Source organism: Cannabis sativa, chromosome 1 (genome assembly GCF_029168945.1).
Source record: "Cannabis sativa cultivar Pink pepper isolate KNU-18-1 chromosome 1, ASM2916894v1, whole genome shotgun sequence".
NCBI lineage: Eukaryota > Viridiplantae > Streptophyta > Magnoliopsida > Rosales > Cannabaceae > Cannabis > Cannabis sativa.
The window spans coordinates 20,404,628-20,476,716 of record NC_083601.1 but is presented as its reverse complement, the minus strand read 5'-3'; the positions used below and the strand labels follow the sequence as shown (position 1 = coordinate 20,476,716).

Here is a 72,089-nt window from a genome sequence, read left to right as displayed (position 1 = left end):
TCAAACTTAAGTTATTCTGAAATAAGATTCCAAACTTAAAATAATTTTCAACTTTAATTAAATAACATGAAAATAACAATATTAAAGTATCATGATGAAAATCAACTTAGATATTGAAATTTTCAATTTAATTAAATGTATTAAATTCAAGAAATAAATAATTAAGTAAAGAGGAAACTTAATTATTAATTCTAGTTTAATACTAGGAAAATATTCTAAACTTAGATTGTACCAAAACTAATTAGGAAATAATTAATTTCACAATCTATGATATTTTCCTATTTAATATTAGAAATAATAACTAGTACTAGAAATAACTGTCTAGAATATATCATTGACTAAGTGTTTTTCTAAAATTAACTTTAAAATATTACATGAAAAATAAATTTCATATATTTTAAAAGTTAATTATGTTGCTAATTCAATTTTAATTAAGTTAGACTAATATAATTAACCTAATACAATTATTTAAATAAGGCAAATGGGCCTTCACAATTGGGGTAGTTCATGTGAGGGGGAGCTGGGTTCAGTATGTTGTACCCACTTCTATGGCCCCCAACTCTCACACAAGGCCCAAAAGAGAGGAATTTAACCTTAAAATAAACAATTGTTATTCATTGAATAAGTCCAAATCTAATTGGACCTAAATAAATTTCTTTATGTCAAAATTTATTTTAGCAACCTAGTCCATTTACTTAGTAAAAACTTAAATGGGCTCCCTATATGTATCTAAGCCCAAAAGCAAACATATAGGCTCACACAGGTCAAATGATTTGGATGGGCCCTATCATGTTACTAGGTTTACACAGATGAAAGAAGTACAAAATTTACCTGTTACAAATTATTTATAAGATCTATCGTCAATTGGACTATGATTAAAATCAGATCATAAGATCTGTCAACAAGTTAATCATAGCAATTTAGATCAGATAAATAATAGGTTTGTTAAAAAATTTTGAATAAACAATATAAATTAACAAACATTGTCCATGTAACAGATGTGAATCAAGATATTAATATAATTAAATTATTATTCTTAAACTAACCAAATAAAGGAAACTAATTTTAAAATATCTAGGTTTATTTGAATCAAATTAAATTAAATATCTAATAAGATCAATGATTTAAAAAGAAAGAATCTCCAATATCACTTTCAGATCTTATAATTTAATAAAATAAACCAATTTTAAAATAGATTTGGTTAAATAATAATTACCATAATTATATGTCAAAATATCTCAAATTAAGCAATATTCAAATCTCTACAAAAATATCTATGTTATTTAAATATTTAAGATATGATTTATAAATTTCTAATAAGGAAAAAAATGATATATATATAGAAAAAATATCATTTTTAAACTTATAATTTATAAATAATTAAATATTTAACAAAATAACAAATTTTTGAATTTGAAAACATTATGGTAAGTATATCTATAAAAATATCTATGTTAATTTCAAATTTATTAATTATTTAATTTGCCATATAAGATAATTTTAATATAATATTTTAAATAAAAAGACAAAGTTATCTTTTAATTTAAAATATCTTAAATATCAAAATATCCAATCTTATAATTAAATAACAAATAAATATTAAAGAAGTTAACAAATTTTTAAATCTGACCATAATAGGAAATATTTAAAAATTGGAAACAATCCAAAATAGAAATATTTAAAATTGGAAAAAATTCCAAATTGAAAATATTTAAAATTGGAAACATTTCAATTTAGAAATATTTAAGAAAGGAAAATTGAATTTTGGGAAACAATCCCATGAAAAAAATTGGATTTTTGTGGAAAAAACCTCAAAAATTCGCAATTTGTAGGGAGCTGCCAGGATAGGCTGCATCCAGCAGCCATGATTTCCAAACTTCCAAAATTCATATCTTTCTCAATTTTTATCGGAATCGAGTTCCGTAAAAAACAAAATTGCTTAATTTTTCACAAGGAATCCAAATAAAATATTTTCAAAAATTGAAAAAATATATTTCATGGAAAAATTTCGTACAACATTTACATTCATCACATAAGCACATAAACCAACATGAAACCATCCAAATCAACACAGAAATATGCAATCATCGTTTTAATTCATATTACATGAAAGTAAATCATTACCATGGCTCTGGTGCCAGTTGTTGGAAATTATTTTACCAGGATCTAGATTTACTAACAAGTATGTTGGATTAACAACCTAATATGAATTCTAAAACAATGAAAATAAACACATATAAAGTTAGAAAACCTTACAAAGGTGCAGCGGAATAATATGACTCCTTCCGTTCAGATCTCTAGCCCTTGATTCCTTTCTGTAGCAGAGCATCACCAAGATCTGAACCTGGATCTTCTTTTCTCCTTCTTTGATGCAGAAATTCCATAGTCTTCCGTACTATGATTGAGATACCACTTGATGTGTGTGGGCACTACTCATCTCACAAGGATTTTGAAATTTCTCTCTATTTTTCTCTCTCAATTTCGTGGCTTTTCATCCATACAAGAGAAGAGAGCAAGGTTGCTTTATATAGGGAAAAGGGAGAGCACAACTTTCCAAATAAAACAGTTTCCTTAATTACTGTGTAATCAATCAACTGCCTTATTTAGTGTGATCCACCACTTTCCTATTTTTGCTAGGCTTTGATTAGCAATTACATGGCAATTAAAAAATAAAAATAATAATTGGGAAACACAAAGGGAGTGCTCGGCCATAGAGGGAATATGGGCCTCACTTGGATTTTGCAGTTTCCTCAATTTTATTTCAATTTCTCCAAAAATGCCATTTTTCCAATTCTAATCATTTAAATGCCAAAACTAATTATTTAATAACTAAAATAGATTATTAAATAATATTGTCATTTAAAATAATTATTAATTAGACATACAAAGTCTCTTAATTAATAATTAAGCCTAGAAACCCTTTTCTTTACGATTTCATCCTTAAACTGTGAGAATTCATAAAGTAGACATAGTCTAACTTTTAGAATTATAATTGATTAATTAAAATCAATTAACTGAGTCTTACAAGCAGTATGGCCTCAACTAGTATGGGGACCGTGGGTCTATATAACCGAGCTTCCAATAAGTCGAACCGAATTTACCAAGTAAATTCCCTAACTTATTAATTCCTCATTGAATCCACACTTAGAACTTGGAATTGCACTCTCAGTCATATAGAAACGCTCTATATGTTCCACGATATAGACACGTCATTAGTTATCCATTGTTATAACCCTAATGTGATCAATGATCCTCTATATAGATGATTTACACTGTACAGGATTAAATTACCGTAACACCCTACAATGTATTTTATCCTTAAAACACTTAACCCTGTATAAATGATATTTCACCTAAGTGAAATGAGATCTCCACCATTTATCTTCGTTTGGTTAAGCTCGAAGGAAATCATCCTTTACTTCTATTTGCCAAATAGAAGCTATAGATTCCATATTTATGTTAGCGCTCCCCCACTCAATTGTATTACCGTGTTCCCAAAATGTACGTATCACCCTGATACAAAACTAGGCTTAACTAACAAATCAAAGAACACGAATAATACTCTTGAAATTGAGCCTAACCATATCAGGATTTCGATCATGTGATCTAGGATCAACTTATGATATTGAATTGAATAGATGTTTACGGTAAGTTTCAAAATCTAATTCAAAGTTCAATATCGGTCCATTCCAATGCATACTCCATGTATCCGATACTGGTAAACTTTGCCAATGTCCTGGAAAGGACATAACACTTTTCCAAGGTGTAAGAATACCTATCGCTGATTATACCATGTCAGTCTAAATCCAGTGTTCTGACAAATCAGGGAATCTACTTTTGAACATATAATAAAGATGATATTCCACTGTGCTGACAACACTATAATCTTTAACCAACTCATATGTTCTGGACTTAAAAAGAATTCATACATTATATACATATAATCATGAAATAAATCATGTGAACCATGCAACATAAAATGTTATTTCTGATCTTTATTAATAAGTAAATCTGATTATATGAAATGAGTTTTATTTAGGGCATAAAACCCAACACATGGGTCTATATAACCGAGCTTCCAATAAGTAGATCAAGAATTTATTACTAAAATTCACTAACTTATTAATTCTTCGTTGAATCCACGCATAGAACTTAGAATTGCACTCTCAGTATATAGAATGCTCTATATGTTCCACCATATAGACACATCATTAGTTATCCATTGTTATAATCCTAATGTGATCAATGATCCTCTATATGAATGATCTAACTGTAAAGGGATTAAATTACCGTTACACCCTACAATGTATTTATTCCTTAAAACACTAGACCCCGTATAAATGATATTTCAGCTAATGTGAAATGAGTACTCCACCATTTATGTTCGTTTGGTCAAGCTCAAAGGAGATCATCCTTTGCTTACTATTCGCCAGATAGAAGCTATAGATTCCATGTTTATGATAGCGCTCCCACTCAATTGCACTACCGTGTTCCCAAAATGTACGTATCACCCTGACCTAAAAGTAGGCTTAACTAACAAATCAAAGAACACGAATAGCCTTTCAAGATTGAGCCTAATCATATCATGATTAAGATCATTTGATCTAGGATCAACTAGGCGATATTGACTTGAATAGATATTACGGTAAGTTTAATAAATCTAAGTCAAAGTTCAATATCGGTCCCTTCCGATGCATACTCCATGTATCCAAACTGAGCTTTACTTCAACCAATGCTCTGGAAAGAACATAGCACTTCTCCAAATGCAAGTAAACTCTGTTGTAGATTATCATATCAGTAAAACCCTGTGTCTGATAAATCTAGGAAACTTTATTCACATAGTCATGTTTACTTTCCAATGTGTTGACAGCACAATAAACAGGATCAAGTATGTGAAAAGGGTTTCAGATGAATTCATACATTATGTACGTATAATCATGAAATAAATCATGTGAACCATGCAACATTAAATGTTATTTCTGATCTATATTAATAAGTAAATCTGATTATATTGAAATGAGTTTTATTTAGGGCATAAAACCCAACAGGAAATACTTTCTCAAGAATTTTTCAACCAAGTCATTCCATGTTGTCACCGAATCGGGAGGAAGAGCATTAAGCCATGCTCTCGCCCGATCCCTCAAAGAAAATGGGAACAACTTCAATCTTAAAGCCTCTTCACTTATGTTGGGTTTTATGTCCTAAATAAAACTCATTTCAATATAATCAGATTTACTTATTAATATAGATCAGAAATAACATTTAATGTTGCATGGTTCACATGATTTATTTCATGATTATATGTACATAATGTATGAATTCATCTAAAACCCTTTTCACATACTTGATCATGTTTATTGTGTTGTCAACACATTGGAAAGTAAACATGACTATGTGAATAAAGTTTCCTAGATTTATCAGACACAGGGTTTTACTGATATGATAATCTACAACAGAGTTTACTTGCATTTGGAGAAATGCTATGTTCTTTCCAAGGCATTTGTTAAAGTAAAGCTCAGGTTGGATGCATGGAGTATGCATCGGAAGGGACCGATATTGAACTTTGACTTAGATTTATTAAACTTACCGTAATATCTATTCAAGTCAATATCGCCTAGTTGATCCTAGATCAAATGATCTTAATCCTGTTATGATTAGGCTCAATCTCGAGAGGCTATTCGTGTTCTTTGATTTGTTAGTTAAGCCTACTTTTGGGTCAGGGTGATACGTACATTTTGGGAACACGGTAGTGCAATTGAGTGGGAGCGCTAACATGAACATGGAATCTATAGCTTCTATCTGGCGAATAGTAAGTAAAGGATGATCTCCTTCGAGTTTGACCAAACGAAAATAAATGGTGGAGATCTCATTTCACATAAGCTGAAATATCATTTATACGGGGTTAAGTGTTTTAAGGATAAAATACATTGTAGGGTGTAACGGTAATCTAATCCCTTTACAATGTAGATCATTCATATAGAGGATCATTGATCAAATTAGGATTATAACAATGGATAACTAATGATGAGTCTATATGGTGGAACATATTGAGCATTCTATATACTGAGAGTGCAATTCTAAGTTCTATGCGTGGATTCAACGAAGAATTAATAAGTCAGTGAATTTAGTTTATAAATTCTTGATCTGCTTATTGGAAGCTCGGTTATATAGACCCATGGTCCCCCCACTAGTTGAGATAATATTGCTTGTAAGAATCATATAATTGGTTTTGATTAATCAATTATAATTCTCAAATTAGACTATGTCTATTTGTGAATTTTTCACTAAGTAAGGGCGAAATTGTAAAGAAAGAGTTTTAGGGGTATATTTGTTAATCATGATACTTTGTATGGTTCAATTAATAAATATGATAAATGACAATATTATTTAATAATTATTTATAGTTATTAAATAGTTCGAATTTGTATTTAAATGGTTGAATTTGAAAATTGGCGTTTTTGAGAAAATCAAATGCAGAAAAGATAAAACTGCAAAATTGCAAAAAGTGAGGCCCAAATCCACTATGCATGGCCGGCCACTTTTGTAGGGTTTTCCCTCTGATATTTTCATTATTTTAAATGCCAAATAATTCAAACCTAACCCTAGTGGAATGCTATAAATAGATAGTGAAGGCTTGAGGAAATTTACACTTAAATTTTCTACTTTTTCCTTCAGAGAAAAACCTGAGCCTTTCTCTCTCCCTATCTTTAACCGCCACTTCTACTCTCTCTTCCCTCTTGAATTTCAAAATTCTTAGTGTTAGAGTAGTGCCCACACACAGCAAGTGATACCTTAACCATAGTGAGGAAGATCGTGAAGAAAGACTTTCAGCAAGAAGGAGTTTCAGCACTAAAGAAGGAGAGAAAGAGATCCAGGTTCAGATATTGATAATTCTCTGCTACATAAAGGAATCAAGGGCTTGATATCTGAACGGAAGGAGTCATATTATTCAGCTGCACCCAGTAAGGTTTACTAAACTTTATATGCGTTTATTTCATCATTTTAGAAAGTTCATATTTAGGGTGTTAATCAACATACTTGTGAGTAGATCTAAGATTCTGGCAAAATAATTTCCAACAACTGGCCTCAGAGCCATGGTAATTGATTTGCTTGCAAGAAATTTGGACTTTAAAACGATTGTTTGATGTTTTGGGTGGTATCATGTTGTATTGAGTGTTATTTGATGATTGATTGATGTTTGTGAATTTTCGTGAAAAATAATTGAATATCTGTTTCTGGAATTATTTTTATTGGATCGTATGGAAAAAATTAAACAATTTACTTTTTTACAGAACTCAATTTCAATTTAATTTGAATTAGTTATGATTTTTTTGAAGTTTCAAAAAAATCGGGGTTGAGCAATAGGGATACGCGCGCGGAACAGGCTGCATGCAGCCTCCTGCGCCCACATCCCTGTTGGGTTTTATGCCCTAAATAAAACTCATTTCAATATAATCAGATTTACTTATTAATATAGATCAGAAATAACATTTAATGTTGCATGGTTCACATGATTTATTTCATGATTATATGTACATAATGTATAAATTCATCTGAAACCCTTTTCACATACTTGATCCTGTTTATTGTGCCGTCAACACATTGGAAAGTAAACATGACTATGTGAATAAAGTTTCCTAGATTTATCAGACATAGGGTTTTACTGATATGATAATCTACAACAAGAGTTTACTTGCATTTGGAGAAGTGCTATGTTCTTTCCAGAACATTGGTTAAAGTAAAGCTCAGGTTGGATGCATGGAGTATGCATCGGAAGGGACCGATATTGAACTTTGACTTAGATTTATTAAACTTACCGTAATATCTATTCAAGTCAATATCGCCTAGTTGATCCTAGATCAAATGTTCTTAATCCTGTTATGATTAGGCTCAATCTTGAAAGGCTATTCGTGTTCTTTGATTTGTTAGTTAAGCCTACTTTTAGGTCAGGGTGATACGTACATTTTGGGAACACGGTAGTGCAATTGAGTGGGAGCGCTATCATAAACATGGAATCTATAGCTTCTATCTGGCGAATAGTAAGCAAAGGATGATCTCCTTCGAGCTTGACCAAACGAACATAAATGGTGGAGTACTCATTTCACATTAGCTGAAATATCATTTATACGGGGTCAAGTGTTTTAAGGAATAAATACATTGTAGGGTGTAACGGTAATTTAATCCCTTTACAGTGTAGATCATTCATATAGAGGATCATTGATCACATTAGGATTATAACAATGGATAACTAATGATGTGTCTATATGGTGGAACATATAGAGCATTCTATATACTGAGAGTGCAATTCTAAGTTCTATGCGTGGATTCAACGAAGAATTAATAAGTTAGTGAATTTTAGTGCTAAATTCTTGATCTACTTATTGGAAGCTCGGTTATATAGACCCATGGTCCCCCCACTAGTTGAGATAATATTGCTTGTAAGACTCATGTAATTGGTTTTGATTAATCAATTATAATTCACAAGTTAGACTATGTCTATTTGTGAAATTTTCACTAAGGGCGAAATTGTAAAGAAAGAGTTTATAGGGGCATATTTGTTAATTATGATACTTTGTATGGTTCAATTAATAAATATGATAAATGACAATATTATTTATTAATTATTTATAGTTATTAAATAGTTAGAATTGGCATTTAAATGATTGAATTAGGAAATTGGTATTTTTGAGAAAATCAGATACAGAAGGTGGTAAAATTGCAAAATTGCAAAACCCAAGGCCCAATCCACTTATGTATGGCCGGCCACCTATATGTATATTTTAAATTGATTTTTTTCATTATTTTAATGCCATATAATTCAAATCTAACCCTAGTGGAATGCTATAAATAGATAGTGAAGGCTTCAGGAAAAACACTTCTTCTGATTCAGAAAATTTGAGCCTCTCTCTCTCCCTATCTTTAGCTGACCACTCTCTCTCTTCTTCTTCAATATTTCGAAATCCTTAGTGATTAGAGTAGTGCCCACACACATCAAGCAATACCTCAATCATAGTGAGGAAGATCGTGAAGAAAGATCATCAGCAAAGGAGATTCAGCATCAAGGATTCAGAGAAAGAGATCCAGGTTCAGATATTGATAATGCTCTGCTACAGAAAGGAATCAAGGGCTAGATATCTGAACGAAAGGAGTCATTTTATTCCGCTGCACCCAATGTAAAGTTTCTTAAACTTTATATGTGTTTAATTTATCGTTCTAGAAAGTTCATATTTAGGATGTTAATAAACATACTTGTGAGTAGATCTAAGATCCTGGTAAAATAATTTCCAACAACTGGCCTCAGAGCCATGGTAATTGATTTACTTGCAAGAAATTTGGACTTTAAAACGATTGTTTGTATGTTCTTTGGATGGTATCATGTTGTATTGAGTGTTAATTGATGATTGATTGATGTTTGTGAAATTTTCGTGAAAAATAATTGTGATTTCGTTTTCTGAATTATTTTTATTGGATAGTATGGAAAAAATTAAGCAAGTTAGCCTTTTACAGAACTCAATTTGGATTTTATTTGAATTAGTTATGATTTTTTGAAGATTTGAAAAAATCGGGGCTGTGCTGATATTTTCCTGCGATCGCAGAACTGTCCGTACAGTTTCGAATTTTTTCTTTTTTCTTCAATTTTTCATACTTTTTTATGGAATTAACTTCCAATTTTTTGTATGGTTTTGTATATATACTATTATTATTCCTAATTCAATTCTAATTATCATTTTGAATTAATTTAATTTTTTTTAATTTAATTCAAGATATTAGTGTAATTTGAATTTGAATAGAATTAGTATTTATCTTTTTGCTTAAAAATCTATCTTATTTTTAAATTTGATTATATTTTTTTTAAAATTTAAGGTCAGATTTTATAAGATATTTATAATATCTTTTAAGATATTTATAATATCTTTTAAGATATTTTAAAAATATCTTATCTTTTAAGATATTTTAAAATATCTTATCTTTTAAAATTTTTTAATTAAATCTTTTTAGATATTTTGACCATATTTAAATTTAAAATAAGATATTTATAATCATGTAATTTTAAATAGATATAAGATATTTTGTTAACTTTTAAATTTTGTTATTTTATTTATTTGAATTAAATTTAAAAATCTGAAAAGATATTTTATTTATCTTTTCTAATTTTTATTTAATTTTTATTTTTAAAATAACATTTAATTTTTAAAAGTAGTTAGCAAATTTTGAAATGATATTTAGGTTGGTTGAAACCTAATTTTTCAAAAAGTAGGTTTAATTTTAAATATTTTTTTTAAAATTTCGAAATTTATTTTTTTTTTATTATTATTTCCGAAATTAAATTTTTTTAATTTTATTTTATTTTTTCGAAAATTAAATTTTTTTTTTTCGAAATTATTTATTTAAAATTAAATAAATCCTACTTCCAACTATCCAGCTAACCTTGTTGCAGGAGTATGTGGTTTTAGCTTTTATGTAAGTTTTTTAAAACCTATTATTACTTGATTGCAAATAGCCATGGTTACCTTTTGCCAGATCTAATGATCTGATGGCTCCCTTGGTCAAAATAATAATTTGTAACAGGTATATTTACAATCTTCTTTCATCTGTGTATGACCTAGCAACATGATAGGACCCATCCAAAGTGTGCCTGTGTGAGCCTATGTGTTTAATTTTATTATAGATGCATATAGGTTAATGTTGCTAAAATAAATTATCATAGTTCTTGATAGAATTTATTTAGGCCCATTTAGTTTTTGGGCCTATTCAATTAATAACAGTTGCTCTTATTAAGGTTAAATTCCTCTCTTTTCGGCCTTGTGTGAGAGTTGGGAGCCATAGAAGTGGGTACGACATACTGAACCCAGCACCCCTTCACACAAACCACCCCAATTGTGAAGGCACATTTGCCTGATTTGAATGACTGTACTAGGTTAATTACACTAGTTTAACCTAATTAAAATTGATTAGCAACATAATTAATTTCATTTATTTTGAAATTAATTTAAGAAAAACATAGTTTAAAGAATTTTTTATTCTAAGCTAAACTATGTGTATTTTCTTGTATTTAATTAAATATAGAATTATAACCATCTAGATTCTTTCTGGAACTTAATTTAAATTTTTCATTAAATATTCTTATTTAAGTTGATATTTAGTTATCTACAACTAACCAACTTAAATCTGAATATCTTTTGAATTTCAAATTTCAAAATTAAGTTGAGGAATTTTAGGCATTGGTTATTAAGATTCTTTAGATATTTTTTAAGTTAATATCTTTTCGAATATTAACTTAAAATGGAATATTTTCAAATTAAGTGGTTACAACTTAATTTTTGATATTTAATTAAATTTAAATTTGAAAAATATTTAAGTTCTAGATTTTTTCTAATACAACTTAAATTAGATATTTTTTCAAATTTTGTGGAAAAGATACTTAGTCAAATAAGATATTTTCTAGATAGTTATTTCTAGACTACTTATTATTTCTAATATTAAATAGGAAAATATTATAAATTGTGAAATTAATTATTTAATTAATTTTGGTACAATTTATTTTAAGTATATTTTTCCTAGTATTAAACTAGAAATTAATAATTAAGCATTCTCTACACTTAATTATTTATTTCTTGAATTTAATACATTTAATTAATTTAAAAATTAAATATCTAAGTTGATTTTTATCATCATACTTAAATATTTCTTTTTCATGACATTTAATTAAATAGAAAATTATTTTTAGTTGAAATTTTATTTTTCAACTAAATTTAAATAATTTTCAAAATATATTTTTTCTTTATTTTATTAATCAATTTTTGAAATTGCATTTCTTAAATGCTAGAATTTCGAATTTTATCTTGAAAAATAGATTAAGTTGTAAATTAATTATTTATTTTAATTTATTCTTGGATCAACTTAAATCAATGATTTTTTCATTTATTGATTAATTTAAAATAAATTAAATTAAAGTATATTATTAGAAATTGAATTAATTAGTCAAAGGAAAATCTAGATAGATGATATTTTTGCTTGAAGTATTTTTCTAGTGTATTTAATTAAATAGAAAATTAATATTTAAGTTGATTTTCATCATCATACTTAAATATTTGAAATTTTTCTTATATATTTAATTAAATAGGAAAATTATATTTTTTGTTGTAAATTAATTTTATTAATTAATTTTGGGCCAACATTAAATTAGAATAATTTTTCCAGAATTTATTTTTTATTTTAATATGCATTTTTCGAAAATTGTATTCTTATATACTTTAATTTTTCGAAATGCAATATATATTTATAGAAAATTAAATTTGAGTTGTAAATTAATTTAAATTAATTTTGTAACAACTTAAATTGAATATTTTTCTAAATATTTATTGGAAATTATTACTAAGATGGAAATAATTCATGTTATTTTCATATCCATCTAAGTAAAATTTATAAATATTAAATTAAAATTTATATTTAGAATTTTTCATTCTAAATTGGAAATTTTAATTAAATAAATATATATTTAAAATAAATAGAATAAATAAAGAGAATCAAAGAAAATACAACTCTCTTTAAATAATGAGCTTTATTATTAAGACATTCGATCTCCATTGTGGGTTTTACACCGCGTTTGTTTTAGTGAGTAATCCTCCCTAATGGAGGAACGTTCATTAGCAATTTCGCACCGTTTAACCTCGCATGATAAGTAGTTTGTAAGTGTTTTGTATGGTATGGATCACCCTAATGGTGGCGACCATACTTGACTTGCAAATTATGAAACAATGGTGGAAGCTCATAAGATAGAATTGCCTTGACTCTCGCCTAAACGGGACAACGCTGAATTCCAATCTTGATCGAATAAAAGGTTGCTAGAATGTTTAACATTTTAGACGAGCTGACAACTCTATTCAATGAATGGTAGCTTTGACTCTCGCCTAAACGCGACACTGATATCAGTTTGTTGAAAACCTTAGAAATTATTTAGGATTGTAAGTTTTAGTATTTTCACTTGTCATTCCTACTTGCTATATGTTTATAATTTCTGAATTGTGTATGAATTTATATTGAACCATGTTATTTTCTGTTATTAAGTTGTAGTTTAATTTCGAATCTTCATTGTTGGTCTAACTTGGCTTGTTTATCTAATGAGATAAATCCCTAGTGGATTTTCACCATTAGACATACATAATAGTGTTAGATCTCGAAAGATAAATATTGTATATGCGACATCTAGCTGTTCATCAATTGATGACACCTTAGACTAGTATTTTTACGATATGAAACAAGAAGATTGTATAAATAAGATTACTTTGACTTTCGCTAATCGAAGCATCGTTGGATTCTTATTTTAAACGAAATTATCCTAATTCCTCTTAGCTTATTCATTGCGAATTAGCTCAATAACATATCATTGGATGAATGGTCTATAAATCATTTCATGTCATTTTATATGACGCATATGATTATAATCCCGAAATTCTATTCCCAATTGATATAAATCCTCAATCTTAGAATCTCCTACTTGTATGGGCAAATCAGACTTAGAGTTTGTATTAGTAGTGGTGGTCCAAGAAAGAATTACTCATTATATTTGGTTGAATTTAAGTCTTTGACTTTAATTTTAGAATCCAAACAGAAATTTTCTTATATTTCTAATTCCAGATACAATACAGTTACACTTTCTCAAGTGTTTAATATCCATCTTTTATTTATGGATTCAAACTGTATGGAATATGAGTTAAGTATTCTGTGACCAGGATCCACTTGCAGTATTCTAAGAATTCTTTTATAAACCTATGTCATCAAAAGACACTACCACATTTTTTTTAATCTATGGCATTTGTATCTTGTTGATAGTGGATTTGACAAGATCAATCTCTGCAAAGAGTTAATATGCCTATATCCACTGAAAGTAGTTCATCTCATTCGCAGATGGATGTACATTCAGGGGTGGATATGAGTTTTTCGTTGTACTCTTAAAACGATCACTCTAGATTATACCTTTTAGCAAGAAATTTGAAATGTTTGAAAAATTTCATTAATTTCTAGCAATGGTTAAAACCGTTAAGGTAAGTGGTTAAAGATCTTGCGAACTGATAGGGGTGGAGAAATAGTTAGTAGATATGCAGTTCAAAGATCATTAATTTGATTTTTGAATTATATCCAAACTTACCTCCCCAGAAATTTCGAGTTGCATGTTGATGATTAGTTACTAGTCGTTGCCTAATTCCTTCTATGGTAATACAATTTCAGAATGATGTAATGGTTGTATACTTAATGTAAATCATTACTAGATTCATGGATGACCTAATCAAAATCTTAAGAAAAGCTAGAACTGTTAACCATGGTTTGTTAGCTATTCTAAGTGATTAGGGGTGGACCATCCCATTGTCAATAGATAAGAAAGTGTTTGTTCAAACAAATACTACTTTTCTAAGATAATGACTAAGTCTGAAAACAAATAGCAAATAAAGGAGATATTTATTTCTTGATTCCAAAAGTGTTCTATCATCTTATATAACATATGATGATCCCACTGCCTCTGTTGTCTTGTCACAACCGAAGAGATTAATACCATTTAGTTTTCTTAGACATAATTCACGGTACCTTGTCGTAGTGGGAGAGTTTCTAGGAACTCACCTTCTTATGACTTGGGAGACACTAGTGATTAAAATCCATTGTGAGTTTAAACAAGTAATGGATTGTCAAGATAAGAAACTAAGAAGAAAGCCAATAGAACTATGGTTTAATCCATTCACATGGAGTAACCTAAAGTTTTCTATTACAAGGACATAAAAGGAAATTTTTGTTTATAAGTCCATTCAATTGACTTAACAAAACTTCCTGTTCCTAGTATTATAGGTTTGAGTTTATCTAAACCTATGGCTTGTGGTATACCTGGTAATTACTTACTCTAATGCAAGCAACTTACTTTAGTAAGATGCTGAAGCACTTTCTTTCTAATGGCAATCTATAGAAGCTTCACAACTTCTAAGGTATAGATTTTATTTATCTAAGGAAAAGTTTCAACTATTCCAGAAAAGATAAAGCCATGAAAGAATTTCTTATATCAACAGTGAGAGGTCCTAGATATGCTTTTGTATGCCTTAAACCAGACACCTGCTGTTGAGTGGGAGTAATGAGTAGGTATCAGATTAATCCAGGAGAAGAACATTGGAAGACAATCAAGTAAATTTTAAGATTAAGAAGAGGAACTATATGTTAGTCTATAAGGGTGTGTTTAAAACTCTTAGACTACACCATATCAGATTTCGAAATTTGCCTTTGTGCTAGTAAATTTTTCTGATAAGATGGTGGTTACTTTGGGGGTGGAATAGTGATTTTGGAGAAGTGTAAAAACCTATCTGAAGTCTCTAGGTCTACCAGAGAGAGACTGAATGTTAAAGCTGCAGGAAAGGTACTTATTCAGTCTAAGGAAAGTTCTATACATCTTTGGCACCATTCCAAATTGCCTAAACTACTAGTGTTAATTTCCTGATTAACCAAAAGTAGTTGCCAAAGATATAGAATTCAGTATCCCAAGAGAGTAGACATATAGAGAGGAATTTCACATTATCAATGATTTTGTGATTAAAGGAAGAGTAATAGTTAAGAAAAGGTTGTGGTTAATTCAACCTTTCAGATCCTATTACGAGGAGTTTACTACTACTACACTTGATTTGTATATCAAGGTGTTGAGATTATTTGAAACGCACTTTTTGTTTTATATTAGTGCAAGTGGGAGTTTGTTGGGTTTTATGCCCTAAATAAAACTCATTTCAATATAATCAGATTTACTTATTAATATAGATCAGAAATAACATTTAATGTTGCATGGTTCACATGATTTATTTCATGATTATATGTACATAATGTATAAATTCATGTGAAACCCTTTTCACATACTTGATCCTGTTTATTGTGCCGTCAACACATTGGAAAGTAAACATGACTATGTGAATAAAGTTTCCTAGATTTATCAGACATAGGGTTTTACTGATATGATAATCTACAACAAGAGTTTACTTGCATTTGGAGAAGTGCTATGTTCTTTCCAGAACATTGGTTAAAGTAAAGCTCAGGTTGGATGCATGGAGTATGCATCGGAAGGGACCGATATTGAACTTTGACTTAGATTTATTAAACTTACCGTATTATCTATTCAAGTCAATATCGCCTAGTTGATCCTAGATCAAATGTTCTTAATCCTGTTATGATTAGGCTCAATCTTGAAAGGCTATTCGTGTTCTTTGATTTGTTAGTTAAGCTGTAACACCCTAACTATCTTAGGCGTATTACGTGAATTTTTAAACGTACTGTGCAGCTCGTTGCTAATCAACGAGGTTTATGGAAAAACGTGATTAATTAAAATTTTTCTTTTTCATTAAACTTATAAACCATTTTACAAAAGTCTCGGGATCCCGATTTATAAAATCATTTACAAACGTTTTTACTGTTTAACTATTACATCAAAATAAAAGTCGTCTAACGACAGTTACAAAAATCTCAGCCTTGCTGTGCCGAGGATCGTACGCTCCAGGCCTAACCGCCCCGACATGTACAATCTCATAAGCTCGCTCACGGTCCATCAGCTATAGCCTTGCCTTTACCTACACATGAACATAAACTGTGAGTCGACAGACTCAGTAAGAAAAGCATAATAATATCATACATGAAACTGACTGCCGTGTCCAACACGATACTGAGTCCCGCTACTGCCATGTCCAACATGGTACTGAGCACTACTGCCATGTCCAACATGGTACTGAGCACTACTGCCATGTCCAACATGGTACTGAGTTTTGAACGTTCAGGGGACGGTACTATTGACAAGTATCCTCCTGATCGGTCGAACCGGTCATACTCCGGCTGCTGGTCATACTCCAGACTGTACCGACGGGATAGGTCAATAGCACTGAACCACCAACCAAGTGTCAGCCTGATCGGTCGAACCGGTCATACTCCGGCTGCTGGTCATACTCCAGCCTGTACCGACGTGACAGGGTTGGATGGTTCGAAGCCTAAATACATATCTAATGTAATCTAGCAGGCTTCCTACATGCACGCTAAACATGTAATCTACATATGCATACTGTTATACTAATCTTACCTGGATTCCGATTTCAGTGTGCCAGTCAACCCGACCGGAACCGAAGCCGAGCGGCGGACATCGGCTCCTAAACCATAAAAATCACAACGCTATAAGTGACACGCTAAATCACTTCCCGGGGACTAAAACTAGGAACTAAAAGTTTCCCTATCGATAAAAAGCATGGCAACACCCCTAAAAACCCAAAAACGAGGAAAACTAGGGTTCTGAAAAATCCCCCAACCGGAAGACCGGTTGCCCAACCGGAATTCCGGTTCTGGGAAATTCAGGACCCCCATCCGGAATTCCGGATGCACAACCGGAATACCGGTTCCTCGCAGGCATCCAACTAAAAATCCCATAACTCGACCAATTCAACCCCAATTGGTCCCAGACTTTCCAGACCTGTTCTAAACTATCCCTAGAACAAATCCAAAGCCTCAAAATCACCCAGAAAGCACATATACAAAATTCACCATTAAAGACCAAGCTTTGAGTTCAAAAACTCAAACTTGGTTAAATCCACTAACATGCATCCTAGTCTAGTTAATTCTACTTAACTAAGCATAATAACACCTCTGAAAACATACAAGAACATCCAGCAATTCACAGAAACAAAATATAACATTTCTTTCCAAAATTCATAACTTTTTCACATAAAAACTACAAGCTTGAACAACCTAACTAATATGCTTTCAACACAGCTCAATCCACATCAATAATCATGCTTTGAATCACACAAATTAACCACAAAAACACAGCAGCAAAATCAACTACAAACTCATGCATGCATCATCATTTTTCATCATATTTTTCAAGAAATTAAAGAAGGAGAGACATGAACCAACCTAGCTTGCAATGGACCTTAAAAGATGATGAATAACCAGCCAAAATCAAAGGAAAAACACCCCCTCCTTGCTGCTCAAAGCTTGGCCGAAAGAGAGAGAGAGAGAGAGCTTTGTGTGTGAGTTTTGAAATTTCTAATTTTTCTCTAAGTGTTGAAATTTGTGGAAAAAAGGAATATAAACACATTACTCATTTTATTTCAGCCAAGTAATAATAAAATAAACATTTATTTTTCCATTTAATAAATCACATAAGACAAAACACTAATGGGGCAAAAAGACCATTTTGCCCCTCCACCATAAAATCACCTAAATCATACTAAAGGGGTATTTTTGGGAAATTCTAAATTCCCGGCCATTCCCGACATTCCCAATGTCTAAAACCCGTCCCCAAATACTAACATACTAAGTTGTGATTTCTACTGAGCCAAACGCCGAGTTCCAAAATACCGGACATGTAAAGCCCGCTTAGTTAATTTGGAAATTAGCAGTTGTTTATGTTAATCATGAAATTATTTATAGCTATTTAAATAATTTATCGCTGTTATTTATGGAATTCAGATATGCATGATTATGTCATCTGTAGTTTTTATATTTCGCATTTCCGGTGTCCGGTATTTTAGAACTCGGCGTTTGGCTCAGTAGGAATCACAACTTAGTATGTTAGTATTTGGGGACGGGTTTTAGGCATTGGGAATGTCGGGAATGGCCGGGAATTTAGAATTTCCCAAAAATACCCCTTTAGTATGATTTATGTGATTTTATGGTGGAGGGGCAAAATGGTCTTTTTGCCCCATTAGTGTTTTGTCTTATGTGATTTATTAAATGGAAAAATAAATGTTTATTTTATTATTACTTGGCTGAAATAAAATGAGTAATGTGTTTATATTCCTTTTTTCCACAAATTTCAACACTTAGAGAAAAATTAGAAATTTCAAAACACACACACAAAGCTCTCTCTTTTCCTCTCTTGTTCGGCCAAGCTTGGGGAGCAGCTAGGGCTGGATTTCCTTGTTGATTTCATGTTATTTTAGCAAGATCAAGTGATTTTAATTGAGGTAATTCTTGGCTTTAATTCTTACTTGGTTTTTCTTGGAAAAAAAATGAAGAAAATGATGATGCATGCATGAGTTTTTAGTTGATTTTGCTGCTGTGTTTTTGTGGTTAATTTGTGTGATTCAAAGCATGATTATTGATGTTGATTGAGCTGTGTTGAAAGCATATTAGTTAGGTTGTTCAAGCTTGTAGTTTTTATGTGAAAAAGTTATGAATTTTGGAAAGAAATGTTATATTTTGTTTCTGTGAATTGCTGGATGTTCTTGTATGTTTTCAGAGGTGTTATTATGCTTAGTTAAGTAGAATTAACTAGGCTAGGATGCATGTTAGTGGATTTAACCAAGTTTGAGTTTTTGAACTCAAAGCTTGGTCTTTAATGGTGAATTTTGTATATGTGCTTTACGGGTGATTTTGAGGCTTTGGATTTGTTCTAGGGATAGTTTAGAATGTGTCCGGGAAAGTTTGGGACCAATTGGGGTTGAATTGGTCGAGTTATGGGATTTTTAGTTGGCTGCTCGCGAGGAACCGGAATTCGGTTGTGCATCCGGAATTCGGATGGGGGTCCTGAATTTCCCAGAACCGGAATTTCGGTTGGGCAACCGGTCTTCCGGTTGGGGGATTTTTCAGAACCCTAGTTTTCCTCGTTTTTGGGTTTTTAGGGGTATTGCCATGCTTTTTATCGATAGGGAAACTTTTAGTTTCGAGTTTTAGTCCTCGGGAAGTGATTTAGCGTGTCACTTATAGCGTTGTGATTTTTATGGTTTAGGAGCCGATGTCAATCCGCTCGGCTTCGGTTCCGGTCGGGTTGGCCAAGACACACGAAATCGGAATCCGTGTAAGATTAGTATAACAAGATGCGTATGTAGATTACATGTTTAGCGTGCATGTAGGAAGCCTGCTAGATTACATTAGTTATGTATTTAGGCTTCGAACCATCCAACCCTGTCACGTCGGTACAGCCGGAGTATGACCCAGCCGGAGTATGACCGGCTCGACCGATCAGCCGACACTTGGTTGGTGGTTCAAAGCGTTATTGACCTATCCCGTCGGTACAGCTGGAGTATGACCAAGCGGCGGAGTATGACCGGTTCGACCGATCAGGAGGATACTTGTCAATAGTACCGTCCCCTGAACGTTCAAAACTCAGTACCATGTTGGACATGGCGGTAGTAGCTCAGTACCATGTTGGACATGGCAGTAGCGGGACTCAGTATCGTGTTGGACACGGCAGTTAGTTATGTATGATATTATTATGCTTTTCTTACTGAGTCTGTCGACTCACAGTTTATGTTCATGTGTAGGTAAAGGCAAGGCTGTAGCTGATGGACCGTGAGCGAGCTTATGAGATTGTACATGTCGGGGCGGTTAGGCCTGGAGCGTACGATCCTCGGGACAGCAAGGCTGAGATTTTTGTAACTGTCGTTAGATGACTTTCATTTTGATGTAAAAGTTAAACAGTTAAAACGTTTGTAAATGATTTTATAAATCGGGATCCCGAGACTTTTATAATATGGTTTATAAGTTTAATTAAAAAGCAAAATTTTAATAAATCACGTTTTTCCATAAACCTCGTTGATTAGCAACGAGCTGCACAGTACGTTTAAAAATCACGTAATACGCCTAAGATAGTTAGGGTGTTACAATTTGGTATCGTAGCCGCTGTGTTGTCTTCGAAGATCGTCACGACATGTACAATCATCATCAGCAGTTAGCTCGGTTCACGGTTCAGTAAGCCTTTATTGCTTTAGTAGTTTATTTTATTCAGTTATGAAAAAGAAAAGACTGTTAGGAAGCATGTTAGTAGCCTGATAGTAGAATAGGCGCATGTTTCATTTCTAATTTCCAAATTAAGCGGCATTAGTAAGCTCGCCTTGAATACGACCTGATATGCCAACTCTTGGTTTCGCAGGCGGTTCTAACTAGATGGACGCCAGGCGGACTACCAGGAGTCAGGGCAACTCCGTAGGGTCGAATCAGGGACAGGGAGCTCAGTTTCCCCCACCTGCTAGGGGCCGAGGCAGAGGTCCCCGAGGCAGGGCTCGTGGCCGGGGTGATGAAAACCCGCCACAGGCTGCCCAGGCTCCCCCAGCCGATCAGGGAGCCCCGAACTGGGAGTTACGGTTTGCAGAGATGCAAGCCAGGATTGAAGAGCAAGACCTCGAGATTCAGAGGTTGAGACAGCAGGGTGCTCCTGCAGTTCCAGTGCCTATTGTACCAGTGGCACCTGCCCCTGCTGCCCAGGCCGAGATAGTGGTGGCGGCCCACAGATTGGAACCTTTATATGAGCGGTTCCGGAAGCAAGCACCTCCGTATTCCCCGGGAGGTCCGGATGTATCGAAAGCCGAGCAAAGGCCGACGGTGATTACCAGAATTCTGAATTTCATGGGTGTCACCGGTAATGACAGAGTGGTGTGCGCCACATTTCAGTTCCAGGAGGACGCCCTGGTATGGTGGGACATGGTGTCTCAGATTCACGATGTCACCACCATGACCTGGGAAAGGTTCCAGGAACTCTTCAACGCGAAATATTACAATGAGGCGGTCAGAAGCGCCAAGAGGAAAGAGTTCGTTCACCTGACCCAGCGGGAGAACATGAGCGTCACTGAGTATACTACTCAGTTTGACCGGTTGGCGAGGTTAGCCTCGGGAATTGTGCCGACCGACTTCAGCAGGAAGGAGAAGTATCTGGACGGGTTGAATCCCAAAATCAGGCATGACCTGATGATTACCACGGACGACAGCACCACCTATGCTCAGATGGTGGAGAAGGCACTGCGAGCTGAGGGCGCAGTGGGGTGCATGTCAGATTCAGTCAGTACTCCGGTTGGTGGCGGGGCTCCTACCCCTCCTGCATCAGGCTTTAGCAGGGGGAGTAGTGGTTCAGCCATTGATCAGAGGAAGAGGGCACCCACTGCTTCCGGCGGCTCGAGTCAGAACAAGAGGTTCCGGGGGAACCAAAATAGAGGGAGTCGTCCTGGTGGTAATGAGACCCGATTCTCCTATCCCGAGTGCCCTAGCTGCAAGAGGCATCATCGGGGTGAGTGCAAGGGGCAGGGATGCTTTCATTGTGGCATGCCCGGACACTTCAAGAGGGAATGTCCCCAGCTCCAGCCGCAGGCACCGAGAGCTCCGGCGATACCCACTCCTGTGGTGTTCGCTATCACGCAGCCGATGCAGATGCCGGCCCATCGCCTGTTACAGTCGATTTTTATTAACAACTCGCTTTATTCAGTGCTGTTTGATTCTGGGGCTACACACTCTTATGTGGCGGCCAGAGTCTTTAGTAAGTTGGGTAGACCCTATGATAGATATGAATCAGGGTTTGGAACCCTGTTACCTGGCGGAGAATTGGTTATCTCCAATAGGTGGATTAGGTCTATGCCGATCAGGATAGATGGTAGAGAGTTAAGCGCTGATCTGATAGAGATGAGCTTAGTCGAATTCGATATTATTTTAGGAATGGATTTCCTATCTAAATATTCGGCGAGCATTGACTGTAAGAGGAAGATGGTGGTCTTCCAACCGGAAAGTGAAGAACCGTTCGTGTTTGTGGGTTCGGTTCAGGGATCTCGGATCCCGGTGATCTCGGCTATGTCAGCGAGAGAATTATTGCACGGTGGGTGCTTAGGGTTTACGGCCGTGGTGGTGGACACCACTCGGCCGTACACCATTCGGCCGCAGGACATCGAGTGGTTCGGGAATTTTTGGACGTTTTTCCCGAAGAACTTCCGTGGTTACCACCTCAGCGGGAGATTGACTTCGTGATTGACTTGGCACCAGGGGTGGATCCGGTTTCCAAAGCCCCGTATAGGATGGCTCCAGCTGAACTTAAGGAATTAAAGATTCAGCTCCAAGGGTTGCTTGACATAGGGTTCATTCGGCCCAGTGTGTCACCTTGGGGAGCCCCGGTTTTGTTCGTGAAGAAGAAGGATGGATCTATGAGGATGTGCATCGACTACAGAGAGTTGAACAAGCTGACGGTGAAGAATAAATATCCACTACCTAGGATCGATGACTTGTTCGATCAGCTTCAGGGGAAGACGGTCTTTTCTAAGATTGATCTCTGTTCGGGTTATCATCAGTTGAGAATCCGAGAGGAGGACATTCCAAAGACGGCTTTCCGCACTAGGTATGGACACTACGAGTTTCTGGTTATGTCATTCGGACTAACCAATGCTCCTGCAGCATTCATGGACCTGATGAATAGAGTATTCAAGGATTTCCTCGATATCTGTGTGATTGTGTTTATCGACGACATCCTCGTGTACTCTCAATCAGAAGAGGAGCATGAGTTACATCTTCAGATGGTACTGCAACGACTTCGAGAACATAAGCTCTACGCCAAGTTCAAGAAATGTGAGTTCTGGTTGTCTCAGGTGTCCTTCCTAGGGCACATTGTGAGTAAAGAAGGGATCAAGGTGGATCCCGGGAAGATTGAATCCGTCAGGGATTGGCCGAGACCGAAGACAGTGACAGAGATCAGAAGCTTCTTGGGATTAGCTGGGTACTACCGTAGGTTCGTGGAGGGGTTTTCCAAAATTTCAATGCCCCTAACCGAGCTTACAAAGAAGAATCAACGTTTTATCTGGTCAGATAAATGCGAAGCTAGTTTTCAGGAGCTGAAACAGAGGTTGATTACTGCTCCGGTGCTAGCTTTGCCTTCGGACAAGGAAAAGTTCGTAGTCTACTGTGATGCATCCAAACAGGGTTTGGGGTGCGTATTGATGCAGGCCGATCGGGTTATCGCTTATGCCTCCCGTCAGTTAAAGGATTATGAACAGCGATACCCGACTCATGATTTAGAATTGGCCGCAGTGGTTTTTGCACTGAAGATTTGGCGGCATTACCTTTATGGGGAGAAGTGCGAGATCTATACCGACCATAAAAGTCTCAAGTATTTCTTTACTCAGAAAGATTTGAACATGAGACAAAGGCGTTGGTTGGAATTTGTGAAGGATTATGATTGCGAGATCCTCTATCATCCCGGAAAAGCCAATGTAGTGGCTGATGCCCTGAGCAGAAAGGGTCCCGGGCAAGTAGCTAGCATGGTTCAGATCTCATCTCAGCTAGCTGAGGATATGGTTAGATCCAGCATTGAGTTTGTGGTAGGTCAGCTTCACAACTTGACGCTGCAATCTGATCTATTAGAAAGAATAAAAGTTGCTCAGACGACAGATCCGGAGTTAGTGAAAGTCCGAGATGAGGTATTGGCTGGTCAAGCCAAAGACTTTTCAGTGTCAGATAGTGGGATGCTTTTGTATAAAGCCAGGGTTTGTGTCCCGAGCAGTGTGGACTTGAGAAACGAGATCTTTGAGGAGGCTCATTCTACTCCATATTCTCTGCATCCCGGCACCACCAAGATGTACCAAGATTTGAAACCGTACTTCTGGTGGAGCGGAATGAAGAAGAATTTGGTAGAATTTGTATCGAGATGCCTCACTTGTCAGCAGATCAAGGCTGAACATCAGAGACCGACAGGTTGTTGCAACCTCTAACCCTACCAGAATGGAAATGGGAGGATATTACGATGGATTTTGTGGTCGGGTTACCTAGGACCACGGGTATGTATGATTCCATCTGGGTAGTGGTGGATCGATTTACGAAATCTGCTCATTTTCTGCCGGTTAGAACAACGTTTACAGTGGATCAGTTGGCAGAGTTATATGTCAGGGAGATAGTGAGACTTCACGGGGTACCGAAGTCTATAGTTTCGGACAGGGATCCGAAATTCACCTCCAAATTTTGGCAAAGTTTGCAACGGGCAATGGGTACGAAGCTGAAATTCAGTACAGCATTCCATCCTCAGACAGATGGTCAGTCCGAAAGGACAATTCAGATATTGGAGGATATGTTGAGAGCCTGTGTTATGGACTTTGAGGGTTCATGGAGCAAATATCTACCGTTGATAGAATTCTCTTACAACAACAGTTATCAGAGTACGATAGTGATGGCTCCCTATGAACTGTTGTACGGTAGGAAGTGCAGATCCCCTATCCACTGGGATGAGACAGGGGAGAGGAAGTATTTAGGTCCAGAGTCAGTTCAGCGGACCAATGAGGCAATAGAGAAAATAAAAGCTAGAATGCTTGCCTCACAGAGCAGACAGAAGAGTTACGCAGATCCGAAACGTAGAGATGTTGAGTTCCGAGTAGGGGACCATGTGTTTTTGCGAGTATCTCCGATGAAGGGGATTAAACGTTTCGGGAAAAGAGGCAAGTTATGCCCTAGGTTTACAGGACCTTTCGAGATTCTCGAGAAGATAGGTCAAGTGGCATATCGGTTAGCATTGCCTCCAGCCTTATCAGCAGTGCATAACGTATTCCATGTCTCAATGTTGAGAAAATACGTTTCAGACCCCTCTCATATACTCAGTTATGAGAGTCTTCAGCTTCAGCCAGACATGTCATATGAAGAACAACCAGTGCAGATCCTGGATAGAAAGGATAAAGTCCTTCGGAATAAGACCATAGCATTGGTCAAGGTTCTCTGGAGAAACAGTAAGGTGGAAGAAGCCACCTGGGAGCTAGAGTCAGATATGCGAGCTCAATATCCAGAGTTATTCAGGTTAGATTTCGGGGACGAAATCCTTTTAAGGGGGGAATAGTTGTAAAGCCCGCTTAGTTAATTTGGAAATTAGCAGTTGTTTATGTTAATCATGAAATTATTTATAGCTATTTAAATAATTTATCGCTGTTATTTATGGAATTCAGATATGCATGATTATGTCATCTGTAGTTTTTATATTTCGCATTTCCGGTGTCCGGTATTTTGGAACTCGGCGTTTGGCTCAGTAGGAATCACAACTTAGTATGTTAGTATTTGGGGACGGGTTTTAGGCATTGGGAATGTCGGGAATGGCCGGGAATTTAGAATTTCCCAAAAATACCCCTTTAGTATGATTTATGTGATTTTATGGTGGAGGGGCAAAATGGTCTTTTTGCCCCATTAGTGTTTTGTCTTATGTGATTTATTAAATGGAAAAATAAATGTTTATTTTATTATTACTTGGCTGAAATAAAATGAGTAATGTGTTTATATTCCTTTTTTCCACAAATTTCAACACTTAGAGAAAAATTAGAAATTTCAAAACACACACACAAAGCTCTCTCTTTTCCTCTCTTGTTCGGCCAAGCTTGGGGAGCAGCTAGGGCTGGATTTCCTTGTTGATTTCATGTTATTTTAGCAAGATCAAGTGATTTTAATTGAGGTAATTCTTGGCTTTAATTCTTACTTGGTTTTTCTTGGAAAAAAAATGAAGAAAATGATGATGCATGCATGAGTTTTTAGTTGATTTTGCTGCTGTGTTTTTGTGGTTAATTTGTGTGATTCAAAGCATGATTATTGATGTTGATTGAGCTGTGTTGAAAGCATATTAGTTAGGTTGTTCAAGCTTGTAGTTTTTATGTGAAAAAGTTATGAATTTTGGAAAGAAATGTTATATTTTGTTTCTGTGAATTGCTGGATGTTCTTGTATGTTTTCAGAGGTGTTATTATGCTTAGTTAAGTAGAATTAACTAGGCTAGGATGCATGTTAGTGGATTTAACCAAGTTTGAGTTTTTGAACTCAAAGCTTGGTCTTTAATGGTGAATTTTGTATATGTGCTTTCTGGGTGATTTTGAGGCTTTGGATTTGTTCTAGGGATAGTTTAGAACAGGTCTGGAAAGTTTGGGACCAATTGGGGTTGAATTGGTCGAGTTATGGGATTTTTAGTTGGTCGTGCGAGGAACCGGAATTCGGTTGTGCATCCGGAATTCGGATGGGGGTCCCGATTTCCCGTAACCGGAATTCCGGTTGGGCAACCGGTCTTCCGGTTGGGGGATTTTTCAGAACCCTAGTTTTCCTCGTTTTTGGGTTTTTAGGGGTATTGCCATGCTTTTTATCGATAGGGAAACTTTTAGTTTCGAGTTTTAGTCCCCGGGAAGTGATTTAGCGTGTCACTTATAGCGTTGTGATTTTTATGGTTTAGGAGCCAGTAATCCGCCGCTCAGCTTCAGTTCCAGTCGGGTTGACCGCACACCCGAAATCGGAATCCGGGTAAGATTAGTATAACAAGATGCGTATGTAGATTACATGTTTAGCGTGCATGTAGGAAGCCGCTAGATTACATTAGTTATGTATTTAGGCTTCGAACCATCCAACCCCGTCACGTCGACATGTGGCCGGAGTATGACCAAGAATGAGTATGACCGGCTCGACCGATCAGCCGACACTTGGTTGGTGGTTCGGCTATTGACCTATCCCGTCTGCAGACAGCCGGAGTATGACCAAGAATGTGAGTATGACCGGCTCGACCGATCGGAGGATACTTGTCAATAGTACCGTCCCCTGAACGTTCAAAACTCAGTACCAGGTTGGACATGGCGGTAGTAGCTCAGTACCATGTTGGACATGGCAGTAGCGGGACTCGGCATCGTGTTGGACACGGCGGTTAGTTATGTATGATATTATTATGCTTTTCTTACCGAGTCCGTCGACTCACGGCTTATGTTCATGTGTAGGTAAAGGCAAGGTCGTAGCCGATGGACCGTGAGCGAGCTTATGAGATTGTACATGTCGGGGCGGTTAGGCCTGGAGCGTACGATCCTCGGGACAGCAAGGCTGAGATTTTTGTAACTGTCGTTAGACGACTTTCATTTTGATGTAAAAGTTAAACAGTTAAAACATTTGTAAATGATTTTATAAATCGGGATCCCGAGACTTTTATAATATGGTTTATAAGTTTAATTAAAAAGCAAAATTTTAATAAATCACGTTTTTCCATAAACCTCGTTGATTAGCAACGAGCTGCACAGTACGTTTAAAAATCACGTAATACGCCTAAGATAGTTAGGGTGTTACAGGACACCGGAAATGCGAAATATAAAAACTACTGATGACATAATCATGCATATCTGAATTCCATAAATAACAGTAATAAATTATTTAAATAGCTATAAATAATTTCATAATTAACATAAACAACTGCTAATTTCCAAATTAACTAAGCGGGCTTTACAACTATCCCCCCCTTAAAAGGATTTCGTCCCCGAAATCTAACCTGAATAACTCTGGAAATTGAGCTCTCATATCTGACTCTAGCTCCCAGGTGGCTTCTTCCACCTTAATGTTTCTCCAGAGAACCTTGACCAATGCTATGGTCTTATTCCGAAGGACTTTATCCTTGCTATCCAGGATCTGCACTGGTTGTTCCTCATATGACATGTCTGGCTGAAGCTGAAGACTCTCATAACTGAGTATATGAGAGGGGTCTGAAACGTATTTTCTCAACATTGAGACATGGAATACGTTGTGCACTGCTGATAAGGCTGGAGGCAATGCTAACCGATATGCCACTTGACCTATCTTCTCGAGAATCTCGAAAGGTCCTGTAAACCTAGGGCATAACTTGCCTCTTTTCCCGAAACGTTTAATCCCCTTCATCGGAGATACTCGCAAAAACACATGGTCCCCTACTCGGAACTCAACATCTCTACGTTTCGGATCTGCGTAACTCTTCTGTCTGCTCTGTGAGGCAAGCATTCTAGCTTTTATCTTTTCTATTGCCTCATTGGTCCGCTGAACTGACTCTGGACCTAGGTATTTCCTCTCCCCTGTCTCATCCCAGTGGATAGGGGATCTACACTTTCTACCGTACAACAGTTCGTAGGGTGCCATCCCTATCGTACTCTGATAACTGCTGTTGTATGAAAATTCTATTAACGGTAGATATTTACTCCATGAACCCTCAAAGTCCATAACACAGGCTCTCAGCATATCCTCCAATATCTGAATTGTCCTTTCGGACTGACCATCTGTCTGAGGATGAAATGCTGTACTGAATTTTAGCTTCGTACCCATTGCCCGTTGCAAACTTTGCCAAAATTTGGAGGTGAATTTCGGATCCCTGTCCGAAACTATAGACTTCGGTACCCCGTGAAGTCTCACTATTTCCCTGACGTACGCGCCCGCCAACCGATCCACTCGAAAATGTTGTTCGACCGCGTAAATGAGCGATTTCGTAAATCGGTCCACCACTACCCAGATGGAATCATGCAAACCCGTGGTCCTAGGTAACCCGACCACAAAATCCATCGTAATATCCTCCCATTTCCATTCTGGTAGGGTTAGAGGCTGCAACAACCCTGCTGGTCTCTGATGTTCAGCCTTGATCTGCTGACACGTGAGGCATCTCGATACGAATTCTACTAAATTCTTCTTCATACCGCTCCACCAGAAGTACGGTTTCAAATCTTGGTACATCTTGGTGGTGCCGGGATGCAGAGAATATGGAGTAGAATGAGCCTCCTCAAAGATCTCGTTTCTCAAGTCCACACTGTTCGGAACACAAACCCTGGCTTTATACAAAAGCATCCCACTATCTGACACCGAAAAGTCTTTGGCTTGACCACCAATACCTCATCTCGGATCTTCACTAACTCCGGATCTCGTCATCCGAGCAATCTTTATTCTTTCCAACGGATCGCATTGCGGCGTTAAGTTGTGAAGCCGACCTACCACAAACTCAATGCCGGATCTAACCATATCCTCTCGCTAGCCGAGGTGAGATCTCGAACCATACTAGCTACTTGCCCGGGACCCTTTCGCTCGTGGCATCGGCCACTACATTGGCTTTTCCGGATGATAGAGGATCTCGCAATCGTAATCCTTCACTAATTCCAACCAACGCCTTTGTCTCATGTTCAAATCTTTCGAGTAAAGAAATACTTGAGACTCTTATGGCTCGGTATAGATCTCACACTTCTCTCCATACAGTAATGCCGCCAAATCTTCGGTGCAAAAACCACTGCGGCCAATTCTAAATCATGAGTCGGGTATCGCCGTTCATAATCCTTTAACCGACGGGAGGCATAAGCGATAACCCGATCGGCTTGCATCGTCGCACCCCAAACCCCGTTTGGATGCGTCACAGGAGACTACGAACTTCTCCTTGTCCGAAGGCAAAGCTAGTACCGGAGCAGTAATTAACCTCTGTTTCGGCTCCCGAAAACTAGCTTCGCATTTATCCGACCGGATAAATCGCCGATTCTTCTTTGTAAGCTCGGTTAGGGGCATTGAAATTTTGGAGAACCCCTCCACGAACCTACGGTAGTACCCGCCTAATCCCAAGAAGCTTCGATCTCCGTCACCGTCTTCGGTCTCGGCCAATCCTCGACGGATTCGATCTTCCCGGATCCACCTTGATCCCGTCTTTACTCACAATGTGCCCTAGGAAGGACACCGAGACAACCGTAACTCACATTTCTTGAACTTGGCGTAGAGCTTATGTTCTCGAAGTCGTTGCGGTACCATCCGAAGATGTAACTCATGCTCCTCTTCCGATTGAGAGTACACGAGGATGTCGTCGATAAACACAATCACACGGATATCGAGGAAATCCTTGAATACTCTATTCATCGTGTCCATGAATGCCGCAGGAGCATTGGTTAGTCCGAATGACATAACCGTAAACTCGTAGTGTCCATACCTAGTGCGGAAAGCCGTCTTTGGAATGTCCTCCTCTCGGATTCTCAATCGATGATAACCCGAACGGAGATCAATCTTAGAAAAGACCGTCTTCCCCCGAAGCCGATCGAACAAGTCATCGATCCTAGGTAATGGATATTTATTCTTCACCGTCAACTTGTTCAACTCTCCGTAGTCGATGCACATCCTCATAGATCCATCCTTCTTCTTGACGAACAAAACCGGGCTCCCAGGGTGACACACCGGGCCGAATGAACCCTATGTCAAGCAACCCTTGGAGCTGAATCTTTAATTCCTTAAGTTCACCGGAGCCATCCTATACGGGGCTTTGGAAACCGGATCCACCCCCGGTGCCAAGTCAATCACGAAGTCAATCTCCCGCCGAGGTGGTAACCCCGGAAGTTCTTCGGGAAAAACGTCCAAAAATTCCCGAACCACTCGATGTCCTCTCGGCCGAATGGTGTGTACGGCCGAGTGGTGTCCACCACCACGGCCGTAAACCCTAAGCACCCACCGTGCAATAATTCTCTCGCCGACATAGCCGAGATCACCGGATCCGAGATCCCCGAACCGAACCCACAAACACGAACGGTTCTTCACTTTCCGGTTGGAAGACCACCATCTTCCTCTTACAATGCTCGCCGAATATTTAGATAGGAAATCCATTCCTAAAATAATATCGAATTCGACTAAGCTCATCTCTATCGGATCGCCGCTTAACTCTCTACCATCTATCCCGATCGGCATAGACCTAATCCACCTATTGGAGATAACCAATTCTCCGCGTGTAACAGGTTCCAAACCCTGATTCATATCTATCATAGGGTCTACCCAACTTACTAAAGACTCTGGCCGCCACATAAGAGTGTGTAGCCCCGGAATCAAACAAAGATCGAATAAAGCGAGTTGTTAATAAAAATCCGACCCGTAACAACCGATGGGCCGGCATCCGCATCGCCCGCGTGATAGCGAACACCCCGTCGGAGTGGGTATCGCCGGAGCTCTCGGTGCCTCCGGCCGAGCCGGGGACATTCCCTCTTGAAGTGTCCGGCATGCCACAATGAAAGCATCCCCGCCCCTTGCACTCACCCCGATGATGCCTCTTGCAGCCTAGGGCACTCGGGATAGGAGAATCGGGTCTCGCACCACCAGGACGACTCCCTCCGTTGCGGTTCCCCCGAAACCTCTCGTTCGACTCGAGCCGCCGAAGCGTGGGTGCCCTCTTCCTCCGATCAATGGCCGAACCACTACTCCCCGCTAAAGCCCGATGCGGAGGGGTAGGAGCCCCGCCACCAACCGAGTACCGACCGAATCCGACATGCACCCCACCGCGCCCTCGGCCCGCAAGGCCTTCTCCACCATCCGAGCATAGGTGGTGCCGTCGTCGGTGGTAATCATCGTGTCATGCCCGATCTTGGGATTCAACCCGTCCGGATACTTCTCCTTCCGCCGAAGTCGGTCGGCACAATTCTCGAGGCTAACCTCGCCAATTCCCACAACCGAGTAGTATACTCAGTGACGCTCATGTTCTCCCGCTGGGTCAGGTGAACGAACTCTTTCCTCTTGGCGCTTCTGACCGCCTCATTATAGTATTTCGCGTTGAAGAGTTCTTGGAACCTCTCCCAAGTCATGGTGGTGACGTCATGGATCCGAGACACCATGTCCCACCATACCGTGGCGTCCTCCCCGGAACCGAAATGTGGCGCACACCACTCGTCACACGGTGACACCCATGAAATTCGAATTCGGTAATCACCGTCGCCCATCGCTCGGCTTTCGATACATCCGGACCTCCCAGAATACCGGAGGTGCTTGCTTCCGAACCGCTCATATAAAGGTTCCAACTGTGGGCCGCCACCACTATCTCGGCCTCGGCGCAGGGCGGTGTGCCACTGGTACAATAGGCACTGGAACTGCAGGAGCACCCTGCTGTCTCAACCTCTGAATCTCGAGGTCTTGCTCTTCGATCCTGGCTTGCATCTCCGCAAACCGTAACTCCCAGTTCGGGGCTCCCTGATCGGCTTGGGAGCTCGGGCAGCCCGTGGCGGGTTCTCATCACCCCGGCCACGAGCCCCGCCTCGGGGACCTCTACCTCGGCCCCAGCAGTGGGAAACTGAGCTCCCTGTCCCTGATTCGACCCTACGGAGTTGCCCTGACTCCTGGTAGTCTGCCTGGCGTCCATCTAGTTAGAACCGCCTGCGAAACCAAGAGTTGGCATATCAGGTCGCATTCAAGGCGAGCTTACTAATGTCGCTTAATTTGGAAATTAGAAATGAAACATGCGCCTATTCTACTATCAGGCTACTAACATGCTTCCTAACAGGCTTTTCTTTTTCATAACAGAATAAAATAAACTACTAAAGCAATAAAGCCTTACTGAACCGTGAACCGAGCTAACTGCTGATGATGATTGTACATGTCGTGACGATCTTCGGAAGACAACCTGGCGGCTCTGATACCAAATTGTAACACCCTAACTATCTTAGGCGTATTACGTGAATTTTTAAACGTACTGTGCAGCTCGTTGCTAATCAACGAGGTTTATGGAAAAACGTGATTAATTAAAATTTTTCTTTTTCATTAAACTTATAAACCATTTTACAAAAGTCTCGGGATCCCGATTTATAAAATCATTTACAAACGTTTTTACTGTTTAACTATTACATCAAAATAAAAGTCGTCTAACGACAGTTACAAAAATCTCAGCCTTGCTGTCCCGAGGATCGTACGCTCCAGGCCTAACCGCCCCGACATGTACAATCTCATAAGCTCGCTCACGGTCCATCAGCTATAGCCTTGCCTTTACCTACACATGAACATAAACTGTGAGTCGACAGACTCAGTAAGAAAAGCATAATAATATCATACATGAAACTGACTGCCGTGTCCAACACGATACTGAGTCCCGCTACTGCCATGTCCAACATGGTACTGAGCACTACTGCCATGTCCAACATGGTACTGAGCACTACTGCCATGTCCAACATGGTACTGAGTTTTGAACGTTCAGGGGACGGTACTATTGACAAGTATCCTCCTGATCGGTCGAACCGGTCATACTCCGGCTGCTGGTCATACTCCAGCCTGTACCGACGGGATAGGTCAATAGCACTGAACCACCAACCAAGTGTCAGCCTGATCGGTCGAACCGGTCATACTCCAGCCTGTACCGACGTGACAGGGTTGGATGGTTCGAAGCCTAAATACATATCTAATGTAATCTAGCAGGCTTCCTACATGCACGCTAAACATGTAATCTACATATGCATACTGTTATACTAATCTTACCTGGATTCCGATTTCGTGTGTGCCGCCAACCTGACTGGAACTGAAGCTGAGCGGCGGATTACTAGCTCCTAAACCATAAAAATCACAACGCTATAAGTGACACGCTAAATCACTTCCCGGGGACTAAAACTAGGAACTAAAAGTTTCCCTATCGATAAAAAGCATGGCAACACCCCTAAAAACCCAAAAACGAGGAAAACTAGGGTTCTGAAAAATCCCCCAACCGGAAGACCGGTTGCCCAACCGGAATTCCGGTTCTGGGAAATTCAGGACCCCCATCCGGAATTCCGGATGCACAACCGGAATTCCGGTTCCTCGCAGGCAGCCAACTCAAAATCCCATACCTCGACCAATTCAACCCCAATTGGTCCCGTACTTTCCGCACTGTTCTAAACTATCCCTAGAACAAATCCAAAGCCTCAAAATCACCCAGAAAGCACATATACAAAATTCACCATTAAAGACCAAGCTTTGAGTTCAAAAACTCAAACTTGGTTAAATCCACTAACATGCATCCTAGCCTAGTTAATTCTACTTAACTAAGCATAATAACACCTCTGAAAACATACAAGAACATCCAGCAATTCACAGAAACAAAATATAACATTTCTTTCCAAAATTCATAACTTTTTCACATAAAAACTACAAGCTTGAACAACCTAACTAATATGCTTTCAACACAGCTCAATCCACATCAATAATCATGCTTTGAATCACACAAATTAACCACAAAAACACAGCAGCAAAATCAACTACAAACTCATGCATGCATCATCATTTTTCATCATATTTTTCAAGAAATTAAAGAAGGAGAGACATGAACCAACCTAGCTTGCAATGGACCTTAAAAGATGATGAATAACCAGCCAAAATCAAAGGAAAAACACCCCCTCCGTCGCTCAAAGCTTGGCCGAAAAGAGAGAGAGAGAGAGAGAGAGAGAGAGAGAGCTTTGTGTGTGAGTTTTGAAATTTCTAATTTTTCTCTAAGTGTTGAAATTTGTGGAAAAAAGGAATATAAACACATTACTCATTTTATTTCAGCCAAGTAATAATAAAATAAACATTTATTTTTCCATTTAATAAATCACATAAGACAAAACACTAATGGGGCAAAAAGACCATTTTGCCCCTCCACCATAAAATCACCTAAATCATACTAAAGGGGTATTTTTGGGACATTCTAAATTCCCGGCCATTCCCGACATTCCCAATGTCTAAAACCCGTCCCCAAATACTAACATACTAAGTTGTGATTTCTACTGAGCCAAACGCCGAGTTCCAAAATACCGGACACCGGAAATGCGAAATATAAAAACTACTGATGACATAATCATGCATATCTGAATTCCATAAATAACAGTAATAAATTATTTAAATAGCTATAAATAATTTCATAATTAACATAAACAACTGCTAATTTCCAAATTAACTAAGCGGGCTTTACATAAGCCTACTTTTAGGTCAGGGTGATACGTACATTTTGGGAACACGGTAGTGCAATTGAGTGGGAGCGCTATCATAAACATGGAATCTATAGCTTCTATCTGGCGAATAGTAAGCAAAGGATGATCTCCTTCGAGCTTGACCAAACGAACATAAATGGTGGAGTACTCATTTCACATTAGCTGAAATATCTTTTATACGGGGTCAAGTGTTTTAAGGAATAAATACATTGTAGGGTGTAACGGTAATTTAATCCCTTTACAGTGTAGATCATTCATATAGAGGATCATTGATCACATTAGGATTATAACAATGGATAACTAATGATGTGTCTATATGGTGGAACATATAGAGCATTCTATATACTGAAAGTGCAATTCTAAGTTCTATGCGTGGATTCAACGAAGAATTAATAAGTTAGTGAATTTTAGTGCTAAATTCTTGATCTACTTATTGGAAGCTCGGTTATATAGACCCATGGTCCCCCCACTAGTTGAGATAATATTGCTTGTAAGACTCATGTAAATATTATTTAATAATTATTTATAGTTATTAAATAGTTAGAATTGGCATTTAAATGATTGAATTAGGAAATTGGTATTTTTGAGAAAATCAAATACAGAAGGTGGTAAAATTGCAAAATTGCAAAACCCAAGGCCCAATCCACTTATGTATGGCCGGCCACCTATATGTATATTTTAAATTGATTTTTTCATTATTTTAATGCCATATAATTCAAATCTAACCCTAGTGGAATGCTATAAATAGATAGTGAAGGCTTCAGGAAAAACACTTCTTCTGATTCAGAAAATCCGAGCCTCTCTCTCTCCCTATCTTTAGCTGACCACTCTCTCTCTTCTTCTTCAATATTTCGAAATCCTTAGTGATTAGAGTAGTGCCCACACACATCAAGCAATACCTCAATCATAGTGAGGAAGATCGTGAAGAAAGATCATCAGCAAAGGAGATTCAGCATCAAGGATTCAGAGAAAGAGATCCAGGTTCAGATATTGATAATGCTCTGCTACAGAAAGGAATCAAGGGCTAGATATCTGAACGGAAGGAGTCATTATATTCCGCTGCACCCAATGTAAGGTTTCTTAAACTTTATATGTGTTTAATTTATCGTTTTAGAAAGTTCATATTTAGGATGTTAATAAACATACTTGTGAGTAGATCTAAGATCCTGGTAAAATAATTTCCAACAATCCCTCGCCCATGCAGCCCCTTGCGCGCCCATGGACAGTATGCTTGCATACTGTCTGTACAGCTCACATTTTTTTTCGTTTTTCTTCGATTTTTCATGCTTTTTCATGGATTTAACTTCCGATTTTTTGTGTAGTTCTGTATTTATACATTTACTATTCCTAATTCAATTCTAATTATCATAATTAAATTAATTAATATTTTTTAAATTTAATTCATGATATTAGTGTAATTTGAATTTAAAAATAGTAAATATCTATCTTTTTTTGCTTAATTATCTATCTTATTTTTAAATTTGATTATATCTTATCTTATTTTTAAATTTAAGGTCAGATATTAAATTTTTTAAATTAATTCTTTTTTTAAAATAATTTGACCTTATTTAAATTTAAAATAAGATAACTATAATCATGTAATTTTAAATAGATGTAAGATATTTTGCTAACTTTTAAATTTTGTTATTTTATTTATTTAAATTACATTTAAAATCTAAAAAAGATATTTATTTATCTTTTTTAATTTTTTATTATAATTTTTATTTATAAAATAACATTAAATTTTTAAAAGTAGTTAGCAAATTTTGAAATGATATTTAGGTTGGTTGAAACCTAATTTTTCAAAATTGTAGGTTTAATTTTAAATATTATTATATTAATTTCGAAATTTTTTTAAAATTTTTAAATTTTCGAAATTTTTTTTTAATTAATATTTTTTCGAAATTATTTATTTAAAATTAAATAAATCCTACATCCATCTATCCAGCTAACCTTGTTGCAGGAGTATATGTTTTAGCTTGTTTGTAAGTTTTATAAAACCTATTATTGCTTGATTTCATATAGCCATGGTTAACTTGTTGACAGATCCAATGATTTAATTTTAACTCATGGCTCCCTTGGTCAAGTAAATAATTTGTAACAGGTAATTTTCACAATCTTCTTTCATCTGTGTATGACCTAGAAACATGATAGGATCCATCCAAATTATGTGCCTGTGTGAGCCTATGTGTTTAATTTTATTATAGATGCATATAGGTTGTTGTTGCTAAATAAAATATCATAGTTTTTGATAGATTTTATTTAGGCCCATTTAGTTTTGGGCCTATTCAATTAATAACAGTTGTTCATTTTAAGGTTAAATTCCTCTCTTTTGGGCCTTGTGTGAGAGTTGGGAGCCATAGTAGTGGGTACGACATACTGAACCCAGCACTCCCTCACATGAACTACCCCAATTGTGAAGGCCCATTTGCCTGATTTGAATAACTGTACTAGGTTAATTAAACTAGTTTAACCTAATAAAATTGATTAGCAACATAATTAATTTCATTTATTTTGAAATTAATTTAAGAAAACCATAGTTTAAAGAATTTTTTTATTCTAAGTTAAACTAAGTGTATTTTCTTGTATTTAATTAAATATAGAATTATAACCATCTAAATTCTTTCTGAAGCTTAATTTAAATTTTTCATTAAATATTCCTATTTAAGTTGATATTTAGTTATCTCTAACTAATCAACTTAAATCTGAATATCTTCTGGATTTAAAATTTCAAAATTAAGTCGAGAAATTTTAGGAATTGGTTATTAAGATTCTTTAGATATTTTTTAAGTTGATATCTTTTCGAATATTAACTTAAAATGGAATATTTTCAAATTAAGTGGTTACAACTTAATTTTTGATATTTAATTAAATTTAAATTTGAAAAATATTTAGGTTCTAGATTTTTTCTCATACAACCTAAATTAGATTTTTTTTTTTCAAATTTTGTGAAAAAGATACTTAGTCAAATAAGATATTTTCTAGATAGTTATTTCTAGACTACTTATTATTTCTAATATTAAATAGGAAAATATTATATATTGTGAAATTAATTATTTAAATAATTAATTTTGGTACAATTTATTTTAAGTATATTTTTTCCTAGTATTAAATTAGAAATTAATAATTAAGCCTTCTCTACACTTAATTATTTATTTCTTGAATTTAATACATTTAATTAAATTGAAACTTAAATATCTAAGTTAATTTTCATCATGATACTTAAATATTTCTTTTTCATGACACTTAATTAAATAGAAAATTATTTTTAGTTGAAATTTATTTTTTCAACTAAATTAAATAATTTTCAAAATATATTTTTCTTTATTTTATTAATCAAATTTCGAAATTGCATTTCTTAAATGCTGGAATTTCGAATTTTATTTTAAAAATAGATTAAAGTTGTAAATTATTTATTTTAATTTTGGACCAACTTAAATCAATAATTTTTTCATTTAATGATTAATTAAAATAAATGAAGTAAAATATATTTAATTAGAAAATGAATTAATTAGTCCATGAAAATCTAGATAGATATTATCTGTTTTTGCTTGAAGTATTTTTCTAGTGTATTTAATTAAATAGAAAATTAATATTTAAGTTGATTTTCATCATCATACTTAAATATTTGAAATTTTTCTTATATATATTTAATTAAATAGGAAAATTATATTTTTTGTTGTAAATTAATTGTATTAATTAATTTTGGGCCAACATTAAATTAGATTAATTTTTCCAGGATTTATTTTTTATTTTAACATGCATTTTCGAAAATTGTATTCTTAAATACTTTAATTTTTCGAAATGCAATATATATTTATAGAAAATTAAATTTGAGTTGTAAATTAATTTAAATTAATTTTGTAACAACTTAAATTGAATATTTTTCTAAATATTTATTGGAAATTATTACTAAGATGGAAGAAATTCATGTTATTTTCATATCCATCTAAGTAAAATTTATAAATATTAAATTAAAATTTTTATTTAGAATTTTTCATTCTAAATTGGAAATTTTAATTAAATAAATATATATTTAAAAGAAATAGGTAAAATAATGAGATTCAAAGAAAATACAACTCTCTTTAAATAATGAGCTTTATTATTATTAAGATATTCGATCTCCATTGTTGGTTTTACATCGCGTTTGTTTTAGTGAGTAATCCTCCCTAATAGAGGAACGTTCATTAGTAATTTCGCACCGTTTAATCTCGAAAGATAAGTGGTTTGTAAGTGTTTTATATGGTATGGATCACCCTAATGGAGGCGACCATATTTGACTTGTAAATTATGAAACAATGGTGGAAGCTCATAAGATAAAATTGCCTTGACTCTCGCCTAAACGGGACAACGCTGAATTCCAATCTTGATCGAATAAAAGGTTGCTAGAATGTTTAACATTTTAGATGAGCTGACAACTCTATTCAATGGATGGTAGCTTTGACTTTCGCCTAAACGGGACACTGATATCAGTTTGTTAAAAACCTTGGAAATTATTTAGGATTGTATGTTTTAGTATTTTCACTTGTCATTCCTACTTGCTATATGTTTAATAATTTCTGAATTGTGTATGAATTTATATTGAACCATGTTATTTTCTGTTATTAAGTTGTAGTTCAATTTCGAATCTTCATTGTTGGTCTAACTTGGTTAGTTTATCTAATGAGATAAATCCCTAATGGATTTTCACCATTAGACATTCATAATAGTGTTAGATCTCGAAAGATAAATATTGTATATGCGACATCTAGTTGTTCATCAATTGATGACACCTTAGACTAGTATTTTTACGATATGAAACAAGAAGATTATATAAATAAGATTACTTTGACTTTCGCTAATCGAAGCATCGTTGAATTCTTATTTAAACAACGAAATTATCCTAAATTCCTCTTAGCTTATTCATTTTGAATTAGCTCAATAACATATCATTAGATGAATGGTCTATAAATCATTTCATGTCATTCTCTATTTTCTCTTAAGAAATTAAATGACGCGTATGATTATAATCCCGAAATTCTATTCCCAATTGATATAAAACCTCAATCTTAGAAATCTCCTACTTGTATGGGCAAATCAGACTTAGAGTTATATTAGTAGTGGTGGTCCAAGATAGAATTACTCATTATATTTGGTTGAATTTAAGTCTTTGACTTTAATTTTAGAATCCAAGCAGAAATTTTCTTATATTTCTATTTCCAAGAAGCAATACAGTTACACTTTCCAAGTGTTTAATATCCATCTTCTATTAATGGATTCAAACTGTATGGAATATGAGTTTGGTATTCTGTGACCAGGATCCACTTGCACTAGTCTAAAAAACTCTTTGATGTAACTATACCTAAGCCATCAAAAAGACACAACCACATTTTTTATTAATCTATGGCATTTGTATCTTGATCATAGTGGTTTTGACAAGATCAATCTCTGCAAAGAGTTAATATGCCTATATCCACTGAAAGTAGTTCATCTCATTCGCAGATGGATGTACATTCAGGGGTGGATATGAGTTTTTCGTTGTATTCTTAAAACGATCACTCTAGATTATACCTTATGCAAAGAAATTTGAAATGTTTGAAAAATTTCATAAATTTCTAGCAATGGTTAAAACCATTAAGGTAAGTGGTTAAAGATCTTGCGAACTGATAGGGGTGGAGAAATAGTTAATAGATATGCAGTTCAAAGATCATTAAATTGATTTTTGAATTATATCCAAACTTACCTCCCCAGCAGTTTCGATTTGCATATTGATGATTAGTTACTAGTCGTTGCCTAAATCCTTCTAAGGTAATACAATTTCAGAATGATGTAATGGTTGGGTACTTAATGTAAATCATTACTAGATTCATGGATGACCTAATCAAAATCTTAAGAAAAGCTAGAACTGTTAACCATGGTTTGTTAGCTATTCTAAGTGATTAGGGGTGGACCATCCCATTGTCAATAGATAAGAAAGTGTTTGTTCAAACAAATACTACTTTTCTAAGAAAATGACTAAGTCTGAAAATAAAGTAGCAAATAAAGAAGATATTTTTCTTGATTCCAAAAGTGTTCTATCATCTTATATGACATATGATGATCCCACTGCCTCTGTTGTCTTGTCACAACCAAAGAGGTTAATACCATTTAGTTTTCTTAGACATAATTCACGATACCTTGTCGTAGTGGGAGAGTTTCTAGGAACTCACCTTCTTATGACTCGGAAGACACTAGTGATTTAAAATCCATTGTGAGTTTAAACAAGTAATGGATTGTCAAGATAAGAAACTAAGAAAAAAAGCCAAGAGAACTATGGTTTAATCCATTCACATGGAGTAACTTAAATTTTTCTATTACAAGGACATAAAAAGAAATTTTCGTTAATAAGTCTATTCAATGGACTTAACAAAACTTCCTGTTCCTAGTATTATAGGTTTGAGTTTATCTAAACCTATGGCTTGTGGTATACCTGGTAATTACTTACTCTAATGCAAGCAACTTACTTTAGTAAGATGCTGAAGCATTTTCTTTCTAATGGCAATCTATAGAAGCTTCACAACTTCTTAGACATAGATTTTATTTATCTAAGGAAAAGTCTCAACTATTCCAGAAAAGATAAAGCCGTGAAATAATTTCTTAAACCAACAGTGAGAGGTCTTAGACATGCTTTAGTATGCCTTAGACCAGACACCTGCTGTTGAGTGGGAGTAATGAGTAGGTATCAGATTAATCCAGGAGAAGAACATTGGAAGACAATCAAGTAAATCTTAAGATAAAGAAGAGGAAATATATGTTAGTCTATAAGGGTGTGTTTAAAACTCTTAGACTACACCACATCAGATTTCAAAATTTGCCTTTGTGCTAGAAAATCTTTCTGATAAGATGGTGATTACTCTGGGGGTGGAATAGTGATTTTGGAGAAGTGTAAAAATCTATCTGAAGTCTCTAGGTCTACCAGAAAGGGACTGAATGTTAAAGTTGCAGGATAGGTACTTATTCAGTCTAAGGAAAGTTCTATACATCTTTGGCACCATTCCAAATTGCCTTAAGTACTTGTGTTACTTCCTGAATAACCAAGAAGTAGTTGCCAAAAGGTATAGAATCCAGTATCCCAAGAGAGTAGACATATAGAGAGGAATTTCACATTATCAATGATTTTGTGATTAAGGAAGAGTAATGGTGGAGAAAATGTTGTGGTTAATTCAACCTTTCAGATCCTATTACGAGGAGTTTACTACTACTACACTTGATTTGTATATCAAGGTGTTGAGATTATTTGAAATGCACATTTTGTTTTATATTAGTGCAAGTGGGAGTTTGTTGGGTTTTATGCCCTACATAAAACTCATTTCAATATAATCAGATTTACTTATTAATATAGATCAGAAACAACATTTAATGTTGCATAGTACACATGATTTATTTCATGATTATATGTACATAATGTATGAATTCATCTGAAACCCTTTTCACATACTTGATCCTGTTTATTGTGTTGTCAACACATTGGAAAGTAAACATGACTATGTGAATAAAGTTTCCTAGATTTATCAGACACAGGGTTTTACTGATATGATAATTTACAACAGAGTTTACTTGCATTTGGAGAAATGCTATGTTCTTTCCAGAGCATTGGTTAAAGTAAAGCTCAGGTTGGATGCATGGAGTATGCATCGGAAGGGACCGACATTGAACTTTGACTTAGATTTATTAAACTTACCGTAATATCTATTCAAGTCAATATCGCCTAGTTGATCCTAGATCAAATGATCTTAATCCTGTTATGATTAGGCTCAATCTCGAGAGGCTATTCGTGTTCTTTGATTTGTTAGTTAAGCCTACTTTTGGGTCAGGTTGATACGTACATTTTGGGAACACGGTAGTGCAATTGAGTGGGAGCGCTAACATGAACATGGAATCTATAGCTTCTATCTGGCGAATAGTAAGTAAAGGATGATCTCCTTCGAGCTTGACCAAACGAAAATAAATGGTGGAGATCTCATTTCACATAAGCTGAAATATCATTTATACGGGGTTAAGTGTTTTAAGGATAAAATACATTGTAGGGTGTAACGGTAATCTAATCCCTTTACAGTGTAGATCATTCATATAGAGGATCATTGATCAAATTAGGATTATAACAATGGATAACTAATGATGTGTCTATATGGTGGAACATTGTTGTCGAGTGAATTTCGCAACACCAAATTATATTGTATTGTTAATAACAAGGAGAATTTATGTGTAAAGATAAGTGCGAGTATTCAACCTAGAATGGCGAGTACTCGACTGAGAATGAGAAACAATCGACAAAGGCTGGAAAATAACAATAAGACAGAGAAATATAGTGGTTCAGTCAGATTATGATCTGCTTAGTCCACTGTAGCAAGGCATTCGTAGGTGCCATTTCATGGTGGATCACCCCTTTATATACAAAGCAGGTGTCCAATCGGTTACACAAGGATCACATTCATTGTTAATCCATTATTTACATATTGAACAGCAATAATTAAACCCAAGCAACGTTAACATTAATAAATGAAAGACAGTTACTAAGTCCATCAACGTATGCATCTTCCGCATCTGCGAGTTGACTGTTCATGTTCCGTTGTTGAGCTCGCAGGGTCATCAGTACATTTGGAACGTCTGCGCCCTTAGGTAATCGCCTCTTTGACATCGCATGTCGAGCTGATAAAACCTAGACATGCGAGTCTATATCGGTTTATCAAGGCTATTGGGTCGTTGGGACCAAATCACATCATAGAGAGTTGATCTCTATGCTTTCGCAGAAGTATAGAGAGGATACTCGCATACGTTATGACACATGCGAGTTGGATCCATCCTGTATAATGCGAGTTAAAGTTATGCGATCCGACTTAGGTCGTGCTCGCGGTACCTCGCTGGTTTTATCCTGGGCGAGGTCTAAACTTCGAGAAGTCTCTCATGGACATTTCAGCTTTCATTGGAAATCTGAATATACGTGTCCTTTAAATAGGAGTCTGGTTTCGAGTATCTAGGTGAGAGAAATCTCACTATAACACATGCCCCTAGTTTCGCGATGTGACAGGTGCGGTCACAGAGGGAAACTATTGCTCGAGAGACAGGTGAAGGGTTGTCACGAGGAGGTGACCTTTTGGTTGTCCCATCGAGGGTTTCAAAAAATGACGGCTGTAATTATTACTTTTTATTGCATTTATGGTGCCACGTCACAAAAACTCCTCGGTTTTCTTCTAGGCGTGGCCATCGTTGGCTGTTGGATTGGGCGACCTTAGGCATTCTGGCTGCCACGTGTCGTGATCCCTATTAATGAGGGATATGGGTATTTAAACCCTTTGATACGAATCAAATCCTCCATTTTTCCCTCTTATTTCTTAACTTCCTTCTTCCCTCCCTTACAGAGACTTCAAAACCGTTTTCATCTTTTGCCCAGATTTCTACCATTCTTTCCAAAATATCCTCAATCTTAGAAGTGATCGAGAGCAATCGCAGGGACAACTTGCTAAAACTAAAGGTTAGTTTCGAGTCTCACTGTATTTTTTTGTTTTCTGTGTTTGAGAAAGAATGTTTTTCTGGGTTTTGGTATTTTGAGGCTCTTTAGGAATGTATGTTTGTAAGGGATGAGGTTACGTTTTTTGGGTAAAAAACTGGGTAATCTTATGAAAAATGACCTGTAAATTGGAATAACCGCATACTGTGTAAGAAATATTTAAATAGGCGTTGTTTCGTACTTTGAATACTTGCGGGTATTCGGATGAACAGTTTGAATACTCGCACACTGACAGAATTTATTTACTTCTGATTATTGGCTAGATCTTTTAGGATTTTACATGCCGTGAGTTGAATTGCGAGAGTATTAATCGCTTTTCCAAATGGTGGGTGTGTCACAGTGTTCTAATGGTCATATACGCGGTTATATGCCCCTTGAGATACTGTGATACACCCAGCCATTTGCGACATGCGTTAATATTCAAATGAGCGTACTCCTTGGCTGATAGGTAGTCTCGGAACGGTGGGAGTAACTCAATAATTTCAGGGCCATGCTTGAGAACGCATGCCCTTTGAGTAACTGAGTTTCTCCCAGCCGTTTCTGGAGGTATATCGCTTGGCCCAGGATGCGTGGCTTATTCGCATCTCTACTCGCATATGGATGGGGTGGTCAGCATTTGTAAGGATGCTGACCATTCTATCAAGTGCGACTTTATAGTTTTAATGCGGGTGAGATCACTTATTTTTGTTTTCACACATGCATCACGCTGAAAAGATCTTCTATCTTTCAGATGAGCGACCTGTCGGATAGCCAACTGCTCGGCTCGGGAGGCCATGCATTCGATGGCGACGATGACCAGGAGGAAAACAGTTTTCTCCCAGCTTCGATTTCAGAAGTGGAGGTCGCGCCAATAGAGCTAGGCCCGATGTCATCTGCAGACATCGAAAGAATGGTGCAGGAACTTGCCGAACCTGGGACCATCGATATTCGAGACAGCGAGTCTACGGTGTCGGCTCGCGACTACCTTATTCACTCGAGGCATGCTCCTGACGTCGAGGTCGAGGAGATGGACGATGACTGGACGGCCCCAGCTCGCGAATCAGGCGAGGATGAAGAAGAGGCGGAAGGGAGTGGGACAGACTCGGTCGATGACGCCCAGCTGAACGAGCCTTTCGCGTGCGAAGATCTGATTTTGAGGGTTACCAAATCAGACTTCACTACCTTTACGAGGTTAAATCTGCTGGGACTTGCGTTTCAGCGACCTAAACCGACCCAGAGGGCGCACCTTCCTTTCACCAACCCTGCGATTATTCCCACAAAGGATGTGGTAATCTCAATACCCATTCTCCAATGTGGGGTATCAGTCCCTTACCATCCCTTTATCGCAGCCATCCTTAAACAATATGACGTATCGCCTTTTCAACTAACTCCAAATAGTTATTGCACTGCCCTGGCCTTTTACGCGATGTATATGGAGTACGTTCGTAGGGCTCCATCGGTAGAAGAGTTCAGCTACTTTTACGATATAAAAAGCGTAGGCCTTCATAACGGTTTCTACTGCTTTAGCAAATGGGCGACTTCTGAAATCAATGGAGTAGAAGGAATGGTGTCGAACATGGGGGACTAGAAATCAAAATGGTTTTACATCTTCAAAGTCCCTGGGATTAGAACTGATTTTAATCGCAGACCTAGTACGTCGCGTGTTTTCTAACTTAGGCAGTTTCTGAATTACTTTGAGATCTCATGCTAACTCGCTCTTTTTTGTTCTCGCAGATAGACCAGCTCGACCTGCACTTGACGCAACTCGCAGAGAAACAGCTGAAATTCTCGGGAGCCTTCCGGTACAAGATCGCAACTGGCGATTACTGTGTACAACTGCCAAGCTGCGAGAACACCAGCTGATTCCAGAGAACGCAAGTCTTCAAAGAGAGCCAGTATACAAAGAGCCATCTGAGAGACAACAAGAGCGGATAGACAAACGCCTCTCCAAGCAAACTTCTCGACCAGTCCCAGGTAACATATCTTATGTTTATAAACTAGTGCCTTAAAATTTATCCATACTTATCCTTATTTATCCTCGCAGAGATGACATTTTTGAAGTCCGCGCCCGTCCTTAAAATTAAGCCAAAGGGTGGAACAGCGACGACATCGCCCAGAAGAGGAAGAGCGATGTTGTAACTACTCTTGCCGTAGATTCTTCCAAGAAGCTGGCTAAAACCACGCAGGACAAGGGGAAGAAAGTCATGATCGAGCCAACTGTCCGAGCCCGCGATTTTCTGGCTATGCAGGAGAAGTTTGTGGGTGAGGAGTTCATATCCAAGGCGGAGAAGATCCCTTTTGAGGAGCTTGTTCCGCGTTCTGTGGAGTTGGCTTCGCAGTCGATGACTCTATTCCTGAAGGCTGTTGCCGCTGGTTCTAAGGAAGCTGACTCGCTGAAGAGGCACAATGCCCAGCTTAAGGAGAACATGAAGAGGCTGAAACAAGAGGCGGCTAGAAAGGACAAAGAGCTTGAAGAACTTCGCAAGGCTAAGGAGCAGGCTGAGCTCGAGGCCAAGAACTCTCAGGCGAAGATCGAGGAGATGGCTCGCGACTTAGAGGTCGAGAAGGAGAATGGGAAGAAACAGTATGATCAGGCAGTTTCTGATTATATTTACACCACTCTTTCTAAAATCCCAGACTTCGACTTCTCTATCCTCGGAGCAGAGGCCGCTGAGATGGCCGAGGCTTTTCGCGCCATGTCGCCTACTCAAACTCAAGGTGGTGGAGGAAATCTTCCTGAGGAGGCCGAGGGTGCGGATGCTGAGGAAGTCGAGAACGAGGCCGTTAGCAAAGCCGCGGATGAAACTGCTCCTGCTGCTCAATATGCTTGACTTTTTTCTTCTATGTTTAAACTGTTATGCTTTTTGAATTTGCTCGTTTAGTTTTTATGCGGTACAGGGGTACTCGCACTCTGTACTTAGACAAATTTGCATTTTACTTTGGACAAGTTTATATCCTCGCGGGGATAATTATCCTTTAACATTTTCGCAGTACACGGGTACTCGCGTTTTTAATATATATATATATATGTGACTTTAATTACAGCTTGGTGTAATAAGTAGAAATATTTACAAGTCTTGACAAAATTTGAAAATTTAACAAACATGAGGCATTTCCTTTATATAATCAATAGTACATTATGGCATATATACCCCCCTATACTTAGGATTTTTTTTTATGAAAAATGTCTAAGTATAAGTACAAGAGCGAACATAGTTTAATAATGCGAGTACTATTGATAATACAATTTTAAACTCTCGCCATTCCAAGCTCGTGGAATCGCAGTACCATCGAGTGCTACGAGTCGGTATGTGGCGTCACCAATTTTTTCCGCGATGAGATATGGTCCTTCCCAATTATCTCCGAAGACCCCATGTGTTGGGTTCTTGGTATTTGGCATTACCCTTCTAAGGACCAAGTCTCCTGCTCGCAGGACCTTTACTTTCACCTTGGAGTTAAAGTATCTTGCAGTTCGCTGCTGGTAAGCCGCGTTTTTTAAGTGCGCTTGATCACGTTTTTCCTCTAGAAGATCAAGGCAGAGTAAGTGCTTTTCGTCGTTCTGCGAGATGTTGAAAACATCTCTTCGTATGGAACCTGCCCCGATTTCAACTGGCAACATGGCCTCGCACCCGTAAGAAAGTGAGAAGGGTGTTTCGCCAGTTGTAGATCGAGGAGTTGTATTATAAGACCATAGTACTTGCGGTAACTCGTCTGGCCAAGCCCCTTTGCGATCTTCTAGTTTCCCTTTAATGGTGTGTTTTATTATTTTGTTAACAGCTTCAGTCTGTCCATTGCTTTGCGGGTAAGCAACCGCAGAGAATGCCTTTTTGATTCCCAAATCGTCGAATAGTTGTCGCATCTCCTTACAATCAAACTGTCTTCCATTTTCTGAGATGAGCTTGTATGGAATACCAAAGCGACAAATTATGGAGGTATAGACAAACTCGCGCAATTTTGTTGCTATGATGGTTGCGAGTGCTTTGGCTTCGGCCCATTTCGTGAAGTAATCCACTGCGACTACCGCGTATTTGACTCCACCTTTCCCTTTAGGTAACTCGCCGATTAAGTCAATCCCCCATACTGCAAAGGGCCATGGACTGGTGATAGAATGGAGGTTACTTGGAGGTTGGTGGGTATATGTGGCTATTCGCTGGCACCTGTCACACTTCTTCGCAAATGCGAGAGCATCTTGTCGCAAGGTTGGCCAGTAATACCCTTGTCGCATGATTTTTAATGCAAGGGAGTTACCTCCGGTATGATTGCCACAAATCCCCCCGTGTACCTCGCGGAGTATATAACCACAATCTTCCCTGTTGATGCATTTGAGTAGGGGTTGACTAAAACTTCTGCGATACAACCTTTGGTCATATATTACATAACGGGCGGCTCGCTGTCGCAGCTTTCTTGCTTCTATTTTGTCATCAGGCAAGAGCCCCTTTTCTAGATATGCGACGATAGGAGTCATCCAGGTGATCTCCTGAACGATATCTATTTCCATGATCTCTTCTCGATTTATAGTTGGGTGAGCCAATACATCTACCGGAATTACATCGAGCAATTCGGCTTCTCTAGTTGAGGCCAAACGGGCTAGTGCGTCTGCATGTGAATTTTGAGCACGCGGTACTCGAGACACAGTTACTTTTTTGAATTTCTGCATTAGTTCGCATACAATGGCTAAATATTTAACCAATCTCCCGCCTCTTGCCAGATATTCTCCATTCACCTGGCATACCACGATTTGTGAGTCGCTAAAAGCCTGAAGGTACTCGACTTTCATTTCGAGAGCGAGTTTCAATACTGGGATTAATGCTTCATACTCGGCTTCATTGTTAGATGCAGAAAATTCAAAATGTAAAGCAGCGTGTACCTTAAAATTATTGGGACTGATTAACAAGATCCCACTACCAGAGCCTTCGCTATTTGAGGCTCCATCGACGTACAATGTCCACATCTCTCTGTTCGCTATAGCAATGTCGCTTCTATCTTCTATGAGTGCAACCTCGGTGCTGGGGAATTCAAGTATAAAATCTGCCAAGGCCTGCCCCTTGATCGCAGTTCTTGGTTTATACTTGATGTCGAACTGACTCAACTCCATTGCCCACTTCAACAATCTCCCCGATGCTTCTGGTTTTGCCAGAACTTGCCTTAAGGGGTAGTTCGTCAAAACTTCAATACTGTGAGCCTGGAAATAAGGTCGCAATTTTCTTGACGATGTTATCAAGGCAAATGCCAACTTTTCCATTTGGAGATATCGCATCTCGGCATCCAGTAATCGTTTACTGACATAATACATCGGGTATTGACGTCCTTGGTCCTCGCGTACTAGTACCAAACTAATCGTATATTCAGACACTGCTAAATAGATGGACAAGATTTCACCGATCATTGGCTTTGACAAGATCGGAGGTTGTCCCAAGTGTGTTTTTAAAGCTTGAAAGGCCTGCTCGCACTTTTCGGTCCAATGGAACCTTTTGTTGCCTTTCAAAATCTGAAAAAACTCCTTGCACTTATCAGAAGATCTGGATATAAAGCGGTTTAAGGCTGCGACTTTACCTGTGAGGCTTTGAACTTCCTTTGGCTTGGTTGGTGATGGCATTTCCACCAATGCCCTGATCTTTGCAGGATTGGCCTCTATTCCTCGCTGATTAACCATGAACCCAAGGAATTTCCCAGAGCCAACTCCAAAAACACATTTCAGAGGGTTTAGTCGCATCTTATACCGTCGTAATATATCAAACATGGTCTGTAAGTGGGCAATATGATCCTTCGCGTGTTGAGATTTTACGAGCATATCGTCAACATATACCTCCATGGTTTTTCCAATGAGATCTGCGAACATCATGTTCACTAGCCTTTGATAAGTCGCACCTGCGTTTATTAAACCAAAAGGCATTACTTTGTAACAGTATAGTCCTCGATCAGTAATGAACGAGGTGTGTTCCTAGTCTGGTTCATACATCGGGATTTGATTATATCCCGAGTATGCGTCCATGAAACTCAAGAGTTCGTGACCTGCAGTGGCATCAACAAGCTGGTCAATGCTAGGAAGGGGAAAGCTGTCTTTGGGACAGGCTTTGTTTAAGTCTGTAAAGTCAACACATGTGCGCCATGAGCCATTAGGCTTAGACACGAGTACGGGGTTCGCTAACCAGTTGGGGTAAAACGACTCCCGTATAAAGCCGCGGGCAAGGAGGCGGTCGACTTCTTCTTTTAGCGTTTGGTACCTCGCGGGGTCCATTTTGCGGCGCTTTTGTCGGACACCTCGCACCTCGGGGTTAATGTTCAAGCGGTGACACATGACTTGCGAAGATATCCCGACCATATCTGAGTGTTTCCAAGCAAAAACATCAAGATTTTGCTTTAAAAAGGTCGTTAATTGTTCTCGCAGCTGAAAATTTAATTTAGAACCAATTTTCAAAACTTTATTATTATCTACAGGATCTATAGGTACCTCAATAGTGTCTTCCGTGGCTTGGGCTACGGCGGTGTGATCGAGGATTCTTGGATCCAAGTCTGGTTCATCTATGTGTGGCACTTCCTCGATTCTGAGGATCTCCTGGCGAGGAGGTGGTGCCTTCAAAAAGTAGATAACATTTACCGTCCTCTTCTCTGCGAGTTTAACTGCTGTGTTGTAGCATTCTCATGAATCTGCTTGGACTCCCCGCACAGAACCTACTCCAGCGGGAGTAGAGAACTTCATTGTCAGATGATAGATCGAGGTTATGATCTTCATCTCCTTCAGGATCGGTCGACCAATTACGGCGTTATACGCTGAGTACTGGTCGATGACTGCGAAGTCCGCTATTGACTTGGCTGTCACTGGGGCAGTTCCCAAAGTGATTGGGAGCTTGATCATTCCTTTTATTGTTATGACGTCGCCTGTAAAACCATAGATGCTCGACGTCATAGGTCGCAGATCCTTCTCCTGCAACCCCATTTGTTTGAATGCTTGGAAATTCAGCAGATTCACTGAACTCCCATTGTCGACAAGTATGCGATGGACATTATCCCCGCCAATATTGGCGATTATAACTAGTGCATCGCAATGCGGGTGCTGGACCCATCTCGCATCACTCTCCATAAAGGTGATGTCATCGCATTCCTTCTTGAAAAGTTTCTCAGGCCGCTCACTAAGATTGTTGACATTGGTGAACGACTTTTCTTTAGCTTCTCTAGCATATCGCTCTTGTGACTTGCGAGAGTCCCCTGCGATATGAGGTCCTCCAATAATAGTTAGGATGTTGCAAGGTGTTCTGGAGCCACTCGCATTCTTGTTTTCTCCTTTGTCATCCGCTTGGGGATGACTTTCCTCGCTCTTCTTATACTTGTCGAACTTCCCTCTCCGAATTAGCTCCTCGATTTCATCCTGCAAGACCCAACATTCTAAGGTAGTATGACCAATGTCCTTGTGGTACTTACAGAATTTTTTGGGGTCTCTACTGTCGCGATTTCCCCTGATGGGGGGCGACTTCTTGAAGACTCTGTTTCTTTCTTCGATTGCGTAGATATGGTCTCGGGAGACTGCGAGTTCAGTATAGTTGACGAAACGAGGTCCACCTTTCCTTTTAGGCGAGGATTCCTTCTTTGGAGGAGACTTGGCCAACTTCGGACTTCGCTGTCTCCGCGGGCTCCGTCTCCTTGGGCTTCGGCCCCTGGAATTCTTCCCTCGGGGACTGCGAGATCGTGAACGTGGTATTGGTGACCGGCGTTTGTTTTTTCCCTTCTCTAACTCCCCCAGAGAATTCTCGATTCTCTTGTGGGGTTCGGCCATGGCGAAGAATTCGACTAAGGATTCGGGCCTTCGGGCTTGTAACTCTTTCCAAAAGTCGGTCCTCGGCAAGATACCTGTTATCAACATGCAAACAAGCGAAGACTCGGGAGCCTTCTCAACTTTTGTTACTTCTGCATTAAAGCGTTTAAAATAGTCTTGTAAAGACTCACAAGGTTCTTGTTTGATGTTGGCCAAGGTCGTATAAGGTGGCCTATACGTCATTGTGGCCTGGAAATGTGTGAGGAATAAGTCGACGAAGGTCTCCCACGTCGATATCGATGCCTCAGGTAATTGGGTAAACCAATCGTGGGCATTTTCCTCGAGTTTTGCCACAAGAATGCGGCACTTTGCGAGCTGCGGTACCTGATCCACCTCCATTATAGTATTAAATTTTTCAAGGTAATCTATTGGGTTAGAAGTACCTTTATATTTGAGGGATTTGGATAGACGAAACCCCTTTGGAAGCTGAGCTTGTCGCACTTCTGTAGTGAAGGGTGAGATACCATGCAACTTGTATATGGGCTTCCGTTGCTGCTCGAGCATTTTCAAAGCCTGTAGAAGCATGCTTTGGTCATTCCCTCCAGTCGCAGGAGCCGGGGTTGCTACGACTGCGGGAGTCGCAACTACTGCGGCGAGATTTGCTGGGACATTGATCCCGGTGGTCGCGATCGGCGCGGTAGGCGGGTTATTATAAGTGTTGGCACCCTGATCGTCCGCATGGGGATCACGGAGTGTCTCAGTATTACGTGGGACGCGAGAGCGTGCCCTAAAAACTGCGTTGAGGTGATCACGCAGATCACCTCGATGTACCTGGTAATGTCCTCCCTGTTGCGTCTGTGCAGAGCCGGACCTTGTATACCTGCTTGGAGTGCGACCATGCGATGACGAAGAGGCCGATTCTGCGTCGTTGTCTCTTGATGGTCGACTGCGAGGATTATGCCTTTTAGGGTCTTCATCAACTTGTGTGCTTTGGTTTGGATACCTTGCAGATTGATCCCTCGACGTTGGATGGTTCAGGTCCAAACCTTCAGGGTTGGTTCTCCGTTCCCTGCGTACACGGTTAGTATGACGTCTAGAAGTCGTTACCTGAGGGTTATCAGTGCGAATAGCAGGAACTCAAGGAGGGCGTCGGGGTCGGTTTTGTCCATCTACTTCGGCCTGTAGCGCGTGCAATTGATCCTGAATCGCAGTATATTGATCAGTGGTGAGTTGGATGATTCCCTCGGATACCGCTGCCGGAGTGACAGGGGGAAAATGCATGGTTGCTGGTGGTGTGGATGTGTCCCCGACTTGAGGGTCAGTCGTTTCTGGGAATAGGTTGAGAGGTCTGATATTGCTTCTCCCTACTCCGCCGTTAATGACGTCCACAGGTGGCATTCCAGTTCCAGATAATGGTACGTTCATCATCCCAATGTTGATGGACCCGTTGTTAGCTCCTCCGTTGGTGTGATTCCCAGCCATGATGATATTTTTCTTCGAAATGAATGAAATCTTAGTCGATTCCCACAAACGACGCCAAATGTTGTCGAGTGAATTTCGCAACACCAAATTATATTGTATTGTTAATAACAAGGAGAATTTATGTGTAAAGATAAGTGCGAGTAATCAACCTAGAATGGCGAGTACTCGACTGAGAATGAGAAACAATCGACAAAGGCTGGAAAATAACAATAAGACAGAGAAATATAGTGGTTCAGTCAGATTATGATCTGCTTAGTCCACTGTAGCAAGGCATTCGTAGGTGCCATTTCATGGTGGATCACCCCTTTATATACAAAACAGGTGTCCAATCGTTTACACAAGGATCACATTCATTGTTAATCCATTATTTACATATTGAATAGCAATAATTAAACCCAAGCAACGTTAACATTAATAAATGAACGACAGTTACTAAGTCCATCAACGTATGCGTCTTCCGCATCTGCGAGTTGACTGTTCATGTTCCGTTGTTGAGCTCGCAGGGTCATCAGTACGTTTGGAACGTTTGCGCTCTTAGGTAATCGCCTCTTATTGACATCGCATGTCGAGCTGATAGAACCTAGACATGCGAGTCTATATCGGTTTATCAAGGCTATTGGGTCGTTGGGACCAAATCACATCATAGAGAGTTGATCTCTATGCTTTCGCAGAAGTATAGAGAGGATACTCGCATACGTCCTGACACATGCGAGTTGGATCCATCCTGTATAATGCGAGTTAAAGTTATGCGATCCGACTTAGGTCGTGCTCGCAGTACCTCGCTGGTTTTATCCTGGGCGAGGTCTAAACTTCGAGAAGTCTGTCATGGACATTAGAGCTTTCATTGGAAATCTGAATATACGTGTCCTTTAAATAGGAGTCTGGTCTCGAGTTTCTAGGTGAGAAAAATCTCACTATAACAAACATATAGAGCATTCTATATACTGAGAGTGCAATTCTAAGTTCTATGCGTGGATTCAACGAAGAATTAATAAGTCATCAGTGAATTTAGGTTATAATTTCTTGATCTGCTTATTGGAAGCTCGGTTATATAGACCTATGGTCCCCCCACTAGTTGAGATAATATTGCTTGTAAGAATCATATAATTGGTTTTAATTAATCAATTATAATTCTCAAATTAGACTATGTCTATTTGTGAATTTTTCACTAAGTAAGGGCGAAATTGTAAAGAAAGAGTTTTAGGGGCATATTTGTTAATTATGATACTTTGTATGGTTCAATTAATAAATATGATAAATGACAATATTATTTAATAATTATTTATAGTTATTAAATAGTTAGAATTGGTATTTAAATGGTTGAATTTGAAAATTGGCATTTTTGAGAAAATCAAATGCAGAAAAGATAAAACTGCAAAATTACAAAAAGTGAGGCCCAAATCCACTATGCATGGCCGGCCACTTTTGTAGGGTTTTCCCTCTGATATTTTCATTATTTTAAATGCCAAATAATTCAAACCTAACCCTAGTGGAATGCTATAAATAGATAGTGAAGGCTTCAGGAAATTTACACTTAAAATTTCTACTTTTTCCTTCAGAGAAAAACGTGAGCCTTTCTCTCTCCCTATCTTTAGCCGCCACTTCTTCTCTCTCTTCCCTCTTGAATTTCGAAATTCTTAGTGTTAGAGTAGTGCCCACACACAGCAAGTGATACCTCAACCATAGTGAGGAAGATCGTGAAGAAAGACTTTCAGCAAGAAGGAGTTTCAGCACTAAAGAAGGAGAGAAAGAGATCCAGGTTCAGATATTGATAATGCTCTGCTACAGAAAGGAATCAAGGGCTAGATATCTGAACGGAAGGAGTCATATTATTCCGCTGCACCCAATGTAAGGTTTACTAAACTTTATATGTGTTTATTTCATCGTTTTAGAAAGTTCATATTTAGGGTGTTAATCAACATACTTGTGAGTAGATCTAAGATCCTTGTAAAATAATTTCCAACAACTTACTCCTTGTAGCTTGAAAGAATCACTCACCTCCAAAAATGAGCGAATATGGAGGTGAGGATCTTCCGTTGGCGACCCACCAAATTGACCAACCGTTTGTAGCATTTGAAACATGACGGGCTTGAGCTCAAAGTGAGGTGCTTGGATTTCGGGTCTCACAATACCCGAATTAAGCTCATTGAACATAGGGGCTGCATACTCTCTTATTGCTCAGGCTCTATCATCGGCCAAAGCAATAGGAATTGCATCATTATGAGCACCCCCCACTTCAAACCCATCGACCATATTGCAGTGTTTTTTAGCCTTTTGTTCCTTTCTTCTTTGTCTAAAAGTGCGTTCAATTTCGGGGTCAATAAGAGCAAGTTCAAGGTCTTCTTCTTGCTCGTTCATACACTAGATTACAACTGAAAAAGAAAAATTCAGCGCACCAAATAGGATTAAAACTTTAAACCAGAAAATAAATTGTAAAATAGGTTATAATACACAATTTTTAGTTTCAATCCCCGGCAACGGCGCCAAAAACTTGTTGTGAAAATTATATACACAGTCAAACAAGTACTAAAGTGATAAGTAAGATCGTCTCCACAGGGATTGCAAACAAAGTTTGATGTAAAACCAACTAATTACAACTTAAAGTAAGAGGAAATAACATGCAAATGGTTAAGTGATGATTCAAAATTAAAATTGACATGAATTAAACTTGCTAAAATTAATACTACTACTGCTAGAAAAATTATTTGCAAGATAAAAAATGTAATATGGAAAAAATAGCTTGAATAGCTAATTCCTTCTAGTCAGGTTTTTTTTTCAGGCGTTACAGCATTGGTTCAGCATTACTCCAGCATTCTGCACAGAGATAACAAAAATTCCTCTAGGCTTGTGAGAATTTTCCAACACTCACAAATTTAAGTCTACCACTTAGCTCAATATATTCCTATATCAAACCAGCAAGCAGAACACTATTCAAACATTAATTTTATAAGTTATGCAAGTTAAATGAAATATTCCTATTCCACTTACATAGAAAAACCTAAATCTAGGTTTTTCACTTGCTCCATTCAAGTTGAACTACTAGATCTAACCATTCCGGTGCAAGATCTAGCTTAGCAAATTGTTATTCATGGCCAAGGAATAACAACCCAGTAAGAATGAAACTCACTTGAATGAACAAAGGCAAAATTACTAAAGTAAGCTTAAAAATTAGTCATACCCAACATAGAAGTTCATAGCCATTCAAGCCTCAAAAATTTAGCTCATATTCAAGTAAGAGAATAAAATCCAAGCTGAAAAATATTCATCCATGGCTGCTGCCCGTATGTTTTTACAGTTCAACAAGTTTGAAATATCTAAAGACAAGAAATAACAAAGGGAAAAAAAAAGGAAAAGATAAAGAGAAGGTAAAAGAAATTCAAACACAAGAACTTGTACCCTTGCACTTTTTCTTCTTCCTCCTTTGTACTTCTGCAATTAATTCCTTTCAAAAGATAAAATGGCAGCTCACGTAATGGAGGTTGATGGTGGTGTACTTCCCCTCTTTCTTCTTTTTAGTTGTTGGGTTTTTAGGGTGCAAAATTCATACCCCAAAGTAGAAGCCCAATCTTTTTCCACTTTGGCCCACTAGGTTTAGCCCCTCTCCTTCCACAACAGCCAGCTGGTGTATTTTGAGTGACTGGGCCGAATTTGCTGAGGTGGATAAGTGAAACTCGTGTTTCCACGTCATTACCAGAATGCTGAATTCGCTTCAGCATTGCTTCAGCAATCTGCCTCAATTTCAGCTTATGTTTCACTTCTTCCTTGCTTCCTTTTTCAACAACAAACAAGCACAATTAATTGGAAAATCACACCTAACAATATCAATATTTACAAGATTTAAAAGTTAGCTTACTAAATAGAAAATGACACTAAAACTAACTAAAATTAAGCAAACAAACACATTTTCACTACTCTTCTCAGAATACTTTTAGTTTAAAAGCATAAAAATAACTCTATACCAAAGTTATCAATGGAATTTCATCCGTGCTATGATAAACACCCTTATGTATTGGTATTCGTAACTAGTTTTTCATTAAGAAACTAGTTTTAATTACAAGGAAGTAACATGTTTATTTATTCATTGCCTTAATAAGATTATTTTTAACTGGTTTCTTGACCAGGAAACTGAATTTGATTATATAGAAGTAAAATTTTTGTATGGGTTTTTAAATTTTTTATGGTATTCTTTCTCATTTGTGATGATTTATATTTTAAGTTTTTTTTCTTCTAAAAATACCATATTTTGTGCAATTAAGTTTGCATATGGTATATAAATCAAAACTTTGCCTTTATAAAAGTAACTTATACAGTGACAGTATTTATGTAAACTCTTGGGGTTTTTTCAGCATTTATGTAAATTCCTTTTTTTTCTAAATATGTTTTTAAGAGCCCAACGACCCCATTGGGATGGCCCAATATTATTCGAGTCCAGGGCCCAAAAAATAATGTGCCTCACAATCCTATTTGCCTATAAAACGAAAATTACTAATTATTAATTATTATGTTGTAAAACTCAGCTCACTAAGAAAGAATTGTGAAAGGCAATGGCTACTCTAGATACTGACGTTCCCATGGTTCCCGCCGGCGAACCTTCGAGCAGTGCTGGTCCTTCCAGCAGGAAACCCAAGCGATTCGAGATCAAAAAATGGAACGCCGTTGCTCTATGGGCTTGGGGTAATTTCTCTAAACCCTAACCCTACTTTCTTCTCCGATTTCATTTTCTTTGAATTGTTATTTTAGGTTTTTGAATTATTTTATGTGATCTTTTTTATTCGGTGCAGATATCGTTGTCGATAACTGTGCGATCTGCAGGAACCATATCATGGATCTTTGTGAGTTTTCTGTTTTCTGATTAGTTTGGGTGATCTCTCCTTTCTCTTTAAATACGTATATTTTAACTTTGTTATTTCTCGGGTTTATTAGGTATCGAGTGCCAAGCCAACCAGGCTAGCGCCACCAGCGAGGAGTGTACGGTTGCTTGGGGTATGTAAATGTCTAATTCATTTGTTTGTTATTTCATCTGAATACAATTATATGTTTTGGATTGAACTTTTGAGCTAATTTTGAATTGGGGTTTATGTTTATGGTAATTGAGAGGAAGTAAAGGGGAAACTTTTATCCCGTACAGTTTCAATTTAGAAGTATTCTATATAATTTTAAATTTTGTAAGGAATGCCATTCTTCTGTGTCATTTGACATTGCTCTATCCGTATGTTTATATTTCACCAATTTAGAGTTAAATTTAATTTGGAAGTTGTGAAATTGGTAATGTGTTTTGTCATTTTTTGTAAACGGCATGGGATGTTGTATTTTATTGAACACCTGTTTTTAACCTTTTGTGAGTGTGTTACTATGTAATTCTTCATTGTAAGTTTGTTATTCTTTCATCAAGTTGCTGTTTTAGATGATACCAGGCACAAGTAAGTAAATTAAGTTTAACTTTTGCTTGTAAATTTGATAGTTTCTCTTTAGTTACATCACTCGCAGTTGAAAGATAAGTTACAATTTTGTATGAAAGATTTAGTAGCTTGTATTCTCATACATTAAAAATATTAATGCTCAATGGTTGATTAAGTTCTCACTGATCATTCATTGACTTACATCCTGAAGCTCCAGGCCTGCCTTTTTGTATAATGTTTGTGTGGATTTATTCTGGTTTAAAATGTCCAGATTATAATTTTTAAGTGGTATTTGGTTGGGTATTCTAGGTAGCAGTTGGGGTCAATTGAACTGAATCCATTTGCACTATTCTGTACTATTTTGTTTGTGAATCAAGATCAAGATTCTGTTTGAACTGTTCGAAATTGCATATATTTATCTTATGCAGTGTATCTTTTGCTTGAAACCAGTCAATAAATACGTATTTAACCCCTCTTATTCCTTATGTTTATCCACATTTTGGTGAAATTTATATATATTTTAATTATAGTAATGTGGAGTGCCACATGAGGCTAAAGGGTCTAAGGATGGACTGACGTAGGGCTATCTGTTTCTATCCTTTCTATAATAAATATATATGAAATTGTTTACATTGTGTGTAGTTGCACATACAAGTCCTTCAATCTAATCTCACGGTTCTATCTCTATAGGGGTTTGCAACCATGCTTTTCACTTTCACTGCATTAGCCGTTGGCTCAAGACCCGTCAAGTTTGTCCACTGGGTATGTTTTATGCCCCGTTCCATTTTTACTCTAATGTTTTTTTCTTCTTCATCATGTAGCACAGACTTATTTTTGTTTTTCATGTCTTGTTGAACACAGATAACAGTGAATGGGAGTTTCAGAAGTATGGTCACTAGAAGCTTCACGTGGTTGTGTAGTTGTATTCTCATTTTCAAGCTACTACTGGTGTGAAGGAGGATTATAATTCACTGTGCTCTACTTCTACAAGATTTGTATTTTTGGCTGGATTAATTTCATTAGTAGCCTTTTTCTCTGTTAATTCGGCTGGATTTATTTTAATTTTGAAAGCTTTAGCTGTGTTTGAAAATCAGTGTTGTGTATAACAGACTATCTTGTTTTGTTGTGACCATTAAACTAAAAACCTATTTTCTTGAAATGGTGCCTCCTTTCCAACTTTTAAGAGCTTTCCTGTTCTTTTCTTTTTCTTTCAGATTTTTTACAAATACACAAAAAATTGAAAAAAAAATTCAAAAATACGTTTTTTTTTATTGACAATTAGATATATTTTTTAATTATTTTATAGCTTATTTATAGTTGTTATGGAGTTGATTATTTTTTTGAAAGTATATTTTTATAATTTTGAAAAATTAAATTTTTATAGCTTTAAAAAAAAAAAAAAAAAAAAAAAACTGTAGGTGACAATGTAAATAAAATACATGTGTATATATATGAAAACCATATTTATGAAAAATTCTCTTTTTCTTTTTAAGCTCAAGGTATCAGTATCAGTGGTTTGATGATTCTACTATTTCTTAGAGGAAATTATACTCTATAACTATTTTATTGTACCTGTTTTAATTTTTACCTTCCTTTTAATAGTCTTTGATTTATACCCACTTGTCTAAGTTTTGTTCCCGTTATAGCCTTAGGTTAGTAAAAAGAAATAAAATTCAATTACATCTCTAAATAACACGATAACCTTTGTCACTTCCTTCCTTTTTCGAACAATCGACGATTTTGGCCCAGTCTTCCGTCTTTTGTGGGCGCACATTTTCACGTTCATCCTTCAGTTGGCGGCTCAACCCAATCCTCCATGTATGGTCGATAAGGTGCCCGAAGAAGAGTTTCGCCATCTAAATTATAAAAGTAAAGCAAGGTACTTATTTGAAGGATGTGGTAATGGATAAGCATAAATGTAATGTGATGATGATTGGAATGACAAAGATAAGAAAATTCATTCTGATAGTAGGAATTATATTTTTCTTAATGCTTGCATTTGCTTGCTTTATTTCTTATTATAGTTATGATTATAGCGATTGTGGTTGTAATCGGTGGTAGAGTAATTGGAGGAACGCTACTCATGGTGGAGCTTGCGTGAATTTAATTTCTATGGAGGAGTCGGAGTCGCCTGCAATTCCATTAATCAAAGTCGTGGGGTATATTAGACAGTTCAATTATAAAAAAAGGTATATTTTAATTTAATTTATTTTGCAGCTATTTTTGGTGAATGTAAAATAAAAAGTGGTAATTATCAGTTTATCCCTTTCTTATTTGTATGTTTGGGTCTATATATTGTGATTTGTCAGCATAAACTAGGGTGGGTTTATCTCCTTAATAAAAATATAATAGAAAGTTATGTACGAATCTAATAATCCTAGTTCCTATTCCTAATAATATAATCCCATTGTTAAACAAAGTCACAAATAGACTCACTATAACTTCTGTATTACTCTCAACAAAAACTAAACCTTAACTACAGCTTCCACTTCAATCATTTTCCCCTGTTAGGAAAAGAAAAAACAATTGGCACCATGATTGTATATCCCAACACCAATCTCTTCGAAAAACTAAATTTAAACAAAGAATAATTTATTACAAAATCTAAATAGTCTTTTTACAATCAAAGTTATAGAAAATTGATTTTTTTTTTTTGGTATTTTTAAAATGTCTAAATACTTGATGACAATTGTATCTTTGTCAGTAAATAGGGTCATATGCAATTTTGTTTTTTTTCTTTTTTCTTTCTCTTCTTTCTATAAAAATAAAAAAGAGAAGAAAAAAGTATCAAATTTGTGAAAGATGTCATCCAAGTAACGACTTCAGTTATTAAAGAAAAAGAAAAGAAAGAAGTGTAACGAGTTGAGTGTATACCCTTTTTATATTGTACTCTTTTATTTTTACCATCTTTTTTAAAGTCTATCATTTTTACTTCTTTTTTTAAACATTGTACTAATTTTGCCCCTATCACTTTAAGATACTCTCCATGTGACTCTTTTATATTAGGGTATTTTGGGTACAATACATATAAAAAGAGGTATGTTTCAAATAAATATAAAATTAGAGGTAAATTTGATTAATTAATTAATAAAAGGGGTATTTTTCAACTTACCCCTTTTAACTTCATATTAAAGCATTTCTTAAACGAACGGGCCGATCCAGTAACCCCCATTGATTAAGGAGTTCCTATCACAAATCTAAGGCTAAACCCAACCTCCTGAGAAATCAACCAAAACAAAAGTTGCAAGGTAAACGTGTCATTAATTCCACCCATAACCTTAGAAAGATAACTAGTGTATATATAAAATTACTATATGACATTATCATTTTTCACTTAGTTGCTCTATTACAGATGAGATTTTCGAATAATTAGCACATTAAAATTCCAGGGAATAGTAGTCCACCAACCACTCGATCATAACATAAATATCCTCTCAGTTATAATGCCAACTTAGAAGAGCCAGCAGTAGAGAGAAGACTCTTCTAGTGACCTGATCTGAATACGATCCACTTCTCATTCTCAAATGGAATTAAATCCTAACATCATCCAGATCCACCAAAAAAATTATGATGGGAGGCCAAAATATTGACTGAAATTGAACATCATTATTCATTTGAAAGTGGAATCAATTAGTAAGTCTAGAAGAGTTCATTATCCACTTGCAAAGAGTTTCATTTCAAGAAATAACTACATTTTTAGCTATGCTTCCACTTCTGTGAATTCATCCCCTTCCCACCCAATAAATCTGAGAGTTTGGTCAATATCATGTATTGTGGAAGTGATACTTAAAAATGTGGTTGCGAAAGTATAAAATACAAAAAAGAACGTCGCCTGAGAGATTCGAACTCTCGCGGGGAAACCCCATGTACTTAGCAGGCACACGCCTTAACCACTCGGCCAAAGCGACTTTGATGATGAGTTTGAAATAATATAGTTAATAAATAATAACAAACCCCAAATGCCCAAAAGTATTATGAGATTATGTAGCTCTTAAATAAATGATAAGGTGAAAAATACTTTTTTTCTTATTCATTAATAAAAATATCATTAAATTATATTTTATTAAAATGTATATACCTACTTTTATGAGTGAGTTGCCTAATATACTTTCACCATCTACTTAAGTCTAGCACATAATTTACATTAACCTAAAAAGTATAATAGGGGTATTATTTATAAAAGTGGGTATATCTTAAAGAATATGAAAATAAAAGTAAAAATTAAAACAAATAAAGTAAAATAGGTATACAATATAATTTCTTCCTTAAATAAATGGGCCAAGATGCAAAATGGCCCTAAATCTAACAATTAAGTTAATAAATGTCTCTTTTTTAAAAAAAATTAACAAAATATCCTTTTAGTTAAAAATTTGATGATAAAATTACAATTATAACCTTGAATAATTAAGTGTTTGATATAGTTATTTTGCACAATAGTGTATCGTTTTTATGTGCAATAATATATTAAAAAAAACTGAAAGGTAGTATATTTATATATTTTGAAATAGCTGAAATGTAGTATATTAGTTTAAGATTGTAGTATATTATTTTAATGTGCTATGGTATATAATGAACGAAAGACAGAAATTAAAAAATATGGAATATTAGTTTAAGTTTGAAGTATAGTTATATTTCACTAGGAAATATTGTCTTTATGTTCATTAGTATATCATGAAGGAAAAAAAAAAAGAAAAAAAAACATGTGGAATATTAAATTAAGTTTTTAGTATATATATATTTTCTACTATATATTGGTGGCATATTAATTTTTTACTATAGTATTTTTGCTTATGATTGCAGAATATAATTTTTATATGCTATTATATATCGTGGAAAAAAATCATTTAATAGTATATTAGTTTAAGTTTATGGTATATTTATATTGGTCTAAGGTATATCGTTTGTATGTGATATGTATATCGCGAAGGATATAAAGAAAAAAAAAACTACTAAATATTAATTTAGGTATGAGGTATAGTTATATATGACTGAGGTATATTGATTTTATGTTCATTGGTATTTCATGAAGGAAAGAACAAGAAAAAAAAACTTATGGAATGTTAAATTAAGTTTTTTGTATAATTTTTTTTTTCACTATGCTGGTGGTATATTAATGTTTGACTATGGTATATCTGCTTATGATTGTGATATATAGTTTTTGTATACTACTGTATATTGTGAAAAATAATTCATTGAATAGTATATTAGTTTAAGTTTGTGATATATGTATATTAGTTTAAGGTATATTATTTGTATATCATACGATATATTAATAAAAAATTAATTATATGGTTAAATAACATATTAGACAACAACAACAGCAACAAAATCTAAAAGAATAAGATATATATTACCTTTTATATAATGAAAAAATAGTTGATAAAAATTCAGTAGAGATGTTTTGATTTATTATTTTTCATAATTTCTATTAAAGGAATAAAACATATAATACTTTTTATATAATAAAGGGTATTTTAGGTATTTAAAAGTAAAAAAAAAAGATATTTACTTTATTATTTTAAAAAATGGACATTAACTATCTATAGAGCTAAAAATAGGATCATTTACTTACATTTCTCTAAATAAATATATATGGAAAATTTGTATAGACATACCATTTTACGGCCTTTAGATAAAACTCATCTAATGGTCCATATTAAATTACATATATATGTGTATTTTTTAGAATAAGTTGAAAAATATCACTTTTTTGTTTTCATTAATCAAAACTATTCTCATATTATATTTTATTAAAATATACCCACTTTTTTGAGTGGGTTGTCCAGTATACACTCACTCTCTACTTAAATATAGCATATAATTGACATTAACTTAAGGGGTCTAATGAGAACACTATCTATAAAAGTAAATATATCTGAAAGGATATAAATATGGAGGTAAGAATCAAAACAAGTTAAGTGAAATGGATATACAATGTAATTTCCTCTATTTTTTTTGTAAGGATATTAAATTACATATCTTACTATATTAAAAGTATTTTATCAGTGTCTATATTAAATTTGGACTATTTTACCCTTGTTATCTAATTTTATGACAAAGTCTATATTTAATTTTGACTATTTTATCCTTATCATCTAATTTGATGACAAAAATTTTATTTTATCTTTATTATCATAATTTTTATCTTATCTTACTATTATAAAAATCTCTTAATTGTAAAGAAAAAATTTTATCTTATTATTATAAAAATCTCTTAATTGTAAAGACAAATTTTATCTTATTATTATAAAAATCTCTTACAGTTCGTTTGTTACGCCGTATTATATTGTATAGTATTATATTAAATTGTATTTTATGCAATATTTTTATGTAAAACTATATATGTATTAATTTTTGTAGACACCTAAATACATAATATTTTAGTATAAATTAAAGTTTAACATAATATTATATAAAAATATAATATATAATCTAATTTAATATAATACAATACAATACAATACAATACGACTTAATACGACGTTCCAAATGAACCCAGTATATATTTGTAAATACAAATATAATCCTTTTATATTATTGGTGTGTTATTTTGAAAGATAAATATATCCCCACTTATTATCTCTTATGTCATCAATCATTTATTTGTTTTAAAAGTCAAAATGTTAAAGTTTTGTAAACAATTTTAGAATTATCTTATTGTGTTGATATTCATAGAAAATTATAAATTTACATAATAATTCACAGCTATTTATATCAAGAGTAGTCCTAATAACGTAAACATCAATGTTTGACATGTAACAAGAAAGATTACACCTCAGAGTTGAGTAGTCCCGAGCCATAGCAAATCGACTTGGGAGGGGTCCCTAGCCCTGCACCCATGTTGATTTTGGGAACTCCGGAATGGAAGTTTAAACTTCAATAACTTGAATCAAACTCACTTGGAGCAGTCAAAGCCAATCACCGTGAGCTGAAATTAAATGAAACTGCAACCTAGAAGCCAACTTGGGCACCTAGGATTTCACCCCAGCGCCCAGGTTAACATTTCTAACTAGGGTTTTAGTTTTCGGGACCGTCTTAGTGCAAAAGGGTCAAGACTTGTATTGGGACATCAACTAGACATACCACAGACATGTTTGAGGCATCAAAATCAGAATCAGAGCAAGTTATTTTTGAGCACCCAGGGCCCCGACACCTAGTGCCCACAATCTGTCAATCTGGGCGCCTTCCATATATCAAATCGGAGATCCAACTTTTGTATCTTCTTAGTCTTCATAAAAAAAACAGGAACATATGTCTTTTCAAAAAAGAAACAACATATAAAATATACATATATATTTACACTCTTAATATAGACCAAAACCGTCTTCTCATGCTGAAGGAGTTGAATAAAGTTAAGCACGAGATTACAGACATCGACTTCACTTGAAGATCGTTTGTAATCATATACTTAACTTTTTCTCTCACAATCTGAGTCACAGATGATGACAATGATAATGATCTCACAAACTTTAAGAGTTTATTCATTAATCTCTCACAATTAGTTTGGGATCCTCAATTACATGCTTGTTATGACAAGTAGTAGCATAGGTGTACGAGATGAAGAAGCAAAATATTTACTATTACAACTGTAGAACTATTTCGCAAGAATAGTGATAGAATTAGGGTTTTTAAACATAATTTATGTAAACAATTAGATAAATTAGGTTAGAGAAAACTTAAAGTGCTACATCACTTCTTTTGTCTTCTAGTTTATATAAATACATATAGAGTGTCAATTAATTTATTTTTATTTAAAAAATTTATTGGTTTATAAAGTATTTATGGGATTAAACAAGCAACAAAACATGTTTGTTTCTGAATAACTTATTAAACATAACTTATAAGTGACACTTTTAAAATATTATTGAGTGAGATTTTATAATAAGATTCTCATTTAATATTATTTATAAATTTAATAAATGAAACCATATTTAAAATTAGAAAAGAAATTAAAAATATACTGAGAAAGAAAACATTTTTCACATTGCATGAAAGTAAAATAGTTCATCACATTCCATTGAAAAAAAAAAGTAATTGAAGTCCACAAAGCTAATCTCTTTTCAAAGATAACTCATTGTCCGAAGTCTCAGTTGGTGGATTTTCATGGTTTTTTTCTTGATTGTCTAAGAAGAAAATATCGAATCCTACTTATTTTACTTTAATAGATATTATAAAAAATAACTAATCAATTATATAACAACACTTTAGAACTGCTCTAACAACAGATAATATATGATTACTGGAAAAATATAATTGTGTAGACTAAGGAAAAAGTAAGAGGTTGATGTTATAAGACACATCTTCTCAATATATTTATTGGGATATGATTTTTGTCCCGTGATATACTTTTACAGAATATATTCCGTAGTACATTAGATGGGTCTCAGGGTACATTAAATGAGTATCAGAGTACGTTTTTACTTTTTACCCAATCAATCTCAGCCGTCAGATCAAATAACTCCTTCCTTTGATGGCTGTCGTACATCACGGATTACAATTCGTAAAAATACAATAACAATACAAAATCATATCCCTATATTTAATATTCACCACGTAAAGCTTAATTTGCTTGGGCATAAATGACATCATTGATCTCTTACATATTCATGTTTGAAGTCATAACAAAGAATTATTTAAAGGAACTTTCTGATTCGGTATTTGGACGTGCCCTTCAGAAAATGTCTTTACTTTTAACAACATCTTTTTAAGACTCACTCATCAATTCCAATGGAGCAAAGTTTTAATATGATTATGTTTTTATTTTCATAAAACCTTGAAACGCACACTCCTTGGACACGTTTATCGATTAAATAATGAGCATTATCTTTCTTGTTACTCTAAAATCATATTCTTTGTATATATTTCCAAGACTATACTTATAAATTAAGAGTACCTCTGGTAGTGCTAGTCAATTATGGGTGAACTGTGATTAATGTAAAAATTCGATTCCCTATAACAAATGAAGTTAAACTATTATTATTGTCGTGAATTCATTATCAACATATCCTTCGAAACCAAGTACCACCAGTCAAACAACATATACTAATAATCCACCTGTGGAATCTAAATTATTAGAGAGTACTTGTTTTCTACAATAAGTTTAAGGGCAGTTTACATAATTACCCTTTCAAATAAATTAGAAAAATTATTATCTTGTCTATTCCATTACACTCTCTAGCCTCTTTATTATTAATCCTCCCATTTTTAGAGAGATTGATTGAAAATAAAAGATTTAGAGGGAGACCAAATCCATTTATCTATCCTTTCCTTCCTATTTTTCTTTTTCATGCATGTCAAACAAGTCAAATTGGCTCTCTTTCTCAGTACTTCTATCCCTCCAACCCTCTCTTTTCATCCAAATTTTCATACCACCGAATTAGTATTAATAATTTGATAAAAGAAAATAGTATTAATAAATAATAAGAGAAACCGTTAGCCAATTATATAGTATCATCATGTTATCAAATAGTAATGTTTTATATTTAAAAATCCAAACTTTTAATTAAATTGGTCTCCACTCTCTCGTTTAAAAGGCATCATTAAGGTTGTACATCGGTCGGTTTATCCTATATATTTTCTAACCCAATCTAAAGTTCCGGTTGCTAAAATTTAAGTGCAACCCGCCCAATTTAAAAAAAAAAATTCTATAAACCGACCAACGGTTTGGGCGGTTTGGTCGGGTTAACCCGCCCAAACCGGCCAATTTTTTTTTTTTTTTAGTTTTAAAGTCAAAATTAACAAAAATTTTAAAAATAAATTAAAAATATCACATTCCACCAAAGTACAATACCATATATATGACTTTAAAACTAATAATTAAGTATATAACTTTATATTATTATATATTTAATCATTTATATTATATATAATAAAAATTAAAAAGTTTTAAAAAAAAAATAAAAGTGCAAAATCGGGTTGGTCGGGTTAGTCGGTTTAATTGGGCGGGTTGGACCTATTTTCAACCCGCCCAATTAACAGATTGGGCGGTTTGTAATTTTTTCGGGTTATTTCGGTTTGTAATTTTTATCAGTTTTTTCGGTTCGGTTTGGGCGGGTTATTCGGTTTAGGCGGTTTACAAATTTTTTTGTAAGCATCATACATAAAATTTCTTAATGACAACAAAAGGGAAAGAAGTTGCCAAATCAATTCATATTAATTAAGATGATTTTTTTTTTCTTCCTTAATATTTCTTATAATTGAGACTTTATATAACGAAGTTCATATTCAAAGAACATGCATTTGTTGTAATTAAGATCCGATAAGTAAATCTTCTACTAAAGAAAAGATTAGAGAAATTACAATCGTTATAATTGGTTGAAGTACTAAAGTTATACACGCTCGTGGCATTATTGGAGAACTTCTATTTGTTATTCTAATTCTCACTAACAACCTAACTGTTCTTGATGAAGACGGTTGGGAAATCAATGAAGATGGAGGTGTTGAAGTGGGGAAGATGTGTGCGATAGGACGTCTCTGTTCTAATCGCACAATGAATCGTTCTTTCATCAAAACGATTCTGAGCCGAGTATGGGGATTATCTGAGAAAGTGTGGGGTGTCGAAATCAAGCACACTTCAAAGAATGCCATTTTTCTGGTTTTCTCCTTCAAATCGTCCCAAGATTTAAACAGAATTCTTATCAAGAACCTTTGGTTTTTGAATAATGGCACCCTAATCTTGGAACGTATGAAGGAAATTCCATTAAATTGGGATTCTTGTCTCTCTAGAATTCAATTGAGTGGAAGAATTTTATCCTTGCCCCCTAAATCAATCACTCAAAGGAATTTAGAAAGACTTGCGGGTATGGTGGGTGAAATCATTGAAGTGCAGAAAGCGGATGTTGCCAAGATTTCTTCAAAGGGGTTCTTCACTTTCAAAGTATGGTGTGATCTGAACAAACCCATTTGTCCGGGGTTCCTATATCCATTTGAAGGCAGGAAATTATGGCTCCCATTCAGGTATGATAGATTACCTTATATGTGTTTCAATTGTGGTTATATTGGTCATGAATTGAAGGTTTGCTTAGACCCTATCCGACGGGTAGTGGAAGACCCAAACAACTTAAAGCAGGGATTTGGAACATGGCTCAAGGTGGATGAGAAGAAGGATATTGCAGATATTTTTGGGAAAGGAAAATTGGGTACTGGATCGAATGCTACTGTTGGTAGACATAATTATTTAGATAATAGGATCACCAATTCTATACACTTGAGGAAGGCACAAGAACAGGGGAGTATCAAGCAATCGGATGTGTTAATTCCCTCGGAGAAGTCAGTGGCACATAATACACAGGAGTCTGGAACTGAAGATATGGAGGTGATCGTAGAAATGGGACCATCGATGATTGATAAAACTGTGGGACAAAAACCAGATCTGTTAAAAGGAAATCCTCAACTCTCGGGGGGAATAAATTTGATTAACCATAAACGAAATGGGGATTGGCGGGAAGATCTGATGGGGAACTTACCATCCAATTTGGAAATTTTGAACTCTATTGATACACAAGTCTCAACAACAATTCAGAAAACAAATACTCTAGAAACTGTTCAACTCTTTGAAGTTCCGGTTACTTATGAGAGTAAACTCAATATATCTGGACTGGATGAAGGAAAGTCGAAGCGAAGGAAGATTACTCCGAAACGACTCAAGAACAGTGGCAGTTTGAACACAGGTCTGGTTAGTTCTGTGGTTGGAAAGAAGGAAGATGGGAGTAGCACCTCAAGGAAAATTTCGAATTTGACCGATTTGATCCTTGATACTAAATTGGAAGCGGCGAACCCAACTGGTTTGGGTCGCCGATCGCAATGAATGCTCTATTTTGGAATGTCCAAGGGCTTGGGAATCCTTGGACATTAACTACTCTCAAATCCCATGTCAAGGAGATTCATCCCGGGATGATCTTCTTATCCGAAACTCGTCTTTCAAGTGCTGCTATGGAATTTATTCGTGTTCAGCTTGGTTACGAAGGTTGCTTTTCTGTTGATGCTAAAGGGAAAAGCGGCGGATTGGCTCTGCTTTGGACAAATTTGTTTAAAGTTCAGATTAAGTCTTTTACGGTTTCTCATATCGATGCCTTAGTGGAGAATGACTTGGGTTTCATGTGGCGTTTCACGGGTTTTTATGGAAGTCCGGATCCGGGGGGTCGAAAAGAAAGTTGGAAATTACTAAAGAGGTTACAACCGATGTATAAAGGCGCTTGGGTTTGTGGTGGTGACTTCAACGAGATTACAAAGAAGTCCGAAAAGAAAGGGGGAAACGTTAAACCGGCCTACCTTATGTCTAATTTTAGAAGAGCTATTTCGGATTGTTTCCTGAAGGAAATTCCTTCTGAGGGAGGAAGTTTTACATGGTGCAATGGTCGAGTAGCGAATCTTGTGTTTGAAAAACTAGATCGAGTTCTTTGTAATTCGGATTGGATGGACAAATTCAAGATAAACTCGGTTAGACTTTTGGATTGGAGAAATTCAGATCATCGGCCTTTGGTTATAACGGCTCATCTCAACCATCCAAACCGTGGGGGTAGGTGTTCAAGAGGTCCTCGATTTCACTATGAGCAAGCTTGGGAGGATAACAAAGAGTGTCAAGAAATTATCCACAAGGTTTGGAATAATGCCATCCCAGCCGAACCATTGTCAAAACTTACTGCACTCTTGCAAAGCTGTGGGGAGAAGCTCCATGGGTGGAATAGGAAGCAAAAACAAGGCCTCAACAAGAGAAGTAAAGAGATAAAAGATAAAATTGAGTGGCTATCTAAATCTTCCTGTCAATCCGATT

General features: G+C 36.3%; 1 protein-coding gene and 1 non-coding gene across 2 annotated transcripts; one reads left to right on the top strand and one right to left on the bottom strand.

The window, feature by feature from the left end:
- Positions 1 to 58,409: 58,409 nt before the first annotated feature.
- LOC115707585 (RING-box protein 1a) lies at positions 58,410 to 60,476 on the top strand. The gene is made up of 5 exons (XM_030635598.2): positions 58,410 to 58,592; positions 58,700 to 58,750; positions 58,842 to 58,901; positions 60,008 to 60,079; positions 60,179 to 60,476. Exons 1-5 carry the CDS (start codon positions 58,463 to 58,465, stop codon positions 60,214 to 60,216), a joined length of 351 nt encoding a protein of 116 aa, XP_030491458.1. The 5' UTR covers positions 58,410 to 58,462; the 3' UTR covers positions 60,217 to 60,476.
- Positions 60,477 to 63,143: 2,667 nt separating this feature from the next.
- TRNAS-GCU (transfer RNA serine (anticodon GCU)) lies at positions 63,144 to 63,225 on the bottom strand. The gene has a single exon. It is a non-coding gene; the product is annotated as a tRNA-Ser (tRNA).
- Positions 63,226 to 72,089: the final 8,864 nt, after the last annotated feature.

Coding starts and splice junctions, on each gene's coding strand:
- LOC115707585 (XM_030635598.2), top strand. CDS start 58,463: ATGGCTACTCTAGATACTGACGTTCCCATGGTTCCCGCCGGCGAACCT. Junction 58,751..58,841: donor GAACCATATCATGGATCTTT/GTGAGTTTTCTG, acceptor CGGGTTTATTAG/GTATCGAGTGCCAAGCCAAC. Junction 60,080..60,178: donor CCGTCAAGTTTGTCCACTGG/GTATGTTTTATG, acceptor TGTTGAACACAG/ATAACAGTGAATGGGAGTTT.